General features: G+C 37.4%; 6 protein-coding genes and 4 long non-coding RNA genes across 12 annotated transcripts; 6 read left to right on the top strand and 4 right to left on the bottom strand.

Annotated features, from left to right (window-relative positions):
- Window positions 1-6,174: 6,174 nt before the first annotated feature.
- Window positions 6,175-7,121, top strand: LOC121053093. The gene is made up of 3 exons (XR_005810743.1): window positions 6,175-6,234; window positions 6,804-6,870; window positions 7,096-7,121. It is a non-coding gene; the product is annotated as an uncharacterized LOC121053093 (long non-coding RNA).
- A 666-nt stretch (window positions 7,122-7,787) lies between these two features.
- LOC112168280 lies at window positions 7,788-9,297 on the top strand. 2 transcript variants are annotated; one of them, XR_005800903.1, is made up of 4 exons: window positions 7,788-7,897; window positions 8,025-8,083; window positions 8,436-8,828; window positions 9,182-9,297. It is a non-coding gene; the product is annotated as an uncharacterized LOC112168280 (long non-coding RNA). The 2 variants fall into 2 exon arrangements; XR_002924179.2 differs by lacking the exon at window positions 9,182-9,297 and having other exon boundaries at window positions 8,436-9,072.
- Window positions 9,298-11,873: 2,576 nt separating this feature from the next.
- LOC112202482 (TMV resistance protein N-like) lies at window positions 11,874-18,128 on the top strand. Its single transcript, XM_024343497.2, has 3 exons — window positions 11,874-12,379; window positions 15,333-16,040; window positions 17,708-18,128. Exons 1-3 carry the CDS (start codon window positions 11,874-11,876, stop codon window positions 18,126-18,128), a joined length of 1,635 nt encoding a protein of 544 aa, XP_024199265.2.
- A 583-nt stretch (window positions 18,129-18,711) lies between these two features.
- LOC121049304 (disease resistance-like protein CSA1) lies at window positions 18,712-20,409 on the top strand. Its single transcript, XM_040506050.1, has 3 exons — window positions 18,712-18,811; window positions 18,949-18,999; window positions 19,105-20,409. The coding sequence occupies exons 1-3, from the start codon at window positions 18,773-18,775 to the stop codon at window positions 20,407-20,409; spliced, it is 1,395 nt and encodes a 464-aa protein (XP_040361984.1). The 5' UTR covers window positions 18,712-18,772.
- Window positions 20,410-21,922: 1,513 nt separating this feature from the next.
- Window positions 21,923-22,757, top strand: LOC121049320. Its single transcript, XR_005799543.1, has 3 exons — window positions 21,923-22,029; window positions 22,315-22,402; window positions 22,481-22,757. It is a non-coding gene; the product is annotated as an uncharacterized LOC121049320 (long non-coding RNA).
- A 3,230-nt stretch (window positions 22,758-25,987) lies between these two features.
- Window positions 25,988-28,131, bottom strand: LOC112165335 (peroxidase 15). The gene is made up of 4 exons (XM_024301829.2): window positions 27,846-28,131; window positions 27,104-27,292; window positions 26,705-26,867; window positions 25,988-26,550 (listed from the first exon to the last, which is right to left on the bottom strand). Exons 1-4 carry the CDS (start codon window positions 28,053-28,055, stop codon window positions 26,138-26,140), a joined length of 975 nt encoding a protein of 324 aa, XP_024157597.1. The 5' UTR covers window positions 28,056-28,131; the 3' UTR covers window positions 25,988-26,137.
- An 8,561-nt stretch (window positions 28,132-36,692) lies between these two features.
- Window positions 36,693-37,019, bottom strand: LOC121049303 (peroxidase N-like). The gene has a single exon (XM_040506049.1). It carries the CDS (start codon window positions 37,017-37,019, stop codon window positions 36,693-36,695), a length of 327 nt encoding a protein of 108 aa, XP_040361983.1.
- A 104-nt stretch (window positions 37,020-37,123) lies between these two features.
- Window positions 37,124-38,299, bottom strand: LOC112165338 (peroxidase 59). Its single transcript, XM_040505467.1, is given in 5 exon segments — window positions 37,124-37,541; window positions 37,543-37,644; window positions 37,772-37,840; window positions 37,842-37,958; window positions 38,035-38,299. Coding segments are annotated over 5 exon segments (417 nt in total). The 5' UTR covers window positions 38,110-38,299; the 3' UTR covers window positions 37,124-37,487.
- Window positions 38,300-49,861: 11,562 nt separating this feature from the next.
- Window positions 49,862-55,621, top strand: LOC112165339. Of its 2 annotated transcripts, XR_002922784.2 has the most exons (7): window positions 49,862-50,126; window positions 50,250-50,301; window positions 50,765-50,845; window positions 50,922-50,968; window positions 51,058-51,127; window positions 53,838-53,911; window positions 54,605-55,621. It is a non-coding gene; the product is annotated as an uncharacterized LOC112165339 (long non-coding RNA). The 2 variants fall into 2 exon arrangements; XR_005799201.1 differs by lacking the exon at window positions 50,250-50,301 and having other exon boundaries at window positions 49,864-50,126.
- A 1,967-nt stretch (window positions 55,622-57,588) lies between these two features.
- On the bottom strand, window positions 57,589-58,911 carry LOC112164383 (zinc finger BED domain-containing protein RICESLEEPER 2-like). Its single transcript, XM_024300583.1, has one exon. The coding sequence runs from the start codon at window positions 58,909-58,911 to the stop codon at window positions 57,589-57,591; it is 1,323 nt and encodes a 440-aa protein (XP_024156351.1).
- Between the last annotated feature and the right edge of the window lie 2,037 nt (window positions 58,912-60,948).

Genomic DNA, 60,948 nt, shown 5'->3' with positions numbered 1-60,948 from the left:
TTTCTGAGCATTGGGCACACATTTATAGAGCTCGTGAAGAACTTGTCACTGCCTACAAAGCATATTCTGAAGCAAGAGAAGCTCACTATGTGGAACAAGAAGATCAAGAAGATGATCTAGAGTGAAGGGTTGAAGACTACAAATTTGGCTGGGATTAATAGATCGTCAATTCTGTTTAAATCTTTATTTTCCAAGAGATGTAGGCGATTGCCATATTACTTTTATTGGATTAGATTTTCTTTGATCAAAGAAACAATGATATACTCCGTTGGCTTATGAATAAAATTTCGAGTTCTTTTCATTATGACTCCATTTTGATTCTGAGCATATGACTTTGTGACTACGATGGCTAGGCCATCAATATTAATTCAAGGACATGGAATAGCCCAAGTTCCACTTGCCAAATGGCACCTTGATTACAGTTGTCACAGAAACTCTCTACGCTCTTAGGGCAAATCGTACCCTATGAATAGCCAAAGAATTCCATGCAAAAATGCATGTAGAGAACGAAATTGAGTTCCTTTGCATTACCTCTAATGATTGCGAACAAAGACGCATCTTAGAGAAGATTATGTGTCCCTCTAGTGGATTTTATGTCACTACTCGAGCTATTAATCCAATAAAGTTATGAGAGAAGAACTCTTAGATTTAGACACATATTGGCTTTGTCACGACAGGATAGATCATCCTAGTCTTGATATGATAATCTGTCTACTAAAGACTTCACATGGACATCTTTTCTCTCGAGCGAAATGAAGCATGAATCAAAAGTTGATTCCTGGACTAAGTGTAACCGAAGCTGCTGCCTAGGGCACTGCCTCAGTCAACCACCAGCCTAGGGCTAGCGCAGTCCCTATCCATGACGCCATGGATGGCGTCCAACATGGTGATGGCGCCCCAGGTGATGATGCAATCACCAACTTGCTTCAAATAGCACTTTAGATGCTCAGGCTTAACCAAAATACTCAATGGTTGCTTCTAAGACCTCTCGCTAGTTTTACAACACCCATTCCTTAGGGAAATTAGGACTGAGACCGTCCTATGCAAAGGATATGACAATACTCATTATGTTCTTACAAAGAATCCGTAGGGATTTTGTGGATTGATTCAACCAACATGCGGACGCTTAAATATTTCATGATATTGGTTGACACGCAAACACGCTGGTCACGTGTTGTGCCATTGCCCACCTATAAATGCTGCTTATACTACACTCCTAGCACATATCATATGACAACGGGCTCACTCCCCAGATCATCATATTCAGTCAATTGGATTTGACTATTCTAGAGAGTTTACATTGAAAGACTTTCGATGGATATTGTAATGGGCTTGATGTTGGACATCACATTCCCATGTACACACCCAATTGTTCTCGCGGACACGACTACGATGGTAGTCCGAACATTGGTAATGCGCACCAATCTTCTTACATCCGCTTGGGGTGATGCAATATCGCATGCAGCTATGCTAATTCGTCCACGACCCACTGCCACTCAATGTACCTCTGCGTTACAGCTAGTGACTGGGTACAAATATCGTACTTACGCATATTTGAGTGAGCCATTTATGTGCCAATTGCGCTGCCACAGCGCTCTATGATGGGTCCTTACAGACAAATGGGCAACTACGTTGGATTTGAGACTCCAACAATCGTCCGCCACTTAATGCCCTTGCAAGGCGATCTCCTTACCTCTAGATTTGCGGGTTGTCACTTTGATGAGACAGTCTTCCCGTCGTTTGGGGGAGATAAGAACACAGATGTTCAACAGGAACGACAGGAATTGTCATGGTCTGTCCCCACTATGTCTCATCTTGATCCCTATTACAGTGACGAGATCACACAAATATGCTGCAAACATGCCAGCAAGGAAGGACGTCCCTATGAGAGGACGTAGCGCCACCCCACACGGAGGTGGGTATGGCGCCAACTCCAGAGAGAGTGGCACTCTAGCATTATAGGCCATGGCCCCAGCTAGGTGATAGGAGCATAAATGCGACGAATATAATGTGCAATCCTCTACACTTTTCTTAGTTAATTCCTTTAAAAAATCAGTTTTAACTTTGTTTTCTTTTTAGGTAGTTCGTGAAGTGATTCAAAAGAAATAAGAGCTGAAAGGGAGCAACGAAGCCATGAAACATGAAGTACTGATGCAGAGGACCAAGTTTGATCAACCATTTGGCCAGAAATTACAAGGGAAGTCCACGGAATTCATTGTGCAAAACAGTTGCTGCACAGCAGAAAACTGCAGTTTCAGAATCAGCTTTCTGGGAACGGTTTTGAGGAGAAATTCTTGCATCCTTCCAGATGCACCTTTGAATAAAGGGCCAGCGATCCTTGAAGACATGATGTTATACTTCAACTACAGCCAAAGAACAGGTCAAAATCATCAACGAGGCAGTAGGAAATCAAAGTCGAAGTATGCTTCCCGATAAGGCAGAAACTGTCAGCTTTTCACGAAGCTTTTTGAGAGATCTTTTCCGGCGATTTTCCTGGAGTCTTTCCAGAAGGTTATCGATCATTCTAGATGATATGATGTCATAGAACACGTGGGAGTCAAGAACCATCCAGAAACTTGTCAAGACGAAGTCGTTCCTTGTCCAAGAAGGAAGCTTCAGAGTAAGAAATCGAAACCTAGTCGAAACAGGACTGTTTGGCAGAAATCTTTTGTGGACGAATTTTGGGTGCATTTTTGGAAGGTTATTGCTGCTGCAAACATGAAGGAGAGTCCTAGAATGATTCCTCAAGATTTTGGGAAGATTATTAAGGCTTGAAAATCATTTAATTATGCACCAAGTAGAGTGAACCTCAAGCAATTAGGAGAGGCTTTCAAAGCAGAATTGGGAAAGGAAACTAGGGCTGTGTATTCTATATATATAGAGCAGTAGAACACGTTGAGAAGACACCATCCTACAGCGCCGCTTCTGCTCCCAAAACCCTAGCACACAAAGTCTAAAATTCCCAAGTCTTCAAGAAGGAAAACCGTGCACATCACCATCCATCTCCATCAAGCTCCTGCCGTGCCCCATCTTGAAGGATTGCCTGCATCTAAGGCTGCCTAAAAGTGAATTCGTGGCTCTCATACTCTGCTCTTTACGGTTTTTATTCCCTTGTAATCAAATACTCATGTTTTTAATTGTTGAATTTAAGATGATGTGTGGCTAGTTATTTTTGTTAGGGGCGAGGTTTGAAGCCCCAATTATGTAGAACATATGTTTGTTTAAATTTAGTTTCTTGATCTGTGGTGTGGATTGGTTGTTTATCTCTGATTGATTGAAAACTTTTACATGTGTTTGTTTTATGGTCGCGAACATAGGATTTATGCATGTAATTGGAGCTAGGTTTAGAAAATAATTCACCTAATCGTTTTGTTTTCTAATCCACAAGTATGCAAGGCTTTGAACAAAAGTTGATGTTTTAAACAACTAGAAGAGCATGCTAGGTAGGCGTTCCACACTAGACTGCAACTCTATAATCAATCGTTTCCATGAGATCCTAATGCTTCAAATATGTTGACACTATATGTGTTGTTGATAGGATAGCGTTCTATACCTTGATTGCATGTTTGATAGGCTTAGCTATTGTGCGTTCACATAGACTAAGTAATTAGGGAAACATTAATAAGGGACATGATCTGCTCCGACTTGTTTCTTGGTTGATTTCTGTTCACACTTTAGTAATTGAAACTAGGTTAACTTAACATTGTTCGAAAGTAATTGGTGGTGGATTTCCGAGTCTCTAACGTCTTCTCCATATTGTTTTTCAACTTAAAATCGAAATTGTTTCCTTTGTTTTCCTTTAATTTTCGTAAACCCTAAAACCCCAAACATTTATTTTTCTTTTCTTCTTTTATTTCGTTGCTTCCTTTCTTCTTCTCCTTATTCTATGGTTGTTTTCTTTTCTTTTAGTTAGTTTCTTTGTTTGTTTGATTTGTGTTCTTTGATTAGTTTAGATTAGTTTATTTTTATTTCTCCTTGTGATTAATTGGTTACCCTCAATCCTTGGCATCGAACGATCCTTGCTTACTCTATATTGCTAACGACTACATCTTGCAGGGTTAAGTTGAGCGCTTGTTTTTAGCGTATCACTAGGATGCGTGGGAAGCCCGTGGGTTCGAAGGATACTTTGGCACATTCGAATCCTTTGATCATTAAGACTCAAAATCCGTCTCATGAGTATCTTCCGGGTTATGGTTGGGGGACGCCTCAACGTCAGAACCTATTCCTGAGAATATAGAGCTCTATGAAACTTACATTAGTGTACATGAGATGTGGGATAGAAACTCCATCATAATTGATGATGTAGTCATGCACTTCGTTGCACATGAGTTTGTTGAGTCAGATGATATCGAACCACGCTCTGTTAATGTATGAATGCCAACGTAGAGAGATTTGGCCTAAATGGAAAGATGCGATCCAGGTTAAGATGGGTTCTCTAATGAAGAGGAAGGTTTTCGAGCTAGTGATGCCAATACCTCCTAACATAAAACCTGTTGACTAATAGGTCTTCATTAGAAAGCGTAGTGAGAAAAAGAGATGGTAATCTCGCCTTATGGCGCAAGGCTTCTCATTAAACGCCTTGAAATCGACTACGATGAAACATATTCTCTCGTAATGGATGTCATTTCACTCCACTACCTTGTCAGTTTGGTAGTTTCCGAATAACTGAACATGCAGCTTACAAATGTGGTCACTACGTATCTCTATGGGGATCTAGATACAGAATATACATGAAGGTTCATGGTGAACTTCATTTACCCAAGTCAAGAGGCTCTAGACCACGGAGCGCGTTTACAATAAGATTGAAACGCTCACTAAAGTGACTACTTGATTGGGAAGGGATATGCCCACGTGTTTCTATAACAAGTTTCGGATTCTATCGCGGTTCATGTTGGACATGATCTTCATTAAAAGTCCTTAGAGAGTTAAGGGAAACCACTGAACACTTGAAATCCGAGTTTGAGATGAAAGATTTTGGGAGAACACGATTATGTCTCGGTTTGGAACTTGAGCATCGTGTCGATAGATGCTTAGGCATTTTGACAAGGTCAAGCCTTCAAGCAACCCCATGATCATCCGTAGTCTTGATCCTGAAAAGAATCCTCTTCGTCAAAAGGATGATGACGAAGATGTGCTAGAGGCAGAAGTGCCTTGCTTAGTACAATAGGTGCATTATTGTACTTATCCCAATGCATAATACCGGACATCTCATATGTTGTGAACTTGTTAGCTAGATATAGCTCTGCGCCAACGCGACGCCATTGGATTGGTGTAAAACATATCTTTCGATATTTGAGATGTATGATTGATATGGGCTTGTTTTATCCCTACAAAGAGATGATAGATTCGGACCCATCACACACCAGGAATGCTGCCAACACTGGCCTGCATTCTCTATCCCCATCCCAAAACGATATAAGTGTTTTGGAAGGTTTTGCTGATGTTGGGTATCTCTCTGACCCACACAAAGGTCATTCCCAAACTGGTTAAGTGTTCACCATGGGAAAAGACCGTGACATCTTGGAGGTCTACAGAATAGACCCTCGTCGCTATATCTTCGAACAAGGAAGAGATCATTGCTCTTCACGAAGTGGTTCGTGAATGTATATGGATTGGATCCATAATTACGCATGTTCGAACAATTGTGGTTTGAAGTCTACCACAGATGAGCCTACGAGCATTTAGGATAATGCTGCTTGTTTTGAACAAATGAGGCAAGACTCACTACACCAATTATGGTCTTTAGAGACTAATTCTAGGGACGGATTAATATAACTGTCTCTATTGATTTTAATAGAGACAGATTTTTTATAATTGTCTTTAATGGTTATACTGACAGATTAAAATTTGTCTCTAATAGTATTAGAGACGTAATCTGACCTCTCAAATTGGTTTGGGCGCTAACTCAAAATTTCCATTCTAAATCCAAAAGTTTGAAGACACGACATTTTTTTTGGCGCAATGTTTTGGACTTTAATAATTGAAAAAATAAAATTCTTTTATCTCATCATGAGCAACATTATCAAACCTAAATGCTCTTTTCTCATCAATATCGACTCTTTGAAGCCCCTTTCTCTGTCAACCCTCAACCTCTGCCCTTCACAACCAAATCTTCATTAATCAAGGCTAATAATACAGGCCGTTTTGTTTCAGTTGGAGGCAAAGGAGGATCAGAAAAAAAAAACCCTCAAGGACCCAATTCAGACCGACCCCTTCGCCGTCAAGGACTACGAGGTTTATATTCGCATCTGAGGCTTTACTTCCTGCAAATTTAAATGTGTTATGACATTTATGTTACGTTGGTCCTGGAGATTTGAATAGAAGTTGGGGTAATGGCTATCAGGTGTTTGTAGAAATGTCTTGTTGGAACTGTTGAAATTTACAGAGAAGTTGGGGATGCCTATTAGGTGTTTGTAGAAATGTCTAAGTGGAGCACTTGAAATTGGGTTGGGTTTTCACTATTGAAACGGCTCTATTGTTTGCTCAAAGTCACATTATTTGAGTATGTTAATCATTCTACACATGATGGAATGAATTGACGGTGGTTTTAAAGCTATCTAGTGTTTCTTCTTTCTTGAATTGATAGGTTTATTTCGATGATAAAAACTATGACTGATACATAATCGTTGATATGGTTAGTAGTATTGTATTGATGACTTTAAATTTAACAATAAGGTCAGTAACTTAAATTTAGCTTTTGTTCCTTGTATTTTTCATTCTCGTGTCACTTATGATTGCTTTTAAAATTACCTGCACACTAACATCTGAGCTATTACATGAGTTTAATGTGTCATTTTTAGTAGGTTATATGGGATTGAATTGCACTCTTACGCATAGCAGCCTCATTTGCTGGGGTTGAATCTTCTTAAGGTATTTATATATGCTTGCCTCTTTTTTCTAATCAGCTCAACGTCTTAAGTAACATTTTCTATCATTGTCAATGTTTATCATCTCCACTTTTTTGTGTCTTTGAGAAATACCCTTGAGCTCTGATGGTTTAGTTTAATCTCTTAGAAGAATTTGATTGACTTGTTCTTGCTGATTTAATGGTATCCTTCATTTTTATTCTAACACCTTATGTGTCAAATTTGCAAGTAATTGAACTATTGCTGCCATCCTTTCTGGACAATTTTGATCCCTGGGCAGCTACTGCTAAGTTTTCATCAAGTAAGTTACCCTTTATTCAGTTATTGTTATTAGTATTTATTTTGAGATAAAAGTTGGTTGGCTAAAAGTTCTTATGAATTTCAACTTAGAAAACCTTAACATGATAGGTGTCCAAGCATATATCTTAGCTGGACTAATATTTGCTTTCGGCCTCTCCATGCAGTACACTAATGCTGGGCACTAGTAGGATATGTTAGCTGGATTTAAGGTAAATTTAAATGTTTGATTGTTGGCATCTCTGTTTATAAGTATATAGATATTGTATAATAATCATTTAGCACAAGTGCTTGATTAATGCATGATAGACTGATGCTTGTTTCCATCAAGGTGTAGACAAAAGAAAATGTGTATGGCATAATTGACATCAGCCTGCATATGGTGAGCCTTATTAGTTTTTATTTTTCTTATTGTTATTTTTTTTATTTTTAAGTTATGTTCATGCCTTAATAGCAGGGCCGGCCCTGGGTATAGGCCTAGCAGGCCTGTGCCTATAGCCCCCAAGTTTCACGGGCCCCCGAAATCAAATTAAGTTTTATATATGTTAAAAAAAAAAAGAACTGGAGATATATTATTATATCATATCAATATATACTGTCATTTTTTTTACTTCTTCTCTGACTCCCAAAGTCGCCGTTTTGTTCTTTGCCAACAACCGCAATCATCATCATCTTCCCCATCTCCACTTCTCTAGATTCCAAAATCTCAAATTCTCCCATCTCAAATCTAACAGGTAATTCATCATCAAAGTCTCAATTTCTCCCCCTTCTATTTCATCATCTGCAATCATCATCAAAGTCTCAATTTCTTGTTCTTCATATGTTCGTTGTTTTTTATTGGTTTTTCTGAATTTCTGGCAGATTTGGGAATTGGCAAGAGCCAAGAAGGATTTTTGAGTCTAACACAACAATTTCGTTGGGTAAGTCTGTAATTTTTCTTTGAAAATTCAAATAATTGTCAATGAATCAATGATTAAGATTTTGGCTCTGTTTTCTTCACTTTTTTTTCCTTATTCCTTGATTCCTTGTTAATTTTAAATGGAATGATGGGTAACTGGTACTAGTGCTACCATAGTGGTATCAATGATGCAAGCTAGCACTCTTCTTATTTTACATATATCATGAATATATGATCAGCCTTCTTTGGTATAAAGTCATCATATTTTAGTCCTATATGCTAAATTTTGAAGCTTTTTGGGGGACCAAGATAAGTTGTTTAGTGTGCAGAAATATTCTTCTGGGCTAAATTTTTGTCTTTCACTCGTTTTGCAGGTTATAATATCATGGCTCCAATTAGAAAATATTCTTCCGGTGCTCAAAAGAGAAAAGAGAAGCAAAAGAGAGATGCATTAGTTAAGCTTCAAGCCGGATCTCTTAGTAAGTACTTCAACACAAATAATAAACAAGCACAGACTTCAGCTGATGCAAGTATACTTGAGAATGAGAAGGATATTGAAGAACATGATCAGTTAATGACTGAAAATGAGCGTGCATAACTGAGTCAAGGTCTTAATGCCAATGAAAAAGATGATCTTAGTAAGCCTATACATGAAAGTGGTGGTACAGACGAACCAAATCTTCCGGTGAATGAGGAAGGAAATATTATTGCTGAAGATGATCGAAACAAAAATTCAAGTGCAGAATTTGAATTAATATAAAATTTTGGTAAATGATTTTGGGATTGCTATATTGATATGTTACAATGGGGAGCCCCATTTTTCCTTTTGGCCTAGAGCCCCTAAAAACTCAGGGCCGGCCCTGCTTAATAGTTGTTCTCTTTTGATGGTTTTTTGCTGGACTCTAGACAAGATTGATTTACTTATATTTAACAGAATAATCTGATAGGTCTACAACAAGTTTGTCTATTTGTTTTCTTTTTGTGCATTCAACTTTTGGTTTTTAGATTTTCTTTTACTAGTCCTTAATTCATGGTTTTTGGTTTTGAAGTTCATGATCAGTGCAAAGAACATCTATGTAATCTTACAGGCCATTGATAAGTGAACTATTTTCTTTTGTAGGTTGAGATGCAAGAGTGGCAAAATGGGTTGCAGTTAAAGGCATCAAGACTTTGGAGACTTTAGACTAACATGATTAATTGCTTATGGGGGATGCTGGTGTTCTTGAAGCTCTGTTTAGAACTTAGCTAAAATTGTATCCAAGTATATTCTGTACTTGATGTATTTGTGTTCTTTTATAACAAGTAATTCATGGATTTGTACTCAACAATTGATTTTTTATATATATAGCAGATTGTTATCAATTAAGTTGTTGCCTACGACAATTATTATAATATTGCTATGCATTTTACCCAACAGAAAGAATTGAAATTATTGGCCAATTGGATTGGATTGTAATTGGGTGTTGTCGTAGCACCTCAAATGCAATAGAGCCATTTAATAATATTAAATGAGATACTCATCCGTCTCTAAAAATAAGTAGAGGCGATTTGTATTGTCATAGGCTTCTATTGTCCATGTGTTAGAGAAACAGCAATAGGGACGGATTTTTATTTCTAACTGTCTCTTATAAGCATTAGAGACGCAATCTTTAGAGACAGATGACTAATTTGTCACTCCTTCTATTAGGGATGAATTTAGTGGTATTTTAGTCACTAATAACTTTTTTGAGACGTTTTGTGGCTGTCTCTAAACCCTATATTTGGTGTAGTGACTACATCAAAAGCGACAACACCAAGCATAATCAGCAACAACAGACTCTCCTCGAGATCAAAGTGAACTAGGTTCGATCTAAGGACAGTGGCGCAGACTTGTTTACTAAGTCATTGCCCAAATCCACGTTCGAGAAACATGTGGCAAGAATTGACTTGCGGAAATTATATGAACTCCCATGATCGTAGTCATCAGGGGGAGGCGCAGACATCAGGGGGAGATGTCTACATGTTCACCTCGAAACGTGAAGGGTGTGTTGTGCTCTTTTTCCCCTTCGACCAAGGTTATTTTTGTCCCACCGGGTTTTTGTTACTCGACAAGGTTTTTAACGAGACAACGAGAGAAGCACCGCGTTTTGACAACACAAGGGGGAGTGTTTAAGGATATCTCTATTTGTGTTTAATCCAAACTCTAGGTTACTTGACCTAGTGGTAATAGGGTTTAATTAGAAGAATATAGAGATTATGTTTCCTTGTATGATTCTAACTCTATGCATTGTAATCCTCTATATAAAGAGGCCCCTATTATCAATGAGAATACACAGCGTTTATCTCTCAATTTCTGATTCTCTAAAACAATTTGGAATTTTTTAAAACTAAATTCGTTGAATATTTTGGTGTAGTTATTACTAACTAAGATTCAATGTCAACTTATTTTAATTAGATTTAATCAATATATATTATTTATTTGATAACCAAAGTCTTTTCTAGAACCATCCATATTGAATTGATAGAGATAAAAAAATAATAATAATAAATTGTTGAAGATAGAAATTTAATTGTTTAAGGGTGTTTTGATAAAATTAAAGAAGTGTACTTAATTAGCCTTTTAAGTATTCAAAAAAATAAATTGGAGGTTTAATAAATACGAGGTATTCAAATATCAAATTTAGATGTCCAACTAGAATCATATATCATTCTGTTTTTATTGCCAGGCATACTTTATAATAATAATAATTAAAAAAAATGGATATCCCATATATATTCCCATTAATCTTGTAAAGTACTTTGTAATCTAAAGCGTGTACCATGCAGCATTTTTTCACCTCCAATATTGCCAAAATCTGGTTAGATTTCCGAGAAGAAGTTGGAGGGGCATTGAAAGCTCTACTGTTTTTCTCGCTATTGTTTGTTTTGTTTTCTTTTGGCAGGCCGGTTGTCAAAATCAATTGGCCGGGCTAAACCACCTTTGTAATTTTTAAGTTTTTAACTTGATCTTCAAGTTTGAAACTTGTGCTAGAAAGAAGCTAGGAGGAACTTGTTCTCATATGTGATGCCTTGTGTCTGGCGTAATTAACAAGATTAAGATCGCTTTGATCAATACGTACCATTGATACCAGTCAATTCCCTCGTTAAAAAAAATGTTGGAAAACACTTCAACAAACTGGTGTTTAGTTCCATACAGGCTTTCTTATGTATAATTCATTGGTGTTCTTGTCCAACTGGCTAGTAGGCAGTGGCGGTTTATATTTTATTGTGATTTTCACTTAACCTAATCAGGGGAATGAAGACTAGCTCCGATCGTTTATGATCTATCTGAACATATATTGCCAGACTATCCGGCCGGATTGCAGTCACGGGTGTTCCGGATACAGGGGACGAGCTTTCAAATGCTCAGCAGCTATAAGCTGCGGCAGAGAAGATATTATATTTAAAAAGTTCTAGATCGGATGGGGCTCCTCTAAAATTAGAAAGTTGTGAAGTTACTATTCTATTGTGAATTTGTGATGCTCTAAATCTAAACATCTCTAAGTTTGCCACATCATGCATGTACAACCAAACTTAAGAATTTGTAAGGTAACTTACAGTTGGGTAATTAGCTTGGTAGGGGAATCGTGCTACCCAATACAAATACAAACGTGCATGACAAATACAAACTTACAAATTTAAACTGCTTTGACGATGTGATGACAAACAAGGGACCTACTAATCTATTATATAAGAAGCTAAAGATGGCCCTTGGCGATCGATATGATCAACAATACCATCCCCGAACTCTTCAATTTCAGCTTGGTTAATTATCGATCGTACGACTTACAGTAATGGCCATTCACTTTGGAGCTTCTTCCTCTTCCTCTAGTACTACCAGCCAGTCCGGAACATATGATGTTTTTCTGAGTTTTAGAGGTGAGGATACACGCAACACTTTCGTAGGCCATTTGTACCACAATCTGGTTCAAAGGGGAATCAAAACGTTCAGAGATGATGTTGAGCTTGAAGGAGGAGATGAAATAGCAGCTGCTCTTCAGAAAGCAATTGAAGAAGCAAAATTTCTTATCGTCGTTTTCTCTAAAAATTATGCTACCTCGAATTGGTGTTTAGATGAACTCGCTAAGATTATGGAATGCAAAGAGGTAAACAATCAAATTGTTTATCCTATTTTTTATAAGGTAGATCCATCAGAAGTACGGTACCAAAATGGTAGTTTTGGTGAGGCACTTGCTAAGCATGAAAGAACATCCAAAGGAAACACGGAGAAGATCATAAGATGGAGGAAAGTTCTCACACAAGCAGCAAAGTTGTCTGGTCGGCATTTCTTGGACGGCGGGTATGTTCTTAATTACCCGCAAATATTGTAGTGCACCCAGCATTCAAAGATTGTACTGTATTACTTAAACTTATTTAATATAGAAAAAATTAAATATATACCCAAATATCGAAGCTTATATTAGAGAAAACTCATGCATATTTTCTTTTTAATCTATATCCAATTCACAGGAGCTCTTCTAGTGAGTAAAATGAAAACTAGTTAAAACTTTTGTGTTATACCCACTTTTTTATCACATTTCTACAAATAAACCGTTAGATGTTTATATATTTATGTGTAGATTATTTAAACAATTTTTCAACTAAATTGAAAATAGTTAAGACATTCATAATCATGACTTATCAGTTAAGAACATGAACGGTTTATGTTTGACAGATTTGATGCGTCCACTGATTTGATCTAGTTCTGTACCTTAACGATTAACAATTTGAAAGAAAATTTTTCAGAAGTGATCTACTCATGCATACATAAATATCTAACGGTTGATTTGCCGTAGAAAAATGGGAAAGTCCTCAACTAATCCTCATTTTAGTAGTCCTCATTAGTAAGGCTCTCTCTAGTTCACATCAGCAAACCTTATCTATAGAGTATATGTCTATGATTAAGATCTTTTTTATATTCTTTTTATCTGATTAATATACCTCACAAAAATTCCATCATCTCTATAGGGAGATCAATGAAATGGCTCACCGGTTAGCTATTCAATTTTTTAACTTTATTTCATTCTCGACCACCTATTTATATTTTATAGGAGATAGGAGTACGGTAATTGAACGTATGTTCTATTTTGAATAAAGTTTGACAATTTGTCATCTCTTTCTCACAAAAAAAAAAAAAAAAACCCACAGGAATATCAGCTAAGCATAGAGCAAACCCAGCAAAAGACAATAACCGAAAACCTCGCACTGTAACCAATTGACCAGATAGGCGTACATCAGGCAACTTTATAACCAAACCCAGTAACTAATATACCAGAGAACACACCTTATGAACACAGCAAATTCACAACCACCAGGCCAGAAAAAAAAAAAAAAAAACAATAAAAGAATTAAAGAATTAAAAACAAAATACCTCTTGCCCGGGCTAATAAGAAGCATACTGTCGTATCTCTTAAATAGACAAATACATAACCAGTCCAAATAATAAATATATCTCATACACAGTACCATTATCCAACTGATATACCTCATCACCCTGAACTAAATGGAACTAAACAGAAGGTATGCAACTAAATGCTTAATAAGCATTTCATCGAGTAACTAAGGGACGGTGCACCTCAAGAAAAACACAAATGAACCTTGAGAAGAATTATTCTCACTCTTAGTCTAAACAAGAAACAACCTAGAGAGTAGGAATTAAAGATCTTATCTCTGTGACATAAGGCATGCGCAGCCGAACAAATGCAATGCAACCCACCTACACAATCCATTTACACCACCAAACAAAGTAACAAACGACATGAACTCGAAAAAGAAAACAACAAAAGTCGCATGATTCCAGCAATGTTAGTGAGGATACTGTAGCCAAAGTTTACATAACCTCCTATCTTATTGGTATAGTGCATCTCTGACCTAGCTCTACAAGGGTTTACTCGACCGTGGCGGCTTTCGACAAACTTCTCAAACATGGCCGTTAACGATGAATCTCGGGGAGGGCGGGGTTTTGTTACCTTTTTTCTTTGGTTGGTTTGAGGGCGGTGGGGGCGGGGGATCTCTCTGACGTGCCTGCTGATTTTTGTTTTCTGTTTTCTCCTCGTTCATGGGGTTGATCTGGCTGTTGGTTCTCCAGCGTCGTTTCGGATGGGTGATGGTTTGGTGATGGGCGGTTTTAATTTTGGAACCAACAAAGATAGCCTGTTTTGTTTTGGTGGCTGGTCCCGAAATCAGGCGCAGGGATCGAATTCGGGGAGAAGGTCTCCAGTGAGCTTGATGGTGGATCGATTGGCTGGCTTATCATCGGACAAGTCCGTTGAATTTCGTAATTTTGCGGACATGTCGGAGTCTACTTCCTTCTAGCGTCGATGGTTGTAAATAAAGAATTTACTAAATATAAAAAATTTAATTGGACAATCTACTAATGATCTAAACTCTAAAGTGGGTGTAGATCGATAAAAACAATGAACGGGTTTAAATTTATAATCACTAGCCTCTTTGCATGCGCTTTGCACTTGTCAATTTGCTTTCATAAAAAAATAATTAAAAAAATGAAAAGTTTTATGTGGTAGAAAAGTGAAAGTTTAAGACAGCATTAACGGTTACAAACATGAGATTTGATGTTCTTATCTTTTGTTTTGTTTTGTTTTTTATTTTAAGGGAAAATAACTGTTTTGGTTTATTTACTATTTTAGCCTTCTAATATAGTTTTTATCAATCAACAAAGGGCATAATAGAAATTTCAAAAATTTAACCATGAGAAGTTAGAATTTACTTAATTATATAAGACTAGCCATCTTCATACATGCTCTGCATGTGTAATAATTTTTCTTTAAGAAAAATAAAAAATAAAACAGTTATTGCAGAGAGAAAATAGTGGGAGAAAAAGTAGGGGTTGTAGGATCATTTCTTTTTAATTTTCTAATAAAAATTTATTTTATAATTGTCCAATTTACCCTTGTGATTTAATTTATTTTTAAAGTTTTTTAATCTTTTAAGGTTAAATCTGTCAAAATTTTCAGTTTTGGCTAACAAAACCTCTTCTCTTAATAATAGTATAGATATAGATTATCAAATTGAGTGTAGAACTATTTTTCTCTTATTAGACCTTAACGTGTTTCTAATCAATTTCAACCGGATATTGTTCGTACCAGGAATTTTTGATGAATCTCGCGTGGAGTATATTGGCTAAACTCTGCACTGTTTATTAGTGTTTATGTTCTTAATTTGTATTTTTTTTCCCTGACTTATGTATATTTATATTTCATCAACTACTTTCATTTTTTTTTTTCAACTGGCAGACATGAAGCTGATTTTATTGAAACAATCGTTGGAGAGATTTCGGCAAAACTGCTAGACCTTACACATTTAGAGGTAGCAGAGTATCCAGTTGGAATCGAGTCTCGTGTAGTAGATATGCTCAATCTTTTACATGTTGGGGAAAATGATATTCGGATGGTAGGTATATGGGGAATTGGCGGAATTGGAAAAACTACGGTTGCTAAAGCTGTCTATAATCAGATTGCCCATGAGTTTGAAGGTAGATGTTTTCTGAAAAATGTCAAAGAACATGGACACCTAGCTCAACTACAAGAGCTTCTTCTTACAAAGATGCTGGGGAACCTGACATTTAAGGTTTCCAATGATGATGAGGGAGTCGGGATCATAAAAACAAGGCTGACACAAAAAAAAGTTCTCATAGTTATCGATGACGTGAATAATGAGAACCAGTTAAAAAAATTAGTGGGAGATTCTGATTGGTTTGGCCCAGGTAGCAGAATTATCATAACAACAAGGGATATGGGTTGTTTGGATGCCCATAATGTTAAAAAGATATATGAGGTCAAGAAACTAAATGATGCAGATGCTTTGAGGCTCTTACGTTTGGATGCCTCCGAAGGAAATAGAAGTCTAGATCAAGATACTATGGCAATTATCCATGACGTACTTCATTACAGTCAAGGCCTTCCGTTAGCTTTGGTCGTTATCAGAACAATTTTGGTTCTACAGTTCAACAGAACAATGGATATTCTCAGTACAACAATGGAAGGAACAATGCAGGTAACTTCAATGGTTCAAATGGATACTCAGAAAACAATAATGGTGGTTACTCACAGAACATCAATGAAGGCTACTCAACATCAAATGGTGGTGCATCACGACGCAATGTGGGATCTTATCAAAAATCAAGATATTCAAACTCAGAAGACGATCATGGAAACAATAGGAGCTTCAACAAGATTAATACTAATGGCTCAACCATAATTTCCTCTAAACTGCAACCAAAAGCAGCTGGTGTTCAAAGGATAGAATCAGATGATCTCAGGCAATTGCCCACACACACTATGAAAGTAACTAAATCGGAGTTGATAGCTCCTGAGATGTTACTGAAATCTGTACAGAATTCATCAAAGCATGTTGTGGTAGCAGCTTCTGATAATAAAAGGTCAGAAAATTCCAATGACACAGGATCTGTTGATTTGTTGATTAGTGAATTGAATTCGATTGCATTGTCACCCAACTTTGAGAATGCATCAAAGGAAGGAGATTCAGCTGTCAATCAATCTAAAGGCTCATTGGAAAGTTATGTTGATCAAGAAAAGAAGATATTAGAGTATGTAAGTGTGAAGGACAGATCAGTTTCAACCAAAGTTAGTGATGGTTTCAGCTCTACTGTAGAAAGCCAAGTCCAGGCTGCTTTTCTCACTTCTAAACCAGTGCCAGTCTCCATTGCCATTCCAACAAGTTCTCGATCAAACGATGTTATTTCCTTTCTAATACAAGGCACTCAGCCGCTTCCTTGTACTTCTTCTGAAAGACTTCTACTGAACTGTAGGCAGGCCTCTCAGCCTATGGAGCTATGGCAATTACCACTCATTCCTCCTGGTTGAAACTACTATCAAAGGACTCTGCTGCAAACTAGTTCTTGGTTCTCCAAGCACTAGTTTGAGGGGGGATGTTAAGAGTATGGGGTCAAAGTCAACATAAATGGTCAATATCAAGTTAGTATAATAGGGAATTATGCTTTACTGTATGTGTGTGAGTCATCATTGTAAAAACTACCTTGAAAAATATCAATATCAGTTTTTCCCTTTTCTCTCTCTCGTTCTTCTTCTTCTTCATTCTCAATAGCCTCCATAGCTTTTCTTCTAGATTTCTTCAGCTTTCATCAACCTTACCATGAATTTCAACATGTTAAGAGTATGGGGTCAAAGTCAACATAAATGGTCAATATCAAGTTAGTATAATAGGGAATTATGCTTTACTGTATGTGTGTGAGTCATCATTGTAAAAACTACCTTGAAAAATATCAATATCAGTTTTTCCCTTTTCTCTCTCTCGTTCTTCTTCTTCTTCATTCTCAATAGCCTCCATAGCTTTTCTTCTAGATTTCTTCAGCTTTCATCAACCTTACCATGAATTTCATCATGGTATCAGAGCGGGTTACCCACGTGTGCATGCCTAACGGCCACACGGGCTCCACGTCACCCAAAGTTGTCCACGTGTATGGCTTGAAAATTCGCCACACGTGCGGGGGCGTGTTGTGAATATATACATCCCACATGGGAAAAATGGGACCTTGCCTATGGATTTATAAGGGTTTGGGCCACTCCATCCATTGCCAATTGGTTTTGGATGTGAACCCCAGATTACTTTATCAACTTCTACGTAATAGGAGTACAGATAAATGGCCAGCTGCACTAAGAAGTCACCGAAAATCTGGTAAGGGAATTCATGAACTCCTGAAAATAAGCTATGATGCACTGGCCGATGACGAGAAAGAAGTTTTTCTTCACATTGCATGTTTCTTGAAAGGTAGAAACAAGAATTATGTGATAGATATACTGGGGGGTTGTGGCCTCAACCCCGGAGATGGTATTGACGTACTAAGAAAAATGGCCCTCATTAGCATCACTAAAGAGGAGGAAATTTGGATGCATGACCTGCTAGAAGATATGGGCAAAAATATAGTTATCCAAGAGTCACCAACTGAGCCGGGAGAACGAAGTAGATTGTGGAATTACGAAGATGTGCACCATATTTTTGTGGAAAACATGGTAAGTTATCTATGGCTTATATCTAATGTTACTAATTAAATGTGTTGCTAATGTATAACCAATGTTTATGTAAACACTGAGGAATTAAATTAGAAATTTAAACATTTAGATATATGATTTAGGAAACAGTCACACACAATATTTGCACAAAAAGTCACTCTAAATTTTGATTTCTCACGTTATGATAACTTCACAATGGTTAAACTCAACCATGCATGTATTAGGAATACTTCCTGTCAATAACATTGTTATTCCATAGATAAAAAAAATGGCATAAAGGTTTATTGACAGGTATGAATAATGGATCGGGTTTATGACTTGAGGTACCATTATGAAGTTATTATAACTTGAAGTTTCAAATTTAGAGGGAGTGTTCCTGAAATTTTCCTTACTATTTTGAGGAGAGCTTGTTTAGTTACTCCGTTGCTTTTTCATAGGGAACACACAAAGTTAGAGGCATCGTGGTCAATGGCATCTTTCAACGACAACAGATACCCTTGAGCAGTGAAAGCTTCTTAAAGTTGAAAAATCTTCAAATTCTTATGATCTCCAGAGAACTATTCAATGAAAAAATTGTGTGTGTGGATTATCTGCCCAACGAATTGAGGCTAATTGATTGGGTGGGTTGTCCTTTACGGTATTTTCCGTCGAACTTTTATCCGAGGAATCTTGTTGTACTCAAGATGGATTTCAGCAGCCGACTACCACTGACGCGATCTGAGGTATTTGAAATTATTGATCCAACATTGTTATTCAGAGAGAGTTTAGATTTTCTTTTGTTTTTTTTGTTTTTGTCATACTTAACTTTTTGAGTTGATCTGAATACTCTCATTTTGTTATTTGTTTTTTGGTTTCAAAGATAGTGATTCCACCCATACTTGGGACGTCACCACTGGGGAAGGGATTACAGGTACTTTAAAATATTCAACCAATATTCTTACCATCAAAAGTTTAGGTTTTAGAGTTTAAAGATTACATACAATCTTACCATTTCATCATTTTTTTTTTCACACAGATCATGGAAAATTTGAAAATAATCGAGTTGATTAGTTGCAATGGTGTAACTAAAATTTCCGACTTGTCTAGATTCCCAAATTTGGTAGACTTGAAAGTACAGTTATGTGGAAGTTTAAAAGAAGTTACGGTTGGGGTTCTGAAGAATCTTGTTAATTTGGAACTTAGTAGCAACAGAGAACTTAGTAAGTTCAAAATTGTGGGGGAGATGGAATCCTTGAAACGCCTGAATCTGCAGGGCACTGCCATCAAAGAATTGTCTTCATCGTCAATCGGATATCTCAAAAATCTTGTAGAGTTAAATTTACAAGCATGCAAAAAGCTTACACATGTGCCGGGCACCATCTTCGAGTTGCAACATCTACAGCATCTTGATCTCTCGTGGTGCGAACTGGTTACATTTTCTGAAATGTATTCTAGTAACCGGAGGAATTCGCATGTCAAGTACTACGGCCCTTTATTTGTCAATGTGAGGCGATGCAATAGTGTGGTAGAAATTTCAGAATTCGCAAGGGAAATAGATTCGTTAAATGCCGGTAGTTGCTATGCATTGAGAAGAGTTTCGAAGTTGTCAAACATTTTGGAAGGTAAAGAGTCAAACATGTGTCGTCGGATGAACTTGTTCGGTTGCCGTATCCTGTGCAGCAATCTGGCTCGTGACGTTTCAAAGTTGAAAGAAAATTTACCGGATAGTTCAGAAGTAACGGCTCTGTTGTCTCTTTTTCTCTCATGTCTTCAATCTGGATTCGAGGTTACGTTTCCCGGAAATGACATTCCAGAATGGTTCACCTGCCGTACGGGTTTTGGGCCGTTACCCTGGTCTCGGGATGTCAATTACAGAGGGCTTCGAGTATACAAGTTCAGAATTGAGTTTCCTGGAAATTTCAAATGGGAGAACAAAGGATTGGCTTTCTGTGCTCAAGCTGATAAAGATTCCCAGTATCACTTTAGACATTTCAAATTCCACTCTATTTACATTAATGGCGTATGCATAGAGTCCATAATCTGGGAAGACACTTGGTTCAGGTTGGTGTTTGGTCATGTGTGGTTGTACTATATTCCATTCCATACAATAATAAGACTGCTCAGGGAGAGTGGCTTACCACCACCTTCCTTGTGTCTAGTTGATTTTCAATTTGAATATCAAACCCTCCAAAATTACTACTGGTTATCGGAAACGAGGCGAGCACTGATGGGAAGCTGTGGACTCCACGTAGTAATGCCAGACGATGAAGGCGTTTTTGTAAATGGGCTGGTTCATCAGCGAGAATATGAAAATCATCAGCAGGAACCAACAACTGTTTGATTACAGTCCTCCATCCTGCATAGAAGCTATGAGCTTCTGGCACGCCTTGCAGCATTCCGTCCTTGAAACCTGTAAGATGTTTTCATGAGCAGGCATCATCTTTAAAAGTCGATTCTGTGTTGTGTGATTGTTTAATTGACCTGAGAAAAATGGATGCTTATATATGCATACATGTGTGGTCTTTCTTATAAGTTTGTAAGACAAAACATATCTGCTTGCCATTTTACAATCTTCTGTCTATTCTGATCAAGGATGACATTGATTTTGTCTGGACGTGCAGGCTTGCAGACATTGTTCACATCTCACGAAACACTTACCGGTAGAGAGCATGCCATCGAGAGACTATATGATTGTCAAACTAATGATGCTAAGGTTACTTATTAGCTGTTTTCTTTGGAACTAACAATTATAGATCTATATGGTTTTGTTGCTATTCAATTTGATACTGATAAGGATTTATTTAGGTTGACAGTAATATAAAGTTGATTCTTATTGCTTGCTGTAAACTTCTATCATTGTGCTTACCATGCACTTATTATTGTATCTTTTGTTGTTACCAGGAAAATACGCTTCTGTTAATAAGGTCTTGAAAAGCGTTGATAACTTCAGAAGAAACTAGATGGTTAAGATAGTGCTTACAGGTAACAGCTTCTTATCGAGCTCCTGTGTATGTATTCTTGGTGCAACCTAATCCAGTAGCGTAGATCTGCATAACTGCAACATGTTTGAAGGAGCAGAACCAGTAAAAGGCAATGTCAAGTGATTTCAAAGAAGACTTTGGGTTCTTGGTAGCTTGCTACAACGGATACATTCATATGATTAGTTAGTTCTCAGTATGTAGTAATGTGCACCATAAATCTCTCTCTTGCTAGATCTTGATAAATCTCTCTCTTGCTAGATCTTGAGTTCCTCTTTGCTTTTATGGTAGAGAGGTTGTCCAGTCTGATAAAGTAATCTGGAGTTCACATCCAAAACCAATTGTCAATGGATGGAGTGGTCCAAACCCTTATAAATTGACTGGCAATGGATGGAGTGGCCCAAAAGGTCCCATTTTTCCCATGTGGGATTCATATTTTCTCAACACGCCCCCGCACGTGTGACCAATTTTCAAGCCATACACGTGGACATCTTTTGGGTGACGTGGAGCCCGTGTGGCCGTTAGGCATGCACACGTGGGTAACCCGCTCTAATACCATGATAAAATAATCTGAGGTTCACATCCAAAACCAATTGGCAATGGATACCATGATAAAGTAATCTGAGGTTCACATCCAAAACCAATTGGCAATGGATGGAGTGGCCCAAACCTTTATAAACCCATAGGCAAGGTTCCATTTTTCCCATGTGGGATGTATATATTCTCAAACACAGCCCTCTCGGCACCTGTGGCCTATAAAGTAAAAGTTACTTGGTTGGCATTAATGATTAGAGATAGTTGAGTACTTGAGTTGCTATATATAATTGTCTGATTATGGCAATTTAATTTGTTACCTTTATGTAGGATGCTACAGATTGTTAAGGCCCTGGAAATTGACGTTGCGATGGCAAAGAAAATGTGGGGTGATATGATATGCTCCTGTGGAGGAAGGGATTTGCAATTGGTGCTGGCACTAGTATGGGGTATATATCTATTCTATAGCTCTTTGCTTTGAACTTGCTGTATATTCTATAAACTCTGTAGGGTGGATTCTAATTAACAAGATTGTCATGCAAATGTGACAACTATGGATGGTAGTTTTGACTTTTGAGAGGTCCTATGTGTTTATATTTATTTCCAGTTCTATAGCTGCAAAGAAACACTTTATCATATACTACCAATGTGGATGCATGTATAACAAGTGGTTTTGTTACAGTCTATTTGTTTGCAACTTTCTTTGTAAATTTTTTTATTTTTTTGTATACTAGGCACACTAGACTTGATGTTTTGTTGGTCTGAAGCAGAGCTGAGAATTTGATGAAACTTGATGGTCCCAATATATATGGCTCAAGACAGGTAATTGTTTCTTCTAGAGCTCTGCATTTGGTTAGTGAATTGGCCGGCATTAACAGTGGACCTCTTTTGTATTCTCAGGAGGAATTTATATGTCTGAGCATGATTGAAGGTTGGAAAACATGTGTTTGAACTCGTGAAGCTAAAGTTCACACAGACCGACCAAATCTCATTATCTTGGAATATTAATAGGGGGAATGAAGACTCCAATCTTCTATCTGAACATCACAGAATGACTGGTTTCCAGATGGATAGTCATCCTTTAATTTACGAAAGCAGAATTTGACTGAGCACCTTAAACGCTTTGAGATAATCCCATCGCAGTCACTGCTGCATCTCTGGTTTTCCTGATACGGAAGCCGTGCTCTTTGGATAGATACACTCCTAAAATGTTATGGAGACAAATTTTATGTAATCGATCTTCTGTGGTCATCACACAATCTAATCTGCTGCAGTGTTCATGAAACCTTATGGCATTGCTCTGCTAAAAATAACACACAATTTAAAACCCTTTTTGTTGTCAAGTTGTAGTAGTGAAAGTAAGAGATCGTTCTACGCCAAGGATCAAGGGTTCACCTTCAATTTATGTAACCTAGGAAACAAAGAAAACTAGAAACTATAATAAAACAAATTTAAAAACACAATTGGGGGGATTGTTGGTTAATTTTGCTGAAAATAAAGTAAGAACAAAAGATGAAACTAAAGTAAAGTTTGTGAATATGATGATGAGCAGTTAGGAGTTCGTTATCCACCACTAAACACAATCCAAGTTCCAATTTTTCTTCCTATGTTTATTACTAAGTCATGAGAGAGAGATTGACCAAGTTACAAAGCTAGAAGCAAGCTAAGTACCTTATATTACTTCCCTATAATGTTCTAACAAGAACAAGCGCCGTTATTAGAACCTTTTGAAAACATGCAACATAGAGATCACAAGCAGCTCCTACATTTAGCAAGTTCTAAAGCATTAAGCACATATGGAAGGATGTCAATCTAAGTGTACAAACTAGTACAACAAGCGTGTCTAGTTGCATTCCTCATCTTTGGTACACACCTAGGCAAGAGGTTTTACTACTTCGGTTAAAATCACAAAACTATTAGGTGAATTGCTATTTAACCTAGCACCAATTACATGCATATCCTATATGTTTGCAACCACATAAAACATACATATAAAAGACTCATCTAATCCAGAACCAAAGAACAATCTCATCGATAAAGTATCTAAAACATAGAAATTTATTATGAAACTTGAACCATAGTTTAGGGCTTCAAACTAGCCCCTAACACAAAAGTATTTAGCTACTCATTGTTCTAAGGTAAACACACAGTAACATATTGAAAATAAAAGGGCAAAGTCGCAGAAAAAGAGAGTGAAGAGGCACGGTGGATGTTGCTTGAAGATGGATGATCACGGTGGTGGCAGATGGCGACTTTGGTGGCTTCTTTTCCTTATGCTTGTATGGAGCTTCGAAAATCAGAGAGCTAGGGTGTTTTTAGGCGTGAATTCTGTATGATATGGTTTGCCTATTGACACCAAGAAGTCTCCTATTTTATTGTTTACAAACCCCTAACTTTTCTCTTCAAAACCGGGTTGAGTTCTCCTTATTCTTCTCCAATTCCACTTGCTTGGCTGCCCCCACAATCTTCTGAACCTTCCTTAAGTCTTTCTAATAGTCTCTTGATAAGTATAATGCAGCAAAAATCCAATAAAATTCGTCCCAAAATCTGCCAAGAATATCTTCAGAAAATATAGCCTTTAATTCACTTTCCTTTCTCAACTAGGACTGATTTCCCTCTCCATGTTTGACAAGGGTTCCCAGCAGATTCGAAGGTGGTATTCTGCCACATAATACTTCTGATGTCACCCTTCAAAACCGTGCAAAAACCTTCTAGAAAGCTTCTTGAAAAGTGGCCCAACAATGGTCTTGAAAATGCTTCGCATAAAGACTTGCCAGAAATTCCAGATTTTCCTTATCATCTGCTCATATTTGCAGCATCATAACTTCTTCATTACACCACCTTTCTGGATGATTCTTGATTCTATACTTCTCTACAACATATATTCTTAAATTCTGGGCAGAGAAATTCATGATTATCATCCCTTAAGTCCAGTATAAAAGTCTTTGAAAAAGCTTCCTGAAAAGCTGATGGAAACAGTCTTCTCGAGGAACCAACTTTGAGCACAGCCTCCGGCTTCCTTTTTATCATTCTGGACCAACTCTTTGCCTTCAGTTATAGTAGAACATGTGATCTTCAAATGTTGCTAGGCCTTTCTTCATAATTCCACTCGAAGGTTCTTCAAAACAGCTTCCCAAAACAGAAGAAAATAAGGCAGACTCTTGTACTCTGTTGCTTCTCTGCAACTGTTTTTAACGCCAACTCTCTCCATCTTCTCTTGAGTTCTAGGACCAACTGAATCATCATAATCCATCCTTTGCATCACTACTTCATGTGAAATGCCTTGATTTCCCCATTGTAGCTCTCTTTTCTCCTTAACTGCTTCTCAAAGTACCTAATAAAATAACAAAGTTAAATTGATCTTTTTAAGGAATAAACTAAGCAAAAGTATAGAGGTTTGAACTATAAATTCATAGCATTTTATGCTCCTATCAGGCATTAATATGTAGTGCCTCAATCAACAATGCATTTGTTATTTTTTAATTTTGGTCATTTCATCATTTAAAACTTTGAAATGATCCTTGAGAATATGATCAATTTTGTTTCACCTTCAGCACTGATCTCAACCCCTTCCACTGCACTTGCTATATTGATTTGGGATCTTTTCCCACGTATGTTGCTTTTTGGGCCTTCCCTTTGTCCTTGGATATCAACTCTAGTTTCTCCAAAAAAAAAAAAATTAAACGAACAAACAAAAATTCGATATTACCGCAAAATTTAAGACTCATGAGAAACCCAAACATTTTATAATGTCAAAACAATGAAAATGTCAGACTTATATAGATTATCAAATAGATGGACTAAGATTTTGAAATTCAAAACAAAGAGGTTGAAATTGCAATTGCACAAATACATACTAATATAAAGGCCATAAAAATTCCCTCAAATTTAAGAAGAATGGGCTTAAATTGTTTAAAAAGGAAGAAGAGTGGGCTTAAGGATTGGCTTCAACTATGTTTTAAGTTCCTCTTCGGCACCATAATAAAGTCATTAATAACAATTAATCATGATAGCTGATATTGCGTATTGCGTAGTGGGTCATGTCATTTGAGCCTAATTGATTTATTATATAATGATGTTTGATTTATAATTGACTTGCCAAATAGGAAGAAAAAAAATAATAATTACAAGGGAGGATAGTTAGGGTAATTTATATAAAAAAATTAAATTAAAGTAATAGAAAAATTGAAAAGGTGTGTGAATAGAGAAAATGAGTGTGTCAATAGCACCATCCTTTTTTTTTTTTTTCTTTTTTCCCTTTTCTTTTATCCCAACCCTACCCAATACGCCCACCCATTATGTTTGTAAATTAAATCCGTGAGCCAAATATTAATTTAACAGACTACGTGGCCCATAATTTACTTGTGATCGAAAAAATAAGTAGCCAATTTACTCCAATTTGTAAAATTTCAGCTCAAAACATCTTTAGTTTTATAAATCTTTGGTATAAACCAACAATACTAGCAGCTACAGTACAGTACCCTTTAGGGCATAATCTTAAGTTCTTGACCCATGATCTTTATTTCAAATTAAACACTATTAATTGATGATGGTCACTTAGTTAACTCTTTTACAATCAGACCTAATTTCTCCATCACTTCCCGTCAAAGGTTTTATATTTCCCATATTGATCATGGACTTAGCAAAAGTGTCAAAGAAGTCGCTTTGGCTATTAGCAAACCGGTCCACAATGGAAATAGTGTCGGCTCCACTGGTCGAAAACAGCTCCTGATCCGTCTGGAGAAGCCCCTGCTTGTTCTGAAGGTTTGTGAAGTAGTTGTTGTCGAAGCCATTGGGCGTAGAAGGATCAAGGTTGGCCAATGTACCTCCATTGCCGCCTTCGGGACATGTTTTGCGTAGGGTTTCCAAGTAAGTTGTGTCCAGGCTTGGGTCGGGGTTCCCGGTACCACTGAAATTGTATAGGCGGTGGACGAAAGTTGAACACTGTGCCCGGCCAAATGTATGAGCACCTGAAAAAGAAGACAGCTAGCCATATGTTAACTGCAATAAGCGAATGGAGTAATCGAGTTTTTAATTCGAGCAATTCTTTGACTACGTCAAACTCTAATGACAATTGTGTGATTAAACTTCAAACCGTAGATTTTAAGCAAAGAATGTATGTACCTGACAAAGCAACGAGATCTGTGGAATCAAGTCCTGCATCAGTGAACTTTTTGGTAATTTGCGCAAGGGTTTCTAAAGGGCTTGGAATGGCAGTAGTACCAGCCCGGTTGGCTGTCCTACTGTCTCTTCTTCCCAATTGAACTTCCCAAGTCGGTCCTCCATTCTGCAATATTAATAAGTACATTTAAATTAATTAAAGGAAGAGAAAGTATCAAAAAACATTCTTGACCCAATTAGTATATTTCTATTAATTAATTCTGTTTTACTATTTTTTTATTTTGCCGGGTAGGAGTCGACCATATCCTTGAGCTGTTCATTATTTGACCTTCTAGCTAGGTAGCTAGCTAAGTCATACCATTGGAACCTTAGAAGATTAAATTGAAAGAACAGAGAGGTTACCTCAGAAACGAGTATCTGAGAAGCAAGAGCTACAATATCAGCACAGGAGACAACACCAGGGCAAACATTCTCGAGTGCAGTTTTGATGTCATCAATCACAGGATATCCAGCTGTGGATAGATTCGGAACTGCATTTTTTTCACTGTCTATGTCGTCTGCATCGTCGAGCAAAAGTGATGCATCACACCCCTGCATATGTGCATCACCCATAAAATTATATATTTTGAGTGCTAACATTTACTCAAAGTCATTGACATGCATTTATGGTATATACTCATAGTCATTGACATGCAATTCATAACAGTAATTATTTGGTACTGAATTCCATACACGACTTGGTATATCATACCTCCCAGATACAACCATTTGCTAGTGTATAGAAGCAAATACTGTGAGGTACACATTTAAATTTTATAAAAATAAGCACTAGACTCTGAAATATGAACCGTAGCTAGACCTGAAATCTATATCATCAATATCATGTAGTTTATACACCGCTGAACTGGTGTATTGGATACACAAAATAATTTTTTTCTGATCACATAGTGACTCTTCACAAAAAACTGGTGAATTTATCACACATAAAGGTAAAAATCAACCCCATAAATAGTTTAATATCATTGTAGGTGTCAAACTGCTGGTAAGAAAACAATTAAATGTGTGTGTAAAGCGCATCACAGAACAATATGCAGAAACCCTTGAAATCATGACTTAATTATGAGAGATTATAATGGATCATTACATTGACGAAGCAGTCGTGGAAGTGAACCCGGATGAGTTTGGCGCCAATACGAATATCATTCTGTTGAGCTTTCTCCACCACATTACGAACCACCCTCGACACATTAGGGCACGTTGTGTCGTAAAAAGTGGAGCTGAGCTGAGCATTGGAGTTGCCCAACACAAGGGTAAAGAGAACAATTGCTGCTGCAACATATGAAAAAGTAGACATGATGATTACGATAGATGAGGAAATGAAACTTTGATGAGGAGAAGCTATATATTTGCTAGGAATTGTTCTAACGTTGGAGGTGAGATTGGTTTTGATTGGAGACTAATGCATCTCAACCCTTTTATAGAGAGCTGACGAGTAAGTAGTAGGTGAGTGAATAATGTATAATATCTCAGTCCTCCCTAACTTTTATTTCTATCATATATTCTACTTTGAATATTATTAGTATGTGAATCAGAACTTTTCTACGTAAGCTTAACTTACTAGTACAAGAATTTTCAAAGCTCCGAGTGGAGGGCGCGAATATTTCTATATAATTTTGGAATAGTAGAGCTAGCGAGTTAGTTATATATTGTCAACAAATCATTAATTGAAGGATTGCTACTTAACATATACCGTAGTGTGTAATTACTGTATAAGTTAAATTTCTTCGAGTTTGATTAAGACCGTTCTTCCAATTGATCAGAGTTTCTATAGCCATTCAAACCTGTTTATTTGAATCATGATAGGTTCTGCGCACCCTAAGGCTCAGGGGATGAAACTAAAGATGACGGTCAAGTCACCAATTTCGCTTACTGAGTCAGTACCCATTACAAATAAGACGCCTACTATTAACCTTAATTCATTACTCGGTTGCTTTCAATTGTTGAATACTTATACCTGTACAGTGGTGCTTAATTATTGTTTGGTATTCATTGAATTTCTCCCATTTTTGATTACTACTGTTTATTCAACTGTTCAGATATCAAAATAGTCATTCACACAAACAAGTTTATTTTGTCAAATTAGCTATCTCTTTGAGTTAGCATAGCCATGCAAATTAATTGATATTACTGCATATTAGCTATCTCTTTGAGTTAGTCATAGCCATGCAAATTGATATTATTGCATGGGAGAAGACTTGGACTGTACAGAGTAAATTACCCCAAAAATGATATTTCATCCACTTTTTTAATAGGATCCACTTCGTCCAAGCTAGACTTCCAAATTTGACTGCCATTACACTTCCTGAAACTCAATTAATTAGCCAATTTATGAAATGTGTTCGTCAGTCAAGTAATTTTGAAGTATCTTTATTTACATTGTCATAAATATAGTTGAACTTTGATGAGCTTATATAATTATAGATAGTTTCGTGATATAGGATATTGATTTAGTCTTTAATTAGAGCAGTATACTATACAGAAAAGATTTAAGGCTTGCTAAGAAATGTAAACATATATGTCTGCGTGTGCATGAAGAGTCGATCAGGAATTTGTGCTCTCAAAACCGCTCCTTAATTAGTTAGAGTTATATTTGAGAACTTCTCATTGTTAACATCAGAGGTGTGGATTATAGCTAGACAGAGACACAGAGTTTAAGTAAACAATACATAAAAATGAGAAGAAAAAATGTTTTTGTGATTATATCAATTTATGATTAGTTGAGAACTTGGATTTGTTTTCTAGATGGCTAACTACTCGGCTTTATCCATAGTGTATCTATTTTCAATTCGTTTTATTCTTTGTAGTCATTAGAACAGAATATGTTAGGGGAGTCATATTTTAAATATCATCTAGAAATGATTTTATGTTCCAAGACGTGGTATAGAAACTAATTAACTTATCAGAAGGGTTCTATTAAACAATATAACATTATAAGGTATATCTTATGTGGTACCTAGATTGACAATTCACGGTATTCACCTATTTCGATTAGGGTCGTATTCTATAGTTACAATTCTACCATATATTTCTTTTTCATTCCGTTGAAACGGTATAGACGCTTATGACCTCCCCCTCTATGCCTTGCGGTAATGATTCCTCTGGCATTACGACCTTTACTACAACAATGCTGTCCATTCGAGAGGGCTTGGTGGTCTTAAGAATGTGGCATCGGTAGTAGGTAATAAAGTAGAATGCCTAAAGAAAGACCGAGCTTAAAGCCCCCACCGCCTCTTGCTTCCAGGGGCAATCCCCAAACCGAACACGTAACGTAATTGTACAGCTCTAAATATGTTCACCCTAGTACAAATCCTTATTGCATAATGTGAATTACTTGTATTGATAATTAATAATACCTTGACTAGTTCGAAAGCTTAATTTCATGAGGTTTGTAGGCTTGTAACTGAACCTTTATGCAGGCATGGAGCCAATAAAGAATAATAGCGCGCGTGCATACTTTGAAACTTTAGAGAAAAAGAAGGAAACACTGTTCTTGTTTGACAGTAGGCGATCATCGACATCGTTAGATTATGATGTTCCTGGAGTAACCAAAACTTGAGTTAGTCATGTTGGCCAGGTCAAATCACACTTTCTTTCTTTTTGTTTTTTAGTAGAACTGATCGACAAATCTTATTGAAGCTCAAGGGAGAACTGTCCTGCACCAATTCTTTCATATATGTGTTGATTTTGGGTAGTTCATTGCGGATGAAATCACAAACAAAAGAAAGATAGATATCTCACTATTACAAGCTTCCAATCTAAATTATTATTAGCAGCTACTGCTTTAAGATAAAACTCAGTCTAAATTGGTGACGGGTCTATTTCAATCTTCGATCTATTGGACTATTTCAATCTTCTATTGGACTAGCTATATATAGGCCGGTGATATTGATATTTGTTGGAATTCTAAGTATGAATCTAAAGGAGGAAGAAGATGAACAAGGAAGAAAGATTTGAGAGAAAAGATGAAGAAATTACAATTGTATTGACACAGTAAGATGCTGAGAATTAACATGATGGAAGAGAATCAATTTTTGTACTAATAGAGACTTAAGACCCTTAAGACTATTCTAGCTAAACACGTGTCCACTTCTGGATCATATTCTTCATTATCAATTATACTCTTTAGTCTTTACATCCCCCCTCAAACTAGTGCTTGGGGAACCAAGAACTAGGTTGCAGCAGAGATATAATGTGACGTCCCGAACCCGGATTCACCGGTTTACTAGTCATTTGGACGGTAAACAACTTTTACTTTCACTTTTACTGTCGTTTCAATGCTTTTAGGGGGCCCTAAAAGTTGACTTTTTGTTCGGGTCAAAATTTGAGAAAATTTCCTTCATGAAAGTTGTAGAGGACGTTAAACCGAGCGCGTGCATATGTGGTACGTAAAAATCGGATTTAGTATGCGAGAGTTATGGCCAAAAATGTGAAGTTACTGTTCATGGTAATTTTTGATTAAAATAGAAATTTACCCCGGGTAGGTTTCCATTTCCGGAAACCCACCCCAGCTCTTTCTCTCTCCTCTCCCCCGACCTCTCTCTTCTCCGGTTCGACCATTTTCCCTCTCCCTCCGATTTCCGGCGATTCCGGCCACCAACCGGCGTGCCACCGGTCACCGGAGGAGCGCCTCCTCCCTCCGAGCACCCTAGCAACCTTGGTTTTCCACGATTTGGCCGGAAAACCACGGATCGAAGGAAAAACTCCTCCGGCTGCAGTTTGAAGCTTTTGCCGATTTCTGGCGATTCCGACCACCTCCGGTCCCCATCTCGCCGTCGAAGGTTCGGTTTTCATCACTGATCATTTCCCCTATGGCCTTGTACCACGATTTGTTGTGTAGATGCCGAATCGACGAATTGAAATTCTAGGGTTCTTGAGGATTTCTGGGTTTTTGTTCATTGAATCGATTTCGGCCATTTTTAATTGTTATTTGGGAATGTTGTAGTTGAGAAGTTGAATCAGTGTGTTGAGAAGGTGCTACTGCCAAATTTTGGTGGCCATCGGAGATGGTGGCGGCGGCGGTAGCGGTGGCTAGGGTAGTTTATAAATTTCAATTTTTAGCTAGTTAAATTCTATAATTATCATAGAGCTTATATATGAAGTTTGGTGAATTTTGGAGGAGTTTGGAATTGTTTGTGAATTTTCGAAGTTTGGAGTTTTGTGGTGGAATCATGGGAAATCCGGCCGTCGGATTTCCCTCGTTTTCATTATGGAATATGTAAATTGAGGAATTAGAATTGTGGAAGAGATTTGGGTGAATTTGAGAAGTAATGGAGATAGAGATTTTCGGATTTCGTTTAAGTTCGTAATTATTTTATCGGATTGCCGTTTACGGAAATATAATTGTGTACAGGGCAATGTCGCGAGCTACGGTTAGATGAAGGAACTCGTTTGCGTGGTTGCCCAACAGTATTGTGAGTGGACATTTGTTTTTAAATTAATTCCGCATGCAGTATTATTATTATTTTCTTCCAATTGAGATTTAATTATGTTTTGAATATTTGAGATTTAGTTTATCGGGATTTACTTATGGATTACGAGATTAGTATTGAAATTCCTTCCCGAGGGCTTTTAGTAGATTTTTGAGATAGTCATTCATGAGTTATTGAGTTGGGAAATGATTTTCGGGAAGTGACTGATTCGGAAAAATATTATGAGAATTATTGTTTTCGAATATCAGTTTTTATGAAGTTATACGAGTGCGAGGGATTTAGCAAATATATATTTGAGCATGATTGATTTATCGAGATTTATTGAGTTTTGAATTCCGCACTTATCAGACTTGGGTTAGATGGAACTTTCTTTCCGAAAGCAATTATTGAATTATAGAGTATGTGATTATGCTTTCGAGGATTTATTGAGATATCGAGGATTGAGTTAGTGAGTTATTACTGAGTTATGCTTTCGGTGAATTATTATTGATTTATTGAGGTAATATCGAGTTTCTTTCCGAAAGCAAGTGATTGAAAGAGGTTATGTTCAGTTCTTGAGGAGGCTATTCAGTTTATTAAGGAGGCCAGTTTTGGCGCATGCGTATCTTACCTAGTTGGCAGTCCCTTCTAGGTAATAGTCTGGTTGGCAGTCCCTTCCAGACTACAGCTCGGTTGGCAGTCCCATCCGATGCGTCACCTGGTTGGCAGTCCCTTCCAGATGACATGAGGTAGCTAGTCGGCAGTCCCGTCTACTACCTGTGGTTAGTCGGCAGTCCCGTCTACTACATGTGGCTAGTTGGCAGTCCCATCTATCCACCGCCTCCTATTCCGGTTGGCAGTCCCTTCCGATGCGTCATCTGGGTGGCAGTCCCTCCTAGATGGCATGAGATGACTAGACAGCAGTCCTTTCTAGTCATCGAACGAGCCTCATGAAAAGGATGTTTTTAATAAGGATTGAGGATGAGATTTTAAGAGATTTCAAGATGTTCTTGTTACGTGATTGAGATTTCAATAAAGAGGATGATTAAGAGTGTTTTCAAGATTGTTACTGCATGCGAGATTTTAGAGAATAACTTGGGAAAGCATTAAGTTTTACTTATTCATTTGAAATTACTTATTTTTCGTCCACTCACTCTAACGGATTTTAAATGTTTTCCCCTGGGCCCTTCGGTTTTAAATGCCCAGTTTGCAGGCCAGTTTAGCTTGAGGTCGAGCGTACTTGGGGTTGAGGCATAGCTGTCATAGCTTCCGCATTATAAAAGCATCGGTCATTTATCTTGCTTTCTATTCTCTTGTTCGCCTATATATTAGATTGCTCTGATAACCTACGAGATTAATATCCTTAAGATTCAGAATTACGTGGTGATATGAGAGATGTTGTGATATAGGGAGCAGGGTGTCTCCAGGAGAATAAGGATGGATGATTTAGAAGTGTAATTGTTTTTCTACAGGTTTTGGGTTGTCCATTTTTAGGGGAAGTTCTGTCAAATTTTTGGTAGAATTTCTTCTAAGGTGGGCCCCGCAGGGCCTCTTCGGATTTCAGGGTGAAATCCGGGGCGGGTCCTGTCATATAAGTTGTGCAATGAGAAGGCCTTTGGTAAAAGTGCAGAAGTTGATCAAGCAAGGAACGGTTCAAAATTTGTCTCAACCAGGCGGAATGAGTGGTAGTGCCTGACATAGCTCCATAGAACAATAAGCCTGCCTACAATTCAGTTGAGGTCTTTCATGAGGAGTACAAGGAAGCTGCCAAGTGCCTTGTCTCAACAAAGTGTCAATTTCTTTCAGTGTCACATTGTTTCCTCCCTTCTTCTTGTCAACTGTACGAAATTCATAATTGTTTCCCTTTGCCAAGGCTTGCATTTTCTCTCTTTCTAACCTGTACACATTATTAAGCATGATCTTATCCAAACTATCTTGAGCCCCTTTAGTTCCAGCCTTCTTATTTGTTTCCGTCGCACTAGCATTTTTCTTCATGTTTTCTGCAGCGTTCTTATTCAAGTCAATAGCAGATGTTCCTACAAAGTTCTTCTTGGCCTCTTCAAATTCCTTATCAAGTTTTGAAGAATGTTTAATCAACATACTTTCCAAGCTGTGAATAGTCTCAGATGATGTTTTGTTTCTCTCAAAATTCTTCTGAGGTGTTTCACAATCTCCTCTTGACTTTTCCTTTGCCTCCTCGATCTGCTTCTCAAACTTTGAACAATGCTTCAAAATGATAGTTCCCAATCCTAGAATAGTCTCTGAGGTAATTTTACTTTTATCTGAATTGGCATTCTCATCGACAATTCTATTGGAATTTCCCACAGTTTGTTCCTTAGAATCATTCCTTCTATTCTTGGTTTCTTGCACTTCTTTTTCAAGCTTAGTCATGTCCTCAACCAAAAACTTGTCTAAACGTGGGAGTTCTGATTTAATTTTCTTCCTTCTTATCTGCCCATCTGAGAAGTATTCAGGTTTCCCTGCCACTTGGGGTGTTTGGGAAAAAGTTCCAGCAAGGATATCATTACCAATACCGTTGTTCAACACATATCTAGGATTAGGAGCTGAAGGAGCACTAGATGTAGGAATAAGTATACTAGTGTTGTATGAAGAATGACAATTTGCAGGAACATTGGGAATGGCAAACCCAAAGCTTGACAACATAGATTTTTGTGGTAGAGCATATCCAAAGTGTGTAGTGGAGGCAGTAGGTGATGTATTGTAGGGATGCATACTTGACACTCTAGGAACCATATTAACATTATGATGTATAGGAGCAGATACAACACAATTACTAAGGTACGGTGATGAAAGCAATTCATGAGCTTGTGCAATAGGATTAGGTAAGCCATTCTGCATGTTTTGATGTGTTGGATTTGATACACCATTATGTGCAATCATAGCAGTAAAGGGAGATAAATGGTGTGCCTTGTGTTCAACTTCAAACTCAAACTCAGCAGAGAGCAGCAAACACCTAACTTCTTCCATAGTAATAAAATTCTTGCTTCTGATAATTTGGCTTGTATGAGCATATTCACTAGGAAGGCCAGCTAAAATCAATGGTTTGATATCCTCATCTGACATACTAACACCAATAACAGCTAACTGATTTCTGACATGTTTAAACCGCAGCAAATATTTATCTATACAATCTGATCCTTTTATAATTGCTTGCAAATTAGATTTCAACTGCATAATATGGAACTCAGAAACAGTAGCATATCGTTGTTTAAGGGTGAGCCATACCTCCATCGATGTCTGACATCCAATAACCAGAGTAAGTGCATCAGCAGAAAGCGAAGCTGTAATCAAACAAATCACATAACTATCTTGTTGCAGCCACTTTTCATAAGCTTCAGTGTTGTCAACAGAGAGAGAATCATAATCAGCTCTCTGAAACTGCAGAGGGCAAGAATAAGAACCATCTACAAACTTGAGCAATCCAAGACCACGAAGGTAGTGCTGCATCAGAAAATGCCAAGTGGGGTAATTTTTATCATCAAGACGAATAGAGATTGCACTACAAAGTTGATTCAAGGTCGCCATATCAGATCTTGAGGTGAATCAGCTGTGAGCAACTTCTTGGATCTTGAAGATGGAACAATTTTTCTGGAACTTGAAGATGAACAGCTACAAATCTTGCGACTATTATATGATGCAAAAGACTGAATCTTTGAAAGAAACTTCGAACTGAGAAATTGATAATGAATAGCTACGTACAAATCTTCTTGAAACTTTGAGATATACAAATCGGGCTTTGGTTGATGATTTTGCTTCGTAATTGTACAGAAAATTGGTATTTGATTTGGTAATTGTACAAATCTGAATCAATCTAGGGTTTTGAAATTGGGCTATTTCTTGGATATCAAAAGAAAATTGCAGCAGAAGAAGAGTGACAGAGCAATGGTCGGGCCACCATGGGCTCTGATACCATGTTGGAATTCTAAGTATGAATCTAAAGGAGGAAGAAGATGAACAAGGAAGAAAGATTTGAGAGAAAAGACGAAGAAATTACAATTGTATTTGACACAGTAAAATGCTGAGAATTAACATGATGGAAGAGAATCAATTTTTGTACTAACAGAGACTTAAGACCCTTAAGACTATTCTAGCTAAACACGTGTCCACTTCTGGATCATATTCTTCATTATCAATTATACTCTTTAGTCTTTACAATATTGAGATAGAATTAGTAGGAGTAAGTCACTCTCATCACATGCATACAAACCCCAGATTCTTTTGTACATGCATGGTCTAATTTTACCGATTTTCTTTTGTTCGGGTTGAAGGATGACAATCTTGGTGCATGATGAAGTCTCATTTGATAAATATTCAGACCATTATGCTCTCATGAATTTGGTCACAGGATCGAACATGGCGCGCGCGCGCACATATTATTGCTTAATTGATGGAGTCACTAATTAACTTTCTTTCTCAAGGCATTATTAACTGAAAATTACATGCGGAAAGTGAAACTACTTAGTTCTGACTACATGCAACTTTTTTGACTGTGTGCCAATTATTCATGAATTAACAACCCTGCAGTTCTTTCTTATCTCTCCAGCAGACCCGGTGAGTGGACTTATACTTCCCATTTTGATCATAGAATTAGCAAAATCTGTCAGGAAAAGGTTGGAACTAGAGCTATAGCTTTGGACCAAGCTTTTGGTACTTGTTGTATCGGCTAAATCACTAGAAAATAAAAGCTGATCAGAACCGAGAAGGCCCTTTCCGGTGAGCAAGTTCTGAAAGTAATGGTTATCGAATAGATCTCTAGAGTTCCGATCAAGAGCCGCGGTGTTGTTTCCGTCGCTGGTCACAGGGCATAGGTTCTGTAGATCAGTTGCCATACTTGAATCTAACGTGCTGTCTGGACCACCTGTTTCTTCGAAGTTGAACAATCTGTTGCTGAAATTTGCACACCTTGCTAACCCAGCTCCTACAAATCGTTGAATCCATTAAGCGACAAACTTAGTGGCCAAATTATCCAAGTACGTATGCTACTTCTGTGCTATCCCTAATCCATAGTGGCATGGCCATTACATAACAATTACGTCTAGAAGCTAAGCCCGTTAACTACGCAGCTAGCATCAATCACGTGTGTGTGTGTCCACACTTGTAATATATATACCTGCAGGTTTGCTCACCTAAGGGACTGTCAGGGACAAATGCATCACAACCACATGTATTAAATATAAAAGCAGAAATTATAACAACTTAAAATTGTGCATTTATTTTCAGCCGTCAGATTCACTTGTTCCTCACAGTTCCTTAAAAACTGTCTCTTAGGTGAGCATGCCTTTATATACATGATAAGGCTACCACGTGACATTTAGGCCTACAGTGGCGAACTTGGAAATGATGGCATCAATTAAGTGTGTCAAATGGAGAAGGAAGCCCAACATTTGCTCCTGTCTGGTTTGCCACAAACCCGTCTCTTCTTCCCAGAAAAACTTTCCATGAATTTCCTCCACTCTACAGTTACATGTACGTGTACGTTCAAGGTTATATGTCATGTTTATATTTTGATCTTTGATCAGGTACCAGTAACACTAAGGATCCTATATATTAAAACTTGATTGATGTTAATTAATTAACTTACTAAGACCACAGAATCTCGGGCAGCTATGGTTAGTATATCAGCACAAGAAACAACTCCACTACATGCACGTACTCTCCACGGAGCTCTTGATTGCATCGATAACTTCAAACCCTCTCGCTGAATTCACGTTCGGAAAGGCAGACTTCTCACCATCAGGTAAATCGAGTAGTATCGACGCATCACAACCCTAGATTTCAAATAAGAAAACAGAGTGATACATATTGAGTTCCATAATAGTATTTCAAACTACTGAAAGTACTCACGTTGACAAAGCAGTCGTGGAAGTGCAGCCGAAGCAAAGAAGCAGCCATTCGCATTTCGGATATATTTGATAGCATTCTGAACCTCTTTCCGGACGATTTTGAGAAGATTTGGACACGTTTGCTGGTAGAAACCCGTACTCAATTGGGCTTTCACTACCGAACTCAATGCAAATAAGATCATAACTACCAAAAAACAACGAGGAAGATGAATGAAACTGCTGAATGACCTTTTCATGGCTACACTCAAGGGTATGAGACACTCTAATTAGTGTTAATATATCTGCTTAAGGGGTGTAATTAAGCAATTTATAGACAAGATCATGTGACAAATAGCAATTGTTCAGTCATACAATACAGTACAAATTAATAAGCTATACTAGTGCCAGTGAATGATGTATGGCGGCTGCACCAAGTGCTTGCCGGAACTGAGAGAAATGCACTGAGCTAGAGAAGTGGTAATCTTAATCAGCAATATGACAAAAGATTAGTGCTTTTAATAATACCGACATTGGATCGATAGCTCAAAAGAGTGGTGGCCTAAAGCTTATCAACTGGCCGATTCCATGTACATAACTCCCTAAACCCTAATTAATTAGCACTTAATCACACTAGCTAGCTATATAATGCCTTCCAAATAAGAGAAATTAGTCAATGCTTTTCTAGCTACCACGTACATTGGCGCATGATCAAATTGTGCACGCATTAAGATTTTTAAAGAATAAAATGTTCAATTTGACAATTTGACAATTTTTTGTTTCCTTAATTTTTCTTGATTTGACCTCCACCCTGAACGGTCCAAACATGAAGATATGGACAACGGATATCAAGACACCCATCTAAAATAAGACAACAGAAGAAAGCCAGCCAAAATCCAATGAAAATTAAGTACCAAAACCCAAACTCCATGGATCAGAATGAATCCACAACAAGCACTACTACACTATGCCAATAACCTCATCAGACGACAGGGATCAGACGATAGACATGTTGGTTTCTGTCGTCTGATATATTTTAACGACAGACTGTGTAAAAACTGTCGTCTGAATATAGCAACATACCATGGTAAGTTAGCTTTGAGAATTAGGTTTGTCTTCACACAACATTTATCTGTCGTCTAATCAAATGAGATAAATTTGATTTCGGTTCGTGTTGTACCGATTTTTATTTTGTTTTGTTCAGACGACAGATAACTGTCGTCTCGTAAAAGGAGATAATTTTTTTTCATAGCTGTTTGTTTTTTTGGCACAGCATGAAGGGATATATGCCAAATTTTAAAGCTATTTCTCTCTCCCCGACAAATTTAACCCTTTGAAAAATTTTCTATTCCACATCTGAGAAACCCTATCTATGTCGCTCTCCCTTAGGCACAGAAGAACCCAGCAGCCCCAACTCAACACAAATTTCTTGGCAGATCTCCCCCATTAAACTCTCCTCTAATCAAAACTGAAAACTCAATCTCCCCCATCTCTCTTCGACAAACATAGAACCTGGCCATCTCAATCACTTTTTCAAACCATACAGCCAAACCATCTCAATCCCTCTCACGAGTTCTTGTTGGTGTTAAGAAGATTTCAACGCTTTCAATCCTTATTGTTTCACTATTGTTGGGTAAGCCCTTCGATTCACTGTTAATCAATTTATTTAGAGTTTCTTTTGGATTGGGTTTTAGGGTTTTAATTGAAAATTTTTATTCAAATTTGATTTGTGTTTGCTGGGTTATATTCGAATTGGGGATACAAGGTTATCTTTTGTCTGGGTTATGTTCAAATTTCCTTTTCGAAGGTACGATTTGTCTCTGAAATCGGTGAAGGAGCTTAACCAACCCCCTGGATTCGAATTGCGGGGTGTTCGTGAATCGGAGAAGGAGATGATAGGTTAGTTAGCATTTTATTTCCATTTGCATTTGCACTTTTCGGGTCATAACCTATCTAAACTTTGTGGTGCACCTTTGCTGGGTTTCACTCAATTTGGTGTTTCACTCACCTCTTTGCTGGGTTTCAAGCGTTGTTGCTGAGAAACCCGCCAGAAAATCTATACTTTAAATACCAAAATCCCATTTCAGAGTTGCAGTCATTTCGGGAAGTCTCACCTTTCAGAAGCACACCTCAAGGTTTGAGCTTTTTAATTCTCTCGCTTACGTTTTCTTGATCTTCGGCTCTTGTTTCTGTTTGGTTGCGGTGGAAGATGGAATTTTTGGCTGAACCCATGAACTTAAAAGCATTAAAGACTCCTCTTTTATACTACCCATTACATCCCACTTCGTGATTTAGTCATTGATGGAGTTTCTCTGGGTCTTTCTGGTTGGTACCTGAGAAATTCAAGATTGAAAGTTGGGAGTTGAAAAGATTGAAGCAAGTTTCACTGTTGCAAATCTAATTTAATTGATTCAGTTATACTAGCACAAACCATGGACTGCTTTAGTCCTCTAGGCACGTGTATAACTTTTGTTTTGATTGCTTTATAGTTTTGAGTTGTTCTGATATTTTGAATGTGGTTGCAATTGCTGGTTCATGAGATTTGACTGGATGCAGCAAGCTGCAGCACTTGTTATATATGTCAAAAGCCTACTGAAGCATATAGTTCTCTTAGTTTCTTTGGGTGACTTCTGTGCATCTTATAAGTGTTTCGGGTGTTTTTACGAGTAATAAATTAGTGTTATATTACTTGAGTAGATTGATACTCTAGATTTTCATTTTGGGTCCAGAAAAAAAGGGTTCCAAGATCAGTTAAAACCCCTTATTTGGGTCCTATTTGACGTTAACACAGTGCTAAAATCCCACAAAACCCAATTTGATTATTGAATATGCCAATTTATGGTAATGTGCAATCCTTGAATAACATTGGATCTGTTTACATTCTTTTGTTTGTTTGGATTGTTTCATCAAACTGTACATTTTAGTCTTAGAGACCAGCAATACATTGGTCTGATTTAGCCTAAACCAGATTTAAATCAATTGATACCCCTGCCAGTCCTCTTCTCTTATAACATATATATGTATTTCTCATGGTGGAATTTTTTTTATTTTAATTGTCATGAAACAGAGGAAGAAGACATGGCAAAGCGTCTGATTTCAATCTTCAGCCGTGGTTGGGCTCAAAAACTCCTCCCAACATCCTCCACTAAGGCTATCATCTTGTACATATGTATTTAGTCTATGTATTTGATACATTCTTCATGGGTCTAACAGTATCGGTGTAATCTTGGTTGGTCAATGTGGTATATAGCTGAACTCAGGAAAGGTTGTTACTGTGGGACTGGGTGGACAGAGTACAGCAGGTTACAGTACCCAAGTCAAGCAAGAGTATGTTTCTTTACGCTGTTTCTCTATTTTCTCCTATTTGTGAAGATATTGTCACCTTGGTTTGTGTGTTTTTTTTGGGTATTTTGTCACTTAACTTTTGCTATGAGAGATCAAATAGAAAAGGAAACCTTGTGATTTTCACTGGATGGATTTTGTGCGCATCTCATTTTTATGATGGTGCCTTTGTGGATGCATTCCTGATGAAAATGAAAAACAACAAAGAGCTTCTTATGAATAAGAAAATCTGGTCCTGGAGATCTACTATTTTCAGGAGAGTTGGAAAACGAAAGGTTGCTGCTCCAGTTGATAAGAGTAGCAAAGGAAAGGCCATTTTTCATTGGTTTTGCTAGCATCTCATTGATGGGTCAATTTAGTTTTGTCATGTTATCTTCAATTCAATTGTGTTTGTGGGTTTTGTAGATTGGATTTATTGAAGATTTTGAAAGCATGTTTCTGAAATCTTGGACAGAAGACCATTTGAGGCAAGAGCCTCTTCTTCTCCTCTCATACTTCCAGAAAGGTCAATTATTTTTTTCTTAGGCTTTAGGTGTCCCATGTTGTTTGTTGATTAATAATTGATTTTGTGTCTACAGCATACAGAATTGGATCGAAGACTTATTTTGGAAACAACTTGATATAAATTACCTTGGCATGCCTAATGCAATGGTACTTATTGCAGTGAAGGTTCTCCACTTGTTTGCTTGCAGTGAAGGTAATAAATTACCTATTACTGGCTTGCCTCTACTCATTCATATGGACTGAGGGAAGATGAATTGTGAAAAGGTCATTTTATCTTTTAACAGTACTTTTAAGTTTAGAATATATGATTATTAGTAGGCAATTATTAGTATCTTCAACTTGCAATCTTATAGTAGCTATACAATCTTATAGTAGCTATAAACATATTGAACTGTTGCATGTGTTCAAAAGGCAGAATGTTGATGATAAAGTTCAGAGAAGAAGACATAAGACATATCATTATGCTCTGTGTCAACCAGTTGAATGAGAGCTAGACTTATTTCTATTGTGAACAGTGGTCATTGGACGTTGGCTGTTGTGAATCTGGATGAAGAAACCATTCACTTCATGGATTCGTTAAAGAGGCTACTTCAGGCTAGATCGATTTTACTTTGTTGAATATTTGAAACAATTGATGTAGTTTGGTGGCTGCTTGAAGTGGTAGTACAGTTTTTGCAGTGTTTATCAATGGATATGTTATTAGTGGTTTCCAGGTTTTTTATGAATATATGGTACAAAGCGATTTCCACTTTCTATATGAATGGTATATTTTGGTTTATATTTTCAGGTTTTGATGAATGTATGCTACATTACTGTGGTTTCCTGGTTTTAGAATGTATGTTGCTTTATTAAGAAAAGAACAGCACATTGAAGCCAAATTCTGTGATTGTAAACTAAATCACACAACATAAAAAGGAAAACAACTGAACATCCAACAATAGAATTCAAGCAAAATTCTGTTGTTTGAAACAACCAGAATCCACAGATTATTGTTGTGTAAAATCATTTCACACGACAGATGTAACAAAGAAATTTTAAAATTCTACACATTCAGACGACATTTTATTGTCGTCTCACATTAAAACAGACAATAGATTTTTTGTAAAGTCTGTTGCTAGAGTTTGACAACAACAACATTTGACTGTCGTTCTATTTCATATCTAACCACATATACTTACAATTTGTGCATATTTAAGCACATTCAGACGACGGATTTTTTCTAGGTGTCTGTCGTCTGAGTGAATTTCTGATGTCGGACTTTACCCGTCGTCTGAACGTCAATCAGATATCAGCTTACTAGACGACATATTTTTTACATATCAGACGACAGTCATGGTCTGTCGTCTGATGATGTTATTGGCATAGTGCTAGTAATACAGACATCTCATACATTTTCTTTTGGCAAACGAATAAATTTATTAGATAAAACAGATAAGACTTAAAGGGGGATCGACATGAAGCCAAGAACCCTGAGAAGAAACAACAAAATCAAAATGCAACTAAAACATAAGCGAAATTAAGCACAGCCAAGCCAATTGAATCAAATATCAAACCGCACAACGGGCGCCTGATTGCGGGTAGGGTAAGAGTCTCATTAACCTCTTTTGGTCTTTGATTTTTTATTTTGAGAATTTGGGAGAGACTTAAGAAGACCAAAACACTGGAAGATTTTCATCTTTCAGAATTGTATCACCCTCATCAAACCTGGAACACAAATGACTTATCTCAACCCGAGTGTAACTATAATGACCAAGGGGTTCCTCATTTTTCAAATCACCCCAGGAAAATTTAGCTTGATGAGCACTAAATTCTACCAAAGAAGAATCCACATTTTAGTGCCAACCAAGTGTCATCGCACTCTCCAACTGTCTCTTGCTCAACTGCAACAATACTCTCGCCTTGCTGCATTTGAGCAATAATCTCAAAACTATTATAAGAGGAAATATTGGCATTAGCATTACCTGGAGAGTTTGTTGGAACTGAACTTGCAATTGAGTTTGTTGGCTCCTAAACCATCATCACCATCATCAAGCTGATTAACAATTCCCTTGCCAAGATGGCTAGCACTTTGATCCTCTAGCTGTAGGGAAGAACTTTGTGAATTTCCTAGAGTAGCATGCCTCATGTTGGGCTCTAAGTCTTTAGGAACACTAGACTCATTCATCACAATGTTAGCTAAGCATTTAATATGCTCAATAGCAACCCTTTCAAAAGCTTCATTAACCAAAGCAGCATACGGGTTGTTGTCAACTAGATTCGTTACAATTTTGTGATGTACTAACAACCATATCTGCTTGAATCAAAGGCTCCTAAATAACGGTGTTAGTAACAACTTGTTCATTAACAACCTTATTCACCTCAACTACACTATTTTGAACAATTGAAAGATCATCCCTTCATTGGAAGTATACGATGAATTTCTCTATAGTCCTGACTGCTGACGCACAACTTTGCGTTGTTTCTTGTCTTGATGGGAGTGTGTCTTAGGAACCGTCTTTTGCAATAGTCTACAGCGACCCATAGAGTGACCAATGACCCCGCCATTGGTTCATTTATCTGGAAAATTTTCATACCGAATCTCCACTGGAAAACAAAAAGACTCATGTTCAACCATAACCGAGGCAGGGAGATCAATAGTTAAATCCACATCAACTAAGACACGAGAGTAGTTACCAGATTGACTTTCCTTCGTTGCCCTATCAAGTTGTAAAGGAGTACCTAGCTACACCCCGAGCTATCTCCATAACGAGGTGAGGATGTATGCTGGTGAGCTGTGACCTATTGGCAAGTTTCTAAAAAATGCTAGCTAGGTGCTAGTCAGGCGGTGGCCCGAGGCCTAGCGCCCAGGGGCCTAGGCGGGGATTAGGCGGTTTTTCATTTTTAATTTAATTTTTATTTTTTAATGTAATTTTATTTTTATAACACACACTTATATAAATAAAAATATTTTAAAATGTTATAATAAAAATGTAAAGTAAGGATCCTCGTGTCCTGGAAACTGCCACTCCCTTTAGAACTAAAACACCCCCTTTAGAATATTTACTCAAAACCCAAGGCCTGCTTAGCCATCCCCTCCCTAGGCCTTGGCTTCCTTTGTATCCAAAATAAGAAAGAAAGAAAAAATCGCAATTAGTGAAGATCGAAGACAGCAACAATTCTCGACTAAAGTCAATACAAAATCGAAGCCATCTCAAACTTGCATCCAGAAACCCAAATTCAAATAGCATTGTGCACACCAAAATCAAATGCAAACTTCTCAAGGAATCAAATGAAACAATCTAATCAACAAGAACTCAATCAAAATGGCCATCAAAGATTTAAAAAACCAAAACAACAAATACCAATTACATGATTTTTGGCGGAACAAAAGATGAAGGGAAAATAAAAGAGAGTTGAAATCTTTCTGAACATTTATATACAAAGGATCCAAATTGCCAAGCTCCCCATTAACTCTTACGTTTCTAAAATTTGAAAGAAATGATCATAGAAATAAATTTAGGAACTCAAATAAAACCAAACCAACAATCAGATTCAAACAGCCCATTTCATTTTCTTCTCTTCTTTTGTCTTCAATTTGCCAGCAACCAAAGCTCACAAGAAAATCATAAAAAACCCAATAAAAACTAAATTGAACCAAAATCCAGATCACATAAATCCCAGAAAAATTCATCAAAACCAACATTTTTTCAATTTCAAAAACAAACCTTTAATGACCAGAAGTAGCGTATCCACCAAACTTAACCCAAACAACAGTTGTAAGGTCGAAAACAATATAAGGAAAGTACCCGACCAATAATTTGGCAAGAAAATTACAGCGTGCCGCCAATTCAGGTGGGACAAAAATGAAACAGAAACAGAGACGAGGAAAGAGAGAGAGAGAGAAACGACTCTGAGAGTTGAGAGTCTGAGATTCTTGTTTGCGTTGAGATGAAGTCAAAGTCTGAGATTCTAGACTCAAAACGATGATTTAGAAGGAAAAAAAAAAAGGCCAAGCGCCCAGCGCCTAGAAGCCACCTATTACCGCCTAGGCGGCCGCCGAGAAGCCCAACGCCCAGAAGCATCGCCCATCGTATAATCGGAGCGGAGAGGTGACGCCCAGCGCCTAGGCGCAGTCTAGACGGCTACCTAGGCCGATTTTTAGAACGTTTGATAAATTATAATTCTAACATTGTACGTAAAGGTCATGAGTTCGATTCTCACTGACATAAGTAAGGATGGGGAGGGCTAATGAGTTTTTGAAAAAAAAAAAGGTGAAGATGCTAGTAATCCTGGCTCAACCCCAAAATTTGAATCCAAACCTGCGCATGAGTTTGGGGCATGACATCACTAGGCTTGAAGTCTGGCTTCCATTCAGAGAGACAAAAGATGCCACTGACAAGAGTGCATGTACCCCCTCCCCAGATGTGTCGCATATCCTCTTCAGTGCTAAAATGAATATCAAAATAACCCTTTCCCAGAGGAACTAAAGGCTAGGGCCCTGAGGGTCTCCATAAACTGTCAAGAGTCGCTTTGAGATCAACTATCTTCAAAGGAACTGAACCCTTTCTCAATAATAATCTCCTAATGAGGTTTTTGCAAAAAGGTTTCAATTGCTCTTGATATATGCCGTCATTAATCTTGACATAGATCTTATCCCCACGAACCATTGGGGCTGTCAATTCACTGAGGTTGATGGAAGACTTGACGGAGTCAGAAAAGGTGAAGGCAAAGGTCTTGACTTCGAAATGAGGCTTAGGAGCAGAGGCATCTGGGACGCTGTGGGACAAACTCCACTAGCAAGCGTTTTCCCTAGGTTGATGCAGTCGGATTAATAACTAGGTTTACCAGCAATAAACCTAAAATAAAGATTCTGGAGTCCACCAGAGATAAAAGAGAAAGCTCTCAATTTTGATTGATAATATGATAAAAGATCGTTCTGCAACCGTGTAAGGTTGCTTATATATGGGAAAAGAAACCCTAGGGCAATTAACAATGAAACCCTAAAGCCCACGGATTAAAACAAAACAAATCCGAAATAAACTAGAAAACCTAAAATAAAAAGAATGTAAAACTAGCCTAAAAATATTAAATCATGAATCGGATAATTAAGACGATACATTTTGGCCTAAATCTGATAGGGCTCACTAAGGTGAGTCTTGAAGATTTTGTCGTTCCCATTCTGGAAAGGTATCATGCGTCTCAAACGGACATTCTAGCCAAAAGTTGATCAAATTTGATTGTGAATCAAAACATGTCTTTTTGTACGAGTAACCCGAAAAGTCTAAAACCAAATCTTCTTGAATATTCCAGCGGCTAGTAATCTCATTACACGTGAGTTACCTATTTTCCAATCACTCTTCTTGATTCTCCGCCGCTTCTTTACTTTTATAGTTTTTCTGCTAAACTGGGTCCATTCTCGTCCTACATCATTCTCCTCCACTATGAAAGAACTCGCCCTCGAGTTCCTCTTGAATAAAGGACAAGAATAGGTAGACAAAAGACCTGAGAAAAAAATATACAATTGCACCCGTAGATTATTGGCCTGATCCTCTGCAAATTTTGATGGCACAATCATGAAGCCAACACCATAGATGAGTCTGTCATATGAAATTTGGCTGTCATAGGCAACCTTAGTAGATTCTTCTCGGATCTTAAAGTTGCATTCTTTAATGACATCGGGTTCTGAATGGTTTATTTCAGGCTCCAAGACTTCTTCATTATTAATAATGATGTCAACATAAGCAATTTCATCTTTAACCTCTTCTTGGTCTTCATCCATGAATTCTTGTGGAGTTTCTTCTGTTAGAAATTCTTCTGCCTTTTCTTCAATCAAACTATTAATCTCAACAGGCAAAAAAAACTCTTTGGACTTTAACTTATTCTCAAAAACCTTAATTAGGAGGGTAATTCTTGATTGAAAAATCTCTAGGCAAAAATTTTTCGTTAAGAAGACCTTTCATTTTTCTCCATGTTCGAACACGCTCTTTTCCTTGCCTCTGACGAGAACTCTGCAATTGATCCCACCAATAAGCAGCATTTTTTTTTCAGCTTCCGAGAAACCATCTTAGCTTGCTTGTATTTTGGAACCTCTATGATCTCAAAGAATCTATCCACTTCAACCTACCAATCCAGAAAATCCTCCATGCTCATGTGACCAGAAAAGTAAGGAATATCAGCCTTGGTTATGAGATCCTTGGAATCATAATTAACATCACCTCCACCACCACGTGGAGCTCTAACTCGCTGGCCTCATTCCCCGCCTCTGTTCCGATTGTTGTTGTTGTTGTTGTTGTTCCTCTCACCCAACAATCCACGAATTTCTCCAATCTGATTATTCATGGAATTGATGGCAGTGGTAAATGCTGTTGTAAGAGCTTCAATATCTGATTTCGTAACTTCACCCATTGCTACTAAGGCAAATAAAAGAGACAGGGAAGACCTGCTCTGATACCACTTGACGCAGTCGTATTGATAACTAGGTTTACCAGCAATAAACCTAAAACAAAGATTCTGGAGTCCACCAGAGATAAAAGAGAAAGCTCTCAATTTTGATTGATAATATGATAAAAGATCGTTCTGCAGCCGTGTAAGGTTGCTTATATATGGGAAAAGAAACCCTAGGGCAATTAACAAAGAAACCCTAAAGCCCACGGATTAAAACAAAACAAATCCAAAATAAACTAGAAAACCTAAAATAAAAAGAATGTAAAACTAGCCTAAAAATATTAAATCACGAATTGGATAATTAAGACGATACATTTTGGCCTAAATCTGATAGGGCTCACTAAGGTGAGTCTTGAAGATTTTGTCGTTCCCATTCTGGAAAGGTATCATGCGTCTCAAACGGACATTCTGGCCAAAAGTTGATCAAATCTGATTGTGAATCAAAACCTGTCTTTTTGTACGAGTAACCTGAAAAGTCCAAAACCAAATCTTCTTGAATATTCCAACGGCTAGTAATCTCATTACACGTGAGTTACCTATTTTCCAATCACTCTTCTTGATTTCCACCGCTTCTTTACTTTTATAGTTTTTCGGCTAAACTGAGTCCATTCTCGTCCTACATCATAGGTCCGCCGAAAGGGTTCTGCATCACAAACTTACAGCGGCACCATGGCGTGAAACGAATGTGGAACGGAGGCTAGGGCTACAGTTGCGGCAAACCCTAGATGCTTTATGTTTTTTCAGGGGAAGGATACAATACTATACTCGGTCCTCCTTAGTTAGTGAGGGAGGGGCGAAGGACTGAGAGAGGTTCTCCCAACAATAATGGTTATCAAAAGACATATATATATATATATATATATATATATTTTACTTATACAAATTTTTAAAAAGCTACATGTATATGTATGAAAGACAACTTTCAATTATCTGTATGTTTAATTAATATAACCCTCACATAATTGTGTTAGTTGAGCATTAGTGCCCTCTTGCAAGAACACAGAAAAGCAATCCGTGCGTGCACTATAAGTAAAGTTTTTTTTAAATTTTTTTTTTTTTATGTGGAGGTATGGCCAAACGGCTGCCCTTAAGCCATAATCATTAATAAAACCATAGAATACAGGGGGCACATAGTGTTTAAATCTCAAATTATAATAAACCATAAGAGAACGTCCCAAAATAGTCTCTACTAATCTTGTGTATTCTAATATACATCAATTAGCAAAGAGTGCACAACTGACTACTTTATTTACTTTACAATTTTGGTGACATACTGAAAATATAATGCTTACGCGAAGTCACAATACACTAAAACCAACTTTCCTACTGTGTTGCCATCGAAAATTAAATACGGTGACATTTAATTTTATTCTGCCACTAGGAGACTGTTATCGTTTGACGATGCAAGAAACTTGCTGCCGTCCTAGGCCAAACACGACACTCATAGAGCGTACAAAACTACAAACCGAGACGATGCCCACCCCGCCCTATTATCCTAAAGTAGGAATTTATAAACGGCTGATGAGGGCAAAGGAAATGAATAGAGGCAAGACGTTTTTGCCCTTCTATGTTTAAAGAAATTGCCCCCTTCAGCTGGCGCCACTCAGTGCTGCTGTCGTGTCTTTCCTTCTTTACTCCACAGAAACAGGCGGGGAGCGAAAATGAAAGAGTGTTGAGAGAGAGAGAGAGAGAGAGAGAGAGAGAGAGAGTTAGCGTCTACAGCTCTGATTCCGGCTAAGGATTGGGATTGGGTACCTGCATCTAAGGATTCTTGGCAACAGCAGCTCCGCAGGTTCGTTTCGTTGTTATGGGCAACATCAACGACGGAAAGCAACCACTCTCATCAAGGTTTTTCTATCCTCACCCTTCTGGGATGTTAATTACTTCAATTCTTTTCGGAGAGACATTTGATTTTGTTTTGGTTGCTGAGAGAAATCGATGCTTTATTGCTTCCTCTGTTGATCTTCACAGTACATCTGTTATGGGCATCAACCCCGAAACTGACAATTTTTGCAGCCATGTTGTAAGAATCATCTGCCTCATAACTTTTGTGAATAGTTGATGAAATGTATTGTGACTATAGCGTATAAGAAATTAATTTTGGGATTCCATAGAGAAAAATGACTATTTTCCTGTAGAAGGTTCGTTAGATGCAGGCTCATATTATTCACTTTCCGTTATAATGTATGAAGATTTTTCTTGCCTTAGTCTCTTTTTATATGTAAAACCCTACAGCTGAGGGTTTACAATACTCCAGACTTAAAACACTAAAATATGAGATACTAAAGAGAACAACAAATTATAAGTTGTGTTTTCCTTCTCAATGAATGGCCAGTGTTGTATTCATTAAAACTTTAGGCTTTTAGACTTCATTCTGTATGTTGACTCCTGATGAATGAAATGCATTAAATTTGAAGGGTGTTTTGTCTATAACTCAATTTGATTGGAAGGTTTTAGTTTAATGATTCCTCGGATTAATTCTACAGGTAAGAAAGCGCTCACGTTTACACTATTTGCATCGGCAGCAGCTGCGTCTGGTATTCCAGAAATCAAGGGGAGTTTAAATGGTGAGATGGACTTGCAATGCATTTATTTTGAAGTTTATCGGCCAATTTTCCTGCTAACTGTTATTCAAACGTTCAGGGGTCGGCATACATGGTGTCCTACTTTTCAGAACATTGATTGGAAAGGTGTGGTGAACTTCTTTGGTATTTTGTACCTTTTTTTGAAGAGTGAGCAATGTACCTTTGATTATAATCGTCTTCTGGTAACTGTACAGATTTTTGTGAGCCTTGGTTCAGTGGGAGGTGGTTTAGCTTTACGCAAAGAAGGTCCTCTTTATAATTAAGGTGGGATGAGTCTTTCAATGATTTTATCTCTCGCGTGCTTTTTCTAATCATTTTTGCAAAGGTCTCAAACTTAGTTTAAGTAATTCTCATAACCTTCTATCTACTGAAACAAACCAAAATATAACCCTTTGATTTAGTTTATTACTTGGCCAAATAGTTACTTAGGTTCATATAGTGCAAGTTTTACGTTTTCTTTGATTTCATTCAAAGTTAATGTTGATATTTATTGTGCAATTGTATGTTTTACAGAGAGCTACAAGAACTGTACTGGTTGTGTGTTGAGCTTAACTTTTGTTAATACTCTTAATCCCAAATACATGAAACTCTTAATCCTATATTTCTAATCAAACACTGGAATCATTAAATCATTCACCTGTATGAACCACTTAATTTCAAAACGGGAAGTTTGTAATCTGTACTCCGATCTTGAATGCATTGTTATTAAATGAATACTATGTGAATGAAGCTCCTATTGAGAATTTGAATTTGAATTCATTCTACGGTGAGTATGAACATAGTGTTTATATGATTTGTTTTGTGCCAATTGATTGATCTTTTCGATGTGGGTGTTAATGTTTTGATTGAAAGACTAGTAATATTCATAGGATCAGAAATTTTGTGTGTTTTATCTAACTAAAGCAAATCAAGGGAAGTAATGAGACTATAACTTTAATGGGACAGGGGAAAAGTGAACGATGAAAATGATGAACAACAGTGCAAGAAAAGAAATTAAACATTCCCATCTCATCCCTTTTATATATTCAGCACAAGTAACAAGCAACAAGACATCTCATCCCTTTTGTTCTTGCTTTTTTCCACTTTTTGCTGATGCTTAGTAATCCAAGGTTTAAGCAAATATACTGTTTTGTAGTGCAATTTTATTTTCCTTCAAGACCTTGGTTCACAAAGAAAACTTTACTTTTCTAAGATCTTTGTTCTTTGTCACTATATAAATTGGATTGCAGCAAAAAATAATTAGAATGCCACAATAAAACTAATCGATTGATACTCCTCGAGCATAACTTAAAGTATTGGGTGCATTTTAGTTTAACTTTATGTATGATCAGCATGATGCTACTGCGAGTAAGGGTGCAATCATCTTTAATTTATGTGTTTGCTTTTGTAAAAATTTTGGTACTACTATGTTTGTTATTCTCTGTTGCACATTTTCTTTTAATACCATTCTATAGTTGTATTGTACTGTCAAAATATGATAGCTGAATTGGTGAGTTTCTTTATTGCTAAGTGGCTTTTGCCTTAGAACGAATGATACGTATATAAAAAAGGCCTGCAAATGCTATAGTTTTCTTTCATTGAGGTAATATTTGTTGATAACACCTCAAGCATTGTATACAACTCCTTAGCAAGAAAGTAAATGTTGGTTTGACTGAAAGCTTTAGTTTTCTGAAAGTCTGCTGCTTAATAGATTAAGCTTTTAAACTTAGGCATTTGGGATCATTCCTTGTCAGTAGGTATAGCTTTACATGAGGAACATGACTTACTTTGCTTCCATATTGGTTTGAAAGTCAACATCTATAATCTATTAGGAAAGGAGACTTTCAATTCAACTACGTACAATCTGTCCACTATTGGATCTTCTACTTGACCAAACCTGGCAACTATATTTGAATATCTTGACATAGTGTAACTCCAAGTCCCATTGAAATAAGTTTTGTGTCATGGTTTGGTTAAGTAGAAGATCCGATAGTTACAGGATGGAAAATTCTGTGCTAGAACAATGTGTGAGATTGGAAAATGAATTCCCCAACTGTCTTGGGTATTAAATATTGACTACTCAAAATAGAGAGGACATAATCTTCTTTTTGATTCCGGTATTTGGATATAAATAGTTAATCCTACCTGTGGCATTTTGTATTCTGTTAGTGGATGAATCAAATAGATGATTAGCGGTTGTTTCCATTTTCATGTACAAATTAGATACCTAAATTACTTCTTTGGTAATTATCAAAATGTGGACTCTTAATTGCTACACTATAATCAGGCAAATGGAACTTAAACACAAAACAGTGGTGTAAGCTGGCACATGAGAGAAGTGAAAACCATCAAAAGTGCTGCAAAGCATCAAGCTTGCAGTGCTTTTCAGCCATGGTAGTTATGTGATTTGACTTTGACCTTACTTAAACTCTTATAAACCATTTCAGTGTGCACATTGCTTTTTATTTGAATATTTTTAATACATTTCTCCCTTGGCACGTCCAATTTGTGACTGAAATTTTCATATATTTTTGTTGATTTTGATGAGGTTAGTGCATGTGTTAGTATGTATTATTTTTTTTTCATTTATTAATTGCTCTGTTCTTATCTATGCGATCAGTTCTTGATTTGATGTTTTGATGAGCACTTCTTTTTTCTTCTTTTTTTCAGTCTAGGTGTAGCACCTTTCTTATTTATACTGTATTGGCAATTGCTTTTTTCCCATCTGTTCAGGGGTATTGAATCAAACCAGCTCTTTCCATCTATTCTACAGGTTTTGTGTAAGAGCTATTGAGAGAATGAGAGTGGGAATGCTTGGATGGTTTTTGTGGTGTTATAAATTGGGTTTTTTTGGCTTTGGGTATCTGAGAACTTGATTGTGAAATTGATATATATTTTTCTTCTTGTGGTTTATGTTTGTTTGAATTTCCGACTTTTTAAATGTATTTGTGGCATGGTTTTCTGATTTGGCTTCTTGGCTATTTGGGATTTGTAGGGTGGCAGTTGGTGATGGCTTCGATTGCTGTGGTTGATCTCTGAGCTTTTGATTTGGTTGAATGCACTGAGCAGGTAAATTTGATTTGGTTGAGGTTGATATGTCAGAGTTTAAAAATTTACAGATTTGATATTTTGTGACTGTATACATTTATGTGTGCGTTTGTACCAAATATATTTGTAAATTTGTTGTCTTGAAATTGTTAGAAAAATGTTTCTTTTCTCAGAAGATAGAGAAATCAATTGCAGAGGGGGTCTATATTATGGTTTTCTGTGTTCAACTTTTCTGTTGCTCATGGGCATGTTAGACTGCAAGCAATTAGAAATCAATGGTTCCTGACTGTAGATAATGCCATGATATCATCATTTCTGGATCAATGTTTATTTCTTTGGTAAATTTTCAAGTCGAAGAAACAGGATGGATCACATATTATAGGGGGAGTGAAATTGATTTCCATATAATTATTAATCTGTATGTTTTACCTATAAATGGCTCCATGATATTTTTGTGATGTTTTAGCTGGGAGTTTGAAATTTGCCCCTTTCAAGTTTGGTGGTTGGAATTGTTTCTGGGTTTACGTTTATGTGCCAAGGACCAGTTTTCCATGTTAATTCATGTATTTGTGATGATCTGTTTCAATTTGTTTCTTCAAATTATTGTTCTGCTGGGTTGATTTTTTGGCTGCTGTCCCATGAAATGAATTAACAATAGGCATTTTTACCGCAAATGGTAAGTAATTAGTAATTGAATGATTCATATGGAGCCAGGAACACTGTATGCATTGCATCAAAGTCCGCAGCTGGTCAGGAAATGTTAACAATTCAAAGCAGCAGCATATATTATAAGGAACTCAAAAAGCTTCTTCTATGATGTAAACTTACCAGCAAAATTGGCAGAGCACATATAATGCTCTCTCTATTCAACATAGCCTTCTGCTCTCCACAAATGTAATAATATAGGGAAAATCGTCCAAATAGTGTCTGAACTTTTCCAGACTATTAATTTTCATACCTATATTTTGAAAAATATCAAAATGGTACCTGAAGATTTATGCCTGACTCAATTTTCGTACCTGGAGTCGCTAACGACGTTAAGTCCGTTATCTTTTCAAGGTTATTTTGTCCTTTCAGTATTCATATTCTCCTTCTGACTTGATATTATTGTGTTCTTCCTCTTCTTCCTCTCCGACCCCAAATCCTCCTCGTCCCGTACTCTCGTCCACCACAATTGTCCACTATAACCCGAATCGAAACCCCTCTTCTTCTTCTTCTTTTTCTTACTAAGCTCCTCACAAAACTCCTCCTTCCAGACTCAGACCCTCCTCCACCATTGTCCTGCTTCCACCACCAATCCCTCCCTGAACTTCCCTGAATCCCCTTCCTACTAACCAATTATTTCTTACAATCTTGCAGATAAACTTTATGGGCTGGCCGCTATTACAAATTCACAATTTGCCTATTTCCATGTGCATCTGAGGATTTGACTTTACGAGATAGGTCCATAATTGCTCATTCTTCTTCATTCGTGTAATATCCCTTTAAGAATGTAAGGGCTGATTATAGTAGTTGTACTTACCAATTCATCAATCCATTGAAATTTAGAGGAAGATAAATTCTTCTTCACCGTCCAAAATGAATAATGATGATGGTGTGGTCTGAAAAGCTGAGAATTTAAGCTTTTCTTCACCAGCAACATAAAATCTACTTGCAATCACCACACTCAAACTCATGCTCTCCTCTTCCAAGATCGAACCATTATCATCCAACTCCACAGCCACTTCAAGAATCTCTTTTTCCTCAGTCTCTCCCTCTTTTCTACTTTCCTTGAATCTTTAACTATTTTTTGCCCTGTGTACTGTAGGCCTAGGCATGGTCGGGTCAGGTCGGTCTCAGGCCCAAACCGAAGTCGAACCGACCCAATCAGAAATCCCATTTATGACACCGAACACCATATTGTTGCTAGCTTGGGCGGAATTTTTGGTTGGGCTGAATTCAAGAATCGGGCCAGGTCGGTTTCAGTTTTATTATGGGCTCAAATTTTCATTTTCAAGCCCAAGGTGAAATCTTATTTCTAGGCCTATTATAGTCAATTTTCAGCCCATAATGATTTTTCAGTCTATTTTCACTTTCACAAACGTGATGAGAAGCATCACAAAATCCAAGTGCATATAATCCAAGCATTGCAAAATCTAAGCATCACTAACATTACAAACATTATTCAAAATCCAATTAAGCAGTCATACTTGCAAAATCTAAGCATGAATGGATGATCACCTAAAATTTCAGTCATAACTCATAACTCATAACATATTAACATGCATCAATCATCATATATTCATATTATGTTATCAACATTTCAAACCTGCAAATGCATTATCCTAACAGTACTAACATGCAGCAATTGATAACCATTTCAAAATACAAACCTGCAAAAGACCTAAACCCAAACCTAAGCAATTCAAATGAATCAAACCTGCAAATTATCAAACCTAAAATTTTCGACAATACTAAGCAGTTCAAGTGTCCAACATTAGTCTCCCAATTAAGTTCAAAGCAATGAAGCTAAATAAGTTAAGTTATTACAAACTGAATAGCTAAATAAGTCTTGTTGCAACAGTCCTAAGTTTAGTTATTACTCCAACAGTCCAACAGAAAAAGAAAGAAAGCAGCACAGAAAAAGAAAAAATAAAAAACATAGACTTGCTGCCATCAACAAAGGCCTTCAGCAGCTCAACTCATCATGCCATCATCACAAGCAGTTCATTCCTCAGATGCGGTGACCTGAGTAACCCCTGATTCTAGTTCAAGAAAAAGAAAACAGATAAAAGAACACGTATTAGAAGAAAAAACTAAAAAACAGATGCAAATAGTCAAATACATATAATGATTGAAATTAAACAAATTTTTACCTGATTCAAGCTTTTCCAGCTCACCATACATCTCCAACTCAGTTCTAGTAGGTTCTTGAAATAATTGGGCCGCACCATTAGCCCTTAACCAGTCACTGCAGCAAACCAATCATTCAACCATCTTTGGTGTCAAGCTAGCCCTAAAAGGATTGAGAACCCTTTTACCAAGGCTCAAAGCACTCTCAAATGCCACTGTTGAAGCTGGAACTCCATACACATCTCTAGCCATTTGGGACAGTATAGGGTACCTCGATGCATTCTCTTTCCACCAGTCCAATAACTGAAAATTCTTAATTGAAGAGTCCTCGGAAGCGTCTAACAGATACTTGTCAACATCATTTTTAATCTCCACAACATCTTTCTCTTGTTGTAACAGCATAAACTCATGCATGGTTTGAGCATGGCTGTCCTGTTCAGAAGCATCCGCAGCTGGAGTGTCGAATTTGGGAATGGTTGCATGGCCTCCAAATACTCCTAAAACATGTCCAAAAAGAGGCTTTTGATCTCAGCAACAGAGGCTGCAACCATCTCTTTGTCTTGCATCAGCTTGGGGAAGAAATATTGAAGATAAAGCAGCTTGTATCGAGGATCCAAGACAACCGCAATCATGAGAACCTTGTTCATGTCTTCCATTTTCCTCCAATACTTATCGAACTTCTTCTTCATAGATGTCCCAATGCTTACTAATAAATGATCATCGATGCAAATGCATTTGTCAAGCTCTCCGACAATGGTGCACATCCACAACAAGGGCTGATTTGCTGTGACAACCTTGGTTCCACTAAATTGAAGTGTTGCATCATAAAAAATTTTCAGAAACTTCACCAACCTTGCTACCTTGTCCTAATCAGCAGCAAGTGGAGGCCCATCCCTCTTCTTGCCACCAACCATTTCTTGAAAATAACTTTCAAATTGAGAATCCTCATCCTCCAATCTCAGAAATGCCTTTCTAAACTTAACAGTAATGTCCAACATAAAATAAGTGCTGTTCCACCTAGTACAAACATCCAACGGAACTATCGACACATTGGAATCAACTTTTTCTTGCAAATCACACTTTCTAAACTTCTCTAATCTTGCAGGAGAAGACCTGATATATTTGACACAATTCCTAATGGCATCGATGGATGAATCCAACTCCTCCATGACATCCTTAACAATCAAGTTAAGGATATGGCAGCAGCACCTCATGTGTAAAAACTGACCATTTAAAACCAGCTCCTTCCAATTTCCTATCTTCTCCTTCATATAATCGAGGGCCACCTGATTAGGGCTAACATTATCGACAACTATGGTAAAAACCTTTTCTATTCCCCATCCTATCAAGCATGACTCCACAAGCTTCCCAATAGTCTTACCCTTATGGTTAGGAATGACAATGAAATTCAAGATCCTCTTGTGTAAAACCCAATTTTCATCGATGAAGTGGGCTGTGAGAACCATATAATTGACATTTTGGATCGAAGTCCAAGTGTCAATGGTGAGGGAGACTCTCTGAGAATAGGTGGCTAAAATGTTTTTAATCCTAGTCTTCTCACCTTGGTAGAGATCCCAGATATCTCTAACTACTTGCCTACAGGAAGGTGGTTTAAATAAAGGCTGAGTTACCTTCACAAAATCAATAAAACCTGGTGCCTCGACAAAACTAAAGGGTAACTCATCCCTAATGATCATTTTAGCACAAAACAGTCTAGATCTGCTTTCTTCATACCCAAGTGCAGTAATATTACCTCCATTATCAGCATAATCAAATACAAGATGCTTTTGTTTCTTCGCCGGTATGTATAAGGGACACTTCCGGCAGGTATACAACATGTGGTTCCTCATACTTAAAGTCCCATTCGACTTGGAGTGCACATAATATGTTTGCGGGCAGTAGTTGCATTTTGCTCGAGGCTTGTCCATCTTCGAACCATCAGGATTGGTGAGCTTAGTGAAGTGATCCCAAGCTATGCTCTTGTTCTTCCTTTTAGGCCCAGAGTCAGTTGCAGGTTGCTCAGATGCTGCAGTATCAGCAGTAGTTGTAGTAGTAGAAGCAGGCTGGGCTAATGGAACAACTCCCATAGCTGCTGCAGGATCCAGCTGGGATTGAGTGGTGCCTATGCTTGATCCAGTGACATCAGTTGGAGTTCCATGAGTTCCTGGAGTTCCTTGAGTTCCTTCCATCATCGGCAAAAAATATCGAACACATGAAACAATTTCTTTAACTATATGCAGTAAGCCAATAACAAATGAAACAAATCAGAACAATATCTCAACAATAAGCAGAAATAAATCAAAACTCATTAACTCAAGTTCATAATCTGAGCAAACAACAATAAAATACAAATCAATTTCGTGACCTTAATTTCATAATCTGAGCACACAGCAATCAAAAACAAAACCCACAAACAATCCAGTGTCATTTAACAAAAGCAAAGTAGAAACCAAAGATGTAAAACCCACAAAGTCACAAACAATATCAGAAATCAAAGTAGAAAACTAGAAAACCCTAAATCTAAATTCCCAATTTGACTAATTTGATCACATACCAGAGCCCGAAGAAGAGAGAGAGGTCGGAGAATAGAGAGACGTCTGAGAAGAGAGAGACGTCGGAGATGGCTGGGAGAGACGTCGGAGAGTTGAGAGATCCGTGGTGTGAGCCTGGAGAAGAGGGATATGTCGGAGAAGAGAGAGACATCGGAGATGGCTGGGAGAGACGTGGAGAGTTGAGAGACGTTCGTTGACTTCGTTCAGAGAGTTCAGAGAGTGATCGGCTTTGTTATGAGGGATGAGGGATGAGGGATTTGAGATCGGCTGTGTGGGTAAAGCGGGTATTAGGTTTTCCTTTTCATTTAGATTCAGTGAGGTAAGGTGTACTGAAAGAAAAAATAACACCAATCAAATATTGACACATAATATAAATTATATATTTTTTATATATATTAGGAAAATCGGTCGGGTCAGTTTTCAAACGGTCGGAAATAAGTCCAACACCAATTCCGACCCGCATACAGTCGGTTTCAGTTCGGCAAATATGGGTTTTTTGCTTTCTTAATTCGGTTCGAAAACCGAACCATATATTTTGGTTCGAAAAGGTCGAAAAACCGTTTTGCATTCGATTATGCCCAGGATAATGTGTAGGGGCTCCGATGATGCAATTGTTTTACTTCGGGGATGGGTGTTCCACCCATGGACTTCTTCCTTGTAAAATTTCATTGATTAATCTCTTCAAGAACTATGGGATCAACAACAGCACCATACCCAATCATTTGGTCGATAGGCCGGAGTCAATCTCAGGTGGGGTCTCGCCCCGTCACACCAACCACGACCATGACGGTGATGACGTCGAGCATCGAGAGGTTTCTACATGGAGGGCTTTGCGGGGTAAGGAGCTTATCGGAACAAAAGTTTTTCTGTAGCAAATTTCATTGGTGCTTACTGCTAAGTGAAATACAAGAAGAATGAGGAGAGAGAAAGAGGCGTGGCATGCGTGAGGGAAGAATGGGAGACAAAAACAAAAAATTAAAATAATTATAGACCATTGGATTCAAGTAAAGCCACGTGTCATTGATTCACTATACTGAAATTCATGAAGTACCAGATTTACCCCTCGAAAGTTAACGGAGTTAACGTTTTTACTGTTGCTAGGTACGAAAATTGGGTCGGACATAAATCTTCAGGTACCATTTTGATATTTTTCAAAATATAGGTATGAAAATTAATAGTCTGGAAAAGTCAGACACTGTTTGTACGATTTTCCCAATAATATAATGTTCTCCCAAGACAACTAACATCTCAATTGTAATTTTTCAATACCCAATATGTGAAGTAGCAGTGAAAGTAAATTAAACTGTCATCTCAGGATAAAGTAAAAAACAAAAAACAAAGTATTAACCCATAGCAGCGCGCGTGCATTCTACCTAGTTACAACTATTTTCGACTTCTATAGATTCCCAAACTTAGAGGAGTTGACAAGAAGAAATGTATATTTTGAAAAGGTTAAAATTGTGGAAGAGATGAAATCCTTAAAAAGGCTGGATTTAAGCGGTATTGGAATCAAAGAATTGCCTTCATTAGCGATAAGATATCTCAAAAAGCTGGAACTGTTAACTTTATCGAGTTGCTACCATCTTGACCATGCATATTTATCGAGTTGCTACCATCTTGGCAGAGCACATATAATGCTTTCTCTATTCAACATAGCCTTCTATTCTCCACAAA

The sequence above is a fragment of the Rosa chinensis genome, chromosome 5 (assembly GCF_002994745.2).
Source record: "Rosa chinensis cultivar Old Blush chromosome 5, RchiOBHm-V2, whole genome shotgun sequence".
NCBI classification, from domain to species: domain Eukaryota; kingdom Viridiplantae; phylum Streptophyta; class Magnoliopsida; order Rosales; family Rosaceae; genus Rosa; species Rosa chinensis.
The sequence above is the reverse complement of the archived record's forward strand: the minus strand, read 5'-3'. Positions and strand labels throughout refer to the sequence as shown.

Bases quoted from the DNA above. Each gene is read 5' to 3' on its own strand.
- LOC121049303 (XM_040506049.1), bottom strand. From the start codon at position 37,019: ATGGCAACTGATCTACAGAACCTATGCCCTGTGACCAGCGACGGAAAC.
- LOC112164383 (XM_024300583.1), bottom strand. From the start codon at position 58,911: ATGGAAGGAACTCAAGGAACTCCAGGAACTCATGGAACTCCAACTGAT.
- LOC121049304 (XM_040506050.1), top strand. From the start codon at position 18,773: ATGGATTTCAGCAGCCGACTACCACTGACGCGATCTGAG. The intron at 18,812-18,948 runs GTATTTGAAATT...TTGGTTTCAAAG, and splicing joins TACCACTGACGCGATCTGAG to ATAGTGATTCCACCCATACT. The intron at 19,000-19,104 runs GTACTTTAAAAT...TTTTTCACACAG, and splicing joins CACTGGGGAAGGGATTACAG to ATCATGGAAAATTTGAAAAT.
- LOC112165335 (XM_024301829.2), bottom strand. From the start codon at position 28,055: ATGTCTACTTTTTCATATGTTGCAGCAGCAATTGTTCTCTTTACCCTT. The intron at 27,293-27,845 runs GTAATGATCCAT...GCACATATGCAG, and splicing joins TCCACGACTGCTTCGTCAAT to GGGTGTGATGCATCACTTTT. The intron at 26,868-27,103 runs GTAACCTCTCTG...TTAATATTGCAG, and splicing joins CTCAGATACTCGTTTCTGAG to AATGGAGGACCGACTTGGGA.
- LOC112202482 (XM_024343497.2), top strand. From the start codon at position 11,874: ATGGCCATTCACTTTGGAGCTTCTTCCTCTTCCTCTAGTACTACCAGC. The intron at 12,380-15,332 runs GTATGTTCTTAA...TTCAACTGGCAG, and splicing joins CGGCATTTCTTGGACGGCGG to ACATGAAGCTGATTTTATTG. The intron at 16,041-17,707 runs GTTCAACAGAAC...TCTACGTAATAG, and splicing joins AGAACAATTTTGGTTCTACA to GAGTACAGATAAATGGCCAG.